The sequence below is a fragment of the Cupressus sempervirens genome, chromosome 5, assembly GCF_028749045.1.
Source record: "Cupressus sempervirens isolate cs-2001-9-10 chromosome 5, ASM2874904v1, whole genome shotgun sequence".
Classification (NCBI taxonomy): domain Eukaryota; kingdom Viridiplantae; phylum Streptophyta; class Pinopsida; order Cupressales; family Cupressaceae; genus Cupressus; species Cupressus sempervirens.
In genome coordinates, this window is record NC_143122.1 from 777,690,643 (window position 1) to 777,762,731 (window position 72,089).

The following is a 72,089-nucleotide window of genomic DNA, read 5'->3' on the forward strand; positions in this document are numbered from 1 at the left end:
CCAAATTTTCTAAATTTTAGTAAGCAACACCTAATCATTGTGTAAAATCAAAACATGACTAAATTGAAGTCTGTAATATAAGTGGCATATTCAACATTCGAAGTACAAGTTTCTTTCTCAACATTTGTGAGCAACAATTTTAAAGGCTCAACTCTCAAATATAGTGTCATATTCAACAATTGAATCTACAAAAGAATTCTATCGTTTAGGTCTAAAATACAAGTGTTATATCAACATTTGTAACCATAAAAGTTGTTAAGGTGAGGTGTTTTGTAGACATTAAACAATCTAAGAAATTAAGTCATTCTCAATGTTTTTAAAAGCATATTATGATCGGCTAGAGGATGTGGAGAAGCGTTGGCTGCCGGCTGGGCTAGGGTTTTTCCCCTAGCCTGTTCTTGGTGTTTGATCTTTACTATTTTTCTATTCTGTTTGGATTGCTAGCTACTGGACATAATTTGCGTCCGTGTTTTTGGAGATCTTCTGTAGTCAATTTTGGATTGGGGTTTTATTGTTTGCATGGCAGGGCCTAGGACTTCTTCTCCGTTGGTGAGAACAGATGGTTCTTCTCCAACTATGCATGCAATGCGATCTGAATCATTTTATTTAGGGGAGAGCTCCAAGCTGAAAAAAGTTAATGGTTGTTTTCCGCATAGCCACGATCGCCCTGTTCTGGTTATTCCTCCAATGGCTATAATGGAGGACATTGATTATTGGACCAAGCATGCTTTGATATGCAAATTTCTTGGAATTCGGATTTCCCTATCCGCTGTTGAGGCATGGATCTGCCGCTCTTGGCAGTTGGAAGGCGATATGGAGATTATGTTGGCAGGGAATAGTTATTTTTTTGTTGTATTCTCTTGCATGTCTGATCGTGATCATGGTTTTGAAGGAGGCCCTTATTTCTACAACCATGTGGGGTTATTTGTCAAACCTTGGCATTTAGGTTTTAATTCTGCTGTGGATCTCCCTTCAACAGTGCCAATTTGGGTTTGCTTGCCTTGTCTTCCCTTGGAATTTTGGCGTGAAGACATCCTTCGACAAATTGCTGCTTTGTTGGGGAAGCCGGCTGCGATCGCACATCAATCCCTCGATAAAAAGTTTATTTCTTATGCTAGAATTTGTGTTGAAATTAATTTGAATAACCCATTACCAAATTCTTTGGAAATTTGTCTGGGGGATTCTTCTTGGGTGTAGTAGTTAGATTATGAATCCCTCCCTTTCTGTTGCCGGATTTGTCATGAGTATGGTCATTTCAAAGGAGTGGATCGTTCTACAGCTGGCAATGCTGGTGGTTTGGCAGATACTACAGGGAAAGGACAATCTCAAATGGTTAATACTACCAAGGGGATGAATCCACAAGATGCTACAGGCAAGGGTAAGGCTCAAATGCAGGATACAGATGGATTTACCCCTGTTCACCCTCGAGCTAAGGGACGTGGTCAAAAGAGGCCTTTGAAAGAAAGATTATCTGATTTAGGTTTTAACCGCTTTGAGGTGCTGGATAGTATGGTTCTAGAGGAGGGTATTCCTCCTCCTATCTCTTCTGATCTAGTTTGCCTAGATGAGAGATCAGTTCCTAATGATGCTTGTGGGGCATCTCAAGTTGTAGTATATCAGAACTATGAGGTTCCTGTAGCTCCTGTGACAGAGGCTCTGGTGACTCCTGTAGTGTTGGAAGATAATGATGTTGTTTTGGCTAACTTGGTTAAGGATGTGCTACCATCAGGTATAGGCAAGGGATCTCCTCTCCTCTTGGGGTTGCTGCCTTGACCCTTTAAGCGGGCTTCTTCTACTCCCCCTCTAAGGAGTGGGCGCAAAACAGACCAAGAGAAGATTAAACTCATAGGAGATATATTGATTGACTCTGGTTCAGTGAAACCTTTGGATTCTCATTTTCCCAATTCTACCCAATGATGATTATTCTCTCATGGAATGTAAGGGGATTGAATAGCATCCCTAGACAAAAGGCTATTCATAACTTGGTGGTTGATCATAGTCCTGATGTTTTTTGTATCCAAGAGACTAAGCTCTCTGTGGAGTCTATGGTCCAACATGCCTCTAGTACTTGGTCTCGTGGCCAATGCCAGTGTGTTGTGGCAACAGGAAGTGCTGGTGGTTTAGCTATATTTTGGGATCCTCAAAAAATTTCTCCTCTTGGCTGGATGTCTTCTCGCTCAGCTCTCGCTATGGTAGCTTCTGCTCTAGACTCAGGAGAGGTAATCATGGTTACTAATGTGTATGCACCTGTTGATCTTGTGGGAAAGGAGGAACTTTGGGAACATATTCAATATGTTAGAAATTGTCATCCTTATCATCCTTGGGTGTTAGCAGGGGACTTCAATTCAGTTTTAAGTCTGGAAGAGAAGCATGGTGGTTTGGCTAGATTGGGGCCTTCTTCTGCTCTTCTTTGGCAACACATATCTCTTTTGCATCTCTCTGATGTTAAGCCTTCTAAAGGCCCTCTATACCTGGAATAATCACAGGACTGGTGTTGCTGCTATCTCAGAACGTCTGGATAGATTTCTTGTTTCTTGCTTCTGGCTTAGTGGCACCCTTACTATCTCTTTAGAAATCCTTGATTGGAGGGGTTCAGATCATTGGCCAATCAAATTTTTTGCTATAGGGGCTTATGTTCTGAAGAATCCTCCTTTTAAGTTCCAGTTGATGTGGCTTCGTGACTCCTCTCTTCATGATTTTGTTTTTTGTTGGTGGAAAGATGGTGCTCCTGCATATGGTACTGCAATGTTCTCATGTTCTCAATATGTTAAAAGGCAGCTCAAGATATGGAATAGGGAATGCTTTGGGAACCTTCACTTTATGAAGAGGCTTGCTCAAGAAAATCTTGGTGTCATCACAAGTGAGATTAGAGATTGAGGTTTCTCAGAGGATCTTGGCCAGGCTGAATCCCTTGCTTCTAGAGCTCTAGAAGAATGGGAACTTCGAGAGGAAATTTTTTGGAAGCAAAAGGCTCGAGTTGATTGGCTCCAGGAAGGTGATCGAAACACTGCCTTTTTCCATAGAATAGTGCAATCTCGCCGGAATCAGAGCACTATCTCTTCTTTGGTTAATTCTCAAGGTATCCAACTGAATTCCTTTCCAGCTTTGTTCCAGGAGGCTATTTCGTACTTCTCTACCCTCTTCTCTAAGGACTCTCCTCCTGCTGATAATGAAGAAAATATTATTTTGTCCTGTATTCCTTCCCTTATCACTCAGGAAATGAATGATTATCTCATGCGTCCTATCTCTTTGGAAGAGCTGGAGGAGGTGGTCTTTGGCATGCCTAAGTGTAGGGCCCATTTTCCATTGCACCAAAAGCCATGACTATTAGTGAACATGGAACACCACATAATTAACCACCTGTGGGTAGGGGAGCGTGTTGCATCACCCAAAAATCTCCCCCTCGACGTGCATACTAGGTGCTTACGCAGGTCGGGAAGGCACCGGGGAGATTTGAACCCATGACCAGGCCAAAACCAGGCTCTGATACCAATTGTAGGGCCCATTTTCCGTTGCACCAAAAGCCATGACTATTAGTGAACATGGAACACCACATAATTAACCACCTGTGGGTAGGGGAGCGCGTCGCATCACCCAACACTAAGGGGAAGGCTCCTGGTCCTGATGGATTTCCAGTTGAATTCTTTCAGGAATTTTGGGACATCATTAATCATGATTTGTTGGAGGTGGTTAAAGAATCCTATGCTAGCAAGCAGATGCTTCGAGCTTTGAACTCTACATTCTTGACTCTTATTCCTAAGAGAGAGGGTGCTAATCAATTGGAGTTTTTTAGACCAATTGCCTTATGTAAGGTGGTTTACAAAGTTATTACTAAGCTGATTGCTGAGAGACTGAAAAGGTGGCTTCCCATTATTATCTCAGAAGAACAAGGTGGTTTTGTTGCTAGCAGAAATTTTTTGGATGGGGTGGTTATTGCTACTGAGGCTATTCACTCTATGGCTACTTCAAGGGAGAGAGCCATGTTTGTTAAGTTGGATATGGCTAAGGCCTACGATAGAGTTAAATGGAGCTTCCTAAGGAGTATTCTTCTTTCTTTTGGATTTAGCTTTGACTGGGTAAGTTGGATTATGAGTTGTGTTACTTCTGCCTCTTTTTTTGTTCTTATTAATGGTCAACCTTCACAACTATTTGGTGCTTCTAGAGGCCTCTACCAGGGTGACCCTCTCTCCTCATATCTATTCATCATCATGGCTGAAGGCTTGGGCAGATTCATTAAGCATCAGGTGTCCCAGAATTCTATTCAAGGCTGGCGGTGAGGTATTGGCTTACCTTCTCTTTCCCATCTTCAATTTGTTGATGATTCTGCTCTTGCCGGTCTTGCGAGGATCAAGGAAGATGAAGCCTTTTGACATGCTTTGGATGTTTATTTGGCAGCTTCAGGCCAAAAAATTAATGAGCACAAATCTTTCATTTATTTTTTTAACACTCCTGATTCTATTCAGCATAGGATTGTTGGTATCCTACGGTTTCAGATAGGTTCACTTCCTTTGATTTATCTTGGCATTCCTATTGCTATTTCTAGGCAGCCACGTCTCTTCTGGAAAAATTTGATTACCAAGCTTCAGGATAAGGTAAATCATTGGACTCATAGATGGCTTTCTACTGCTGCCCGGGTTACTCTTCTTCAAGCTGTTATCCAAGCTCTTCCTACTTATAGAAGCATGGTTCATGCTACACCTATTTACTTTCTCAAGGAGTTTGATGCTCTTTCTTGACAATTCCTTTGGAGTGGTAATTTGCATAGTACTAAATGGAGCTTGGTTAATTGGGCAACTGTGATCCGGTGGATATTTTCAATGAAAATTGAAGTTTCTTCAAATCTCCAATTTTTTGCACCATCAGAAAGATCTCAGCATCCTGATTCCAATGCAACTTGAACAGAGTGAAAAGGATTATATTCGTGCAAGTTATGTTTGGTCAAAGTTTGGTCAAATCGAGACTAGAGGCCATAAAAGGGTGAAAAAGTAATCATCTCAAAAGTATTTGACCATGGATTTCAAATGAAAGAGCTTGTCAAAAGCTTTCCAATGGCGTTCATTTCATCAAGAACGGAGATTGGATGTAAAAGTTATGATGGTTTCAAATTCAGGTAAAAGTTCGAATTTTGATGATGTCATCATGACATCACAAAATCATAAAGAGAGGGAAAACATTCAAATTAAAATTAAAATGGTTATTTAATTTGAATTAAAAGAATGAGATAATGGGAGTTGAACTCCTAACCATTGGCCTCCTAAAATTAAGGCCAACCAATGGGCTATTTATGGTGCATGCAATATTAGGGGAAGAGTTGTTATCTATTCATAACAGATCCACCTAATCATATCTAAATAAGGGTATTTGTTGAAAACAAACCCTTAATTTTGGTATGAGATCATAACAAAATAATGGTAAAAGGGGCAAATTCGAAAATATGTAATCAAAATAGGGGATTATGTTGTTAATTGTTTTAGCCCATTTTTGGCTAAATTTGATGTATAAAATGGGGGTAGTAGGCTTTGGAAAGGCATTCAGGTGGTGAGAACAGGAGAATGTTTAAGAGATTTTTGAAGACTATTCTGCACGTCAAGGGCATGTTATGCTGATGTGTTTAAGGGAATAAGTCTCGGTGCATTTGTAATTGATTTTGGAGAATAATCAAATCGGTCGTACTCTATTGGAGCCGACCTGGAGATGTAATCACATTTGTGGTGAACTCCAAAATCAAACTTTGTTTGCACTCTCTATCTTCTTCTCTCTCAATTCTGTTTATTTTACCTTAAATTCTTAATTTTTGATGCATAATTTCATTTATGTATGCATGTAATAAGACTTCCGCTAAAATTTGATTTTATTTAAGCATTCAATACTGCAATTAGTCTAGATCCGTTCATCAGATCAAACTATTTGTAGGCCTAAAAAGGAGGGTGGTCTTGGTCTTCGATCTGCTCTATTGAGTAGTCAAGCTTTGGCTGCTAAACTTTATTTGCGATGGTGCTCTGGACAACATCAACTTTGGGCTCGTATTATCACTCATAAATATTTTCATGGTGTTGATCCTTGCTCTGTTTCTGCACTTCCTCTTGAAGGTCATGGCTCAATGGTTTGGCATACTTTGAAGACAGGTGTGATGTTGGTGAAGAGGGGTCTATTCTGGATACATAAAGGAGGTTCTCAGGCTTTGTTTTGGTCTGATGCTTGGGATGGATTCCCTTCCATTTTATCCATATACCCTCATCTTCAGCCTCTTTGTGACTCTTTTCTTGCTGCTGGATGGGATAAAGTGGCTCATTACAAGACTCCTTATCAATTGGGACCTGTTGTTGGTTACAGATGGAAGCATTCCTCTGATTGGCCTCCTGGAGGTACAGACATGGATCGTCAGGAGCTTTCTCAAATTCTGGCCTCTAGAGAGCGTTCTTCTTTGCTTGGTCTAGATGTTTTGGCTTGGGGCGGTACCTTGTCTAGTAAATATCATGTCTTTGCTGGGTATCAAGAGATAACTAGACAATTATTTGGGGATGCTGAGGTCCCTTGGTGGAAGCAAGTTTGGAATAAAGTTTCTTGGTCCAAGTGCAATTTTTTCATGTAGCTAGTGGCTCACAACCGTTGTCTTACCTGGGATAATCTTTGTAAACGTGGATTTCAGGGCCCCTCTTATTGTGTTTTGTGTGGTAATGGAGAGGAGTTTGTCTCCCATCTATTCTTCCATTGCTCCTATTCTACTCAGATATGGCACCTTTGGTGGAGCGCTTGGGGTTGCTCTTATCGGCATGCTTCCTCTTTGCCTGAGTTCTGGGCCTGCTTGGGTAGTGCTCCCTCCAAGTCTTCTTCTCTCCATGCTGCTTGGATTGCTGGCCCATCTTTCATGCTTTGGCATATCTGGTTGGAGAGGAATCATCGCATATTCCAAGATGTTTGGCTTGGTTTTTTGCATCTTTGGTGGAAAATATCACATTCTCTTCAAGAAACTATTCTTGTGAAGTGTGAGCTTGATGGGGGTATGGATCCGGTTGATCTTGCTATCTGTAATCGCCTCAATTTTCATCTGCAGGATGGGGTTGCAGCTCATAGGTTTCCTTCTATGTCTAGGCAGCTTCACCATCAGAGGAAGGGTTGGGTTAACCGGGATGGGCACTGGACTCCTCCTCCCTGTGGAGTTCTGAAAATTAACACTGATGGTTCTTCCTGTGGGAATCCTGGTCCGGCTGGTATTGGCGGAGTGGCTCGTTGTAGTTCTGGGGATGTTAAATTTTTCTTCTCAGTTCATAAGGGTGATTATACTAACAATCTCATGGAAGCTCAGGCTATTTTATATGCTGTGGAATAGTGTTTCTTGAGGGGATGGAGTAAGATTATTTGTGAGTCTGATTCCTAGGTGGTGGTAAACATGCTTTCTTCGCAAGAGCTTGAGGATGTTAGTTGGTAGCTGGCCACTGTTGTTAAGCAGATTCTTTTCTTCTCTTCCTCTTTTTAGTTCATTAGGTTCATGTATATTCCTCGTGAATGGAATAGAACTGCTGATTGTTTAGCCAAATGGGCTTCTAGTCATGATCCGGGTTGGAATATTAGGGATAGGGGGCAACTGTCCTTTGAGATGGTGCAAGAATTTGATGATCTTGTTGCTTAGGATCGAGCTCCTTGTTGAGCTCTCCTTGTTGTATTCCTTTTTGTCTTAATAAATTTTTACCCCTCTTTTTGCAAAAGCATATTATCATATTTGTTACCATATGATGATATGTAGAGAAATGATTGAAACAAAAATAGAGGGGTTTAATATCAATGAAGATTGAAAATAGCAGCATAAGTTTTTAAAAAGAGGTTCATGTATTCAATTGAAAGAAGATGTTATATTGTAAAAAATAATGAATTAAAATTGGAAGCTAGAAAGCTAACTGCCTGAATCTATAAATAGACTATAAGATTGCTAATGTCTATACTGGCATCAAAAGGACAATTTATTGTTTTTAATAATTATTTTAAAATAGTACCTTAAATTTAAATTTAATTTTAAATTGTTGTTAACGTAACTGTACCATGTGTAATGCATTGGATCCATGCTGAAAATGAAAATAAAGACTATGACTGCATTTCATTTAACTTCTGGAGAAAATAGGTTGTTTAATTTGAATGAAAAGAATCTGTTAAAAAGTTAATAAGACTAAGACATGAAGACACTTCTTGAAAGTTCAGAAAATGCATGCAGTTTATTATGCAAATAAAATAAAAAGTTAAGTGAATCACCATTGATGAATGAGATTGTTCAAATTGAAGTGGATCTGAAGTATTGAGTCTTGACTTTTGACATTTACTGAGAAAGTTCAAGAGCTTCATACAAATGAGCATCGCCTAGATGCAATGAGTGCTAAGTGTTCTTTTAATTTTCATAAGATTTGAGTTCTTGTGAAATACTACTCATGAAACAAGGGACAATGAGTTACTCGAGTGTTACTGTGGTCTGTTTGAACTTATAAAAACACATATATTGGAAGCAGAGACTATAAATATATTGTATTTCCAATAAATAAATAGAGGCTGGTTACTCAATAACATTTTTCTAAAAGGTTGTATTAAGTTGTTAATCATCATCTATCGTAATCTAGATGGCACTAGGCAAACCCATTGTTAATAGCAGTATACAGATGAAAGATTCTACATACTCCAACTTTTCTTTTTGAAATATTTTTAAGTTGCATTAGTAAAATCTATTGAAGATTAATATGTCCACATAATTCAAGTCTAATTTGGATCAATGAGTTTGACTCAAAAAATATATAGTTAAATCCTGATAGGAATATCACGATAAAGGTTACAATAGTCCATATTAAATAATAATATTAACTTACAACTTCTTCTTTGCAGAGAAAATATTAACTATTTTTTTGGGACGTATAAAATGAATATGGATTTCTTAAAGCTTAAAAACATAGCCTTTATGTAATCTCACACACCATTATTAAATTGCAAGGAGTCATCCTATCCTTAAACTAGCCAATTCTAGACGGGTGTTGAACTATAGGGAACTCTTCAATCTTTGCCTCTTGAAACTAAATAAATTCAGAGACCATTTTCATGTTCTTTCTTAAAATGTTTTTATGTGTGCACTAGCACATGGATTTACTTTCAGCACAAGAATTGATGCCTTTTCTTGTGTCTTATGTCTCTCAATTTGGCCTATACCTTTCTATAGAATTCATTTGCGTAAATGAACTAATAAAATAAATTATATGGCTTATTGAGGTGCAACTTTGAATTTAATTTTTTTTTTGGTAATATGAGCTATATGGGACCCAATTAATGGCCCTCAGATGCAGGTTCTTCACTAGTCTTGTCTTGATTGAATCTGTTTTTCGCACACATTGCAGCTTTGATTTTATTTTATTTTTTTGTAATATAAGCTCTATGGGACCCAATTAATGGCCATCAAATGTAGGTTCTTAACTAATCTTGTCTTGATTGAATCTTTTTTTTGCACACATTGCAGCTTTGAATTTCATATTTTTTGTAATATAAGCTATATGGGACCCAATTAATGGCCATCAAATGCAGGTTCTTAACTAATCTTGTCTTGATTGAATCTTTTTTTGGCACACATTGCTTTATTAACAAGCATGCCATGAATGTGTCCATATTATTTTAATTCTTGTTGAATTTAATGGGACTATTTCTCACAAATATTATTTTATAATTCCTTACTCTATATTTGGTTCTTGTGTGATACTCCCCGGCCTTCTTATCTTGTATATCAACATGCCAAAAATGAATTCAGTGAGCTAGCAATTATGGAAGTCACTTTCTATTAGTTTAATATCATTTTTTAGAAAATGACAAAATGTTGGATATATTTGCGCTTTACATTTTTTAAATGGTAAAAGTGAATAACTATCAACATCTTCATAGTAGTTGAAAAAGATAGCCTATTTCTTATGGATGATAATCCTTAGGAGCTCTAATCTAAAATATCTAGTTTAAGGCACAATTTGATGTGTAACTTGTCCTTGTACAATGTTTTGTTATGTACTCTATTCCCTTTTGACAGAACAATGCTTTGTTTTTTCCTTTATTGATCATTGCTTTTCAATTCCATGTGATTATGTTTTCCCATAATTAGTTGCAATCCACACTAACTAGCTCAAAATTTCCTGATATCTAATTTTTTTTAAAACATCACTTAAACTAGTACATTGCAAGATTATTTTGTAGCAGAAACTATAAAAAAGGAACAATTCATTAAACAATGACTAAACTTCCTCCCTACAAACTGATGTAGGCTAGAAATTGATCATTTTAAAGTCATCTTTTGACCAAATCTTGTCAGTAAATATTTTTAATACTTTATTCCTCTTATTTGACTGAAATGACAAACACAGGGAACTATACTTCTTCCTCCTCCCCTTCTATCTTCCACACCCACCCTACATGCACTTGGCAGGAACTGTGTTGCACTGCAGCTCTTATTAATCATAGAATTTCTTTTTTTTTTCACATTGTCTTGTTGAAATTTAGCTTGCATTCAAAAGCAACACAATTTGACTCCCAACATTCAAGGTGGGGAACAAAACTCCTATCTTGTTGGAAACATTCCATAGATAGATTAAGCTGGTACGTTAAGTTATCAGCTTTGCACAATTAAATTGAGAGGAATTTAACATCAAAATCTCCAGATTATTGGACAAGCTTCAAGTTGTTTTTGGAATCACACTTGTCCCTCCGTGATTACTGCTAGACAGAAGCATTCAATTTAGTGGAGAGAATTGGAGGGCTCGTTCCACTCAGAATTCTCATTGCTTTTTGTGAGACATACATTAGTTGGGGCGAAGTGTCTTCATACACTTCATACAGTGACAGTGACATCAAGCAAAAAGGGATTAGTCCATTTGTGTTTCCTTGACCCAAGCCTTACTTTTTATTTTCTCTCCATAGCTTCGCCCAGCATTGCATACTTATCTTCCAGATTCTTTATCTCTTTCGTGTATTCTTTTTGTGTGGTTGAAGCTGTTTAATTTTGACACCAAGATTTTTGCGCGTGTTTCAGCCTCAAACTGCTCATATTGCTGAACAATATTGGAACCACATGAGTCTGGGGTACTCTGGCCCTGGCCACATTTAACAGCTGCAACTACAGATCGTATAAGCATAAAGACAATTAGCTACAAATAGATCTCAACCATGCAGACATTTCGTTGACGCAGTAAATGAACCGGTTCCTATTTAAAGTGTCGTATCTATTACACTGAGCAGTAAGATCTTAATAGTTTAAAATGTATGGTAAAGATATATACAGGGAAACAATCAAGAAGTTAGAGCTTAGAATTTGCAGTTGAGCTAAAAGTACCATCATTCAAAAACAGGAAACATATGTGAAGTTTGGCCTTCCAAAGGATGCCTAGTAAATTTGGACAAAAGACATTTGACAAATGCTTGCAAGCAAAATAACAATTACCGAATAGAATGAGCACAAGAAAGAGATACATTGAGTTCGCAAATCAAAGAGTAGCAGCGGCATCTCATAAATGTTAAAATTGGATAATATCCAAAAAGAAACAGAACAATTTGCCGTTGCCAAATTTTGCCGAGACGGTGGGTGCAACTCACAGTACTGAAAAGAGTATTTGCCAACATCGAGCATGCTTGAATAGCAAGTGAAAACAATAAAAACTAATATGCAATTGCAATGGTTTGGGAAAACCTTAGCTCTAATAAAAAAAAAAGCTCAACTATGATAAAAATTAAACTCAACATAGCTCTGCCTCTAATTGAATAACAATTTGGCTTCAGTAAATTTGAGGGAAAAAAACCTATAATTCAATTTCACTAATTCCAAAAGCAAAAATGAAATTTATGACGCTCTTCTCCAGAACTCTTAATAATAGCTATATTTTAAATATGAAAATTTTACTCGGCATTTAAAAGATATATACCTTTCTTTCCAATTCCGTCCATTCTAAGCACAATTTTGAACAGCAATTTTCCATCATACTCTGATAAACAGTTGCCGCACCTACAAACACAACCACAAAACTCAGCTTAACTGCCAAAACTGTTACAGAAAGCAAAAACAATCAATGACGTAATGTTTTTTTTGCGCTGTTTACCTGATGATTTCATCATATGAAGCTGTGGTAAAGGCAGATAATATAATCCTAGCTTCATGTCGATACACAACAGTTCTGTTGATTTTTACAAGCCCTTAACACATATAGAGGTCTCTTGTTTAACCGTTTACAAACCCCTTCATGCCTATAACATTCATAATTCATTTAATTCCATTCATGCTTATAACACTTTCCTGCAATGTACTTTTTGCACTCACAGTTTTTCCTCCTCTCACCAATTTTGCGTGACTAGCAAAAGACGTTTGAATAACAATAGTCGCTTAATTTTTTTTCATTTCTCAGTTTTCTTGATTGTTGATTGGTCCACTTATCTAAAAGTACTATAGCCGCTATTGAGGAGTCTTAGGGGTGAGTTCGATTTTTTTTTCATTTTTCAGTTTTCTTAATTGTTGATTGGTCCACTTACCTAAAAAGTACTATAACCGCTATTGAGGAGTCTTAGTGGTGAGTATTGGGCAGACATTTTAAAATTGCACTTATAAACCACCTTGCACTCTACCAAAGGGCTCTGTAAATGAGGGACAGCCAAAAGGTTAGATTTAGGCTCTTCAATCACCTATGAAGGTTCACTGAAAGATTGACAAATTTTGACTTACAAAGTAGGAGTTGCAGTTGCACGAAGTTAGCCTTGGTGGGTCATTTCACCTAAATTACTAGTTTCAAATTTTTGTTTGGTTAAGTAGTTTTAATGTTAGTTTGGGATCACTAATAGGTACTAATTTCAATAATTATCTATTAAAAACTAGCATATTTAACTTAACTATATTAATATTAAGTAAAAAACATATTATTGATTATAAATTATTTTATAATTTATAATTAGAGTTTCACATTTCTTTTAAGAAAATGGAATAAGTTTAAGTGTAGTTCGTCATCTTCAAGTAATGTTATTTTTTTTGTATAGCTACATCTCAATCAACAATGGATAATGTATCCTAAAATGTCTAGATCAATTTTGATGAGGCTTCAAAAGGGAACTTAGGCCCATCATGGATAGGATGTGTTTGCAAGAGATTTAGATAGTAACATAGTGGCAAGTAATTCCAAGAAGCTTAGAGTGGTATCAATAATGAGGTGGAAGCATAAATTGTATTACTTTTTGTTTATTTGGCTAAGTGGATTTATTTCAATCAACTTCATCTACAAAGGCACTCCAATATTGTCATTAATGAAATCACAAATGCATGAGAAAATGTGTAGAGAATTGATAAAGTTGTCACCATTATTCGTTAAAAGTTGGCATATTTTAGAAATTTTAAAATTTCCCATCTAGACTAGTATGACTTTAGAAGGACAAGTTGGTGGCAGGATATCCAAGGTTTGCAAGAGATTCAGAAAGTAACATAGTCATAATAAATTCCAAGAAGGCGAGAGTGGTAACAATAACAAGGCGGAAGCATAAATTGTATTACTTTTTGTTGATTTGGCTAAGTGGATTAATGTCAATCAACTTTATCTAGAAAGGCACTCTCATATTGTCATTAATGAAATTGCAAACGCATGAGAGAATGTGTGGAAGATTGATAAAGTCATCACCATTATTCGTTAAAAGTTAGCGTATTTTAAAAATTATAAAATTTCCCATCTAGACTAGTATGACTTTAGAAGGATGAGTTGGTGGTAGGATATCCGAGGTGGCCACAACTAGTTTCTTGTTGAGATAATAATAATTAAGAGTGATTTCATATTCTGGGTACATATCAAATTATTACGCATGATGTCTGATACATTTGATTTTCGCTGATTTATGATGGGATTAAGGGTATCATTACTATTTGCATGGTAGAAGGAAAAGAAAGAATAATCAAGAAACATGGAAGCCAATTTAAGTCTAAAGGCCACCAAATAGTAAGTGATATTTTGGGGAGAAGTTTCAATAAAATGGTTGAAGATATTTTATGAAACTAATGATTCCTTCATGTTTTTGGTTCATCAACTGCCCGGTGACAACTACTAGTTGGTGAAGCACAAATACAGAACTAATATAGACACTAGATCCATATTTTTGGCATGGACTCTAAAATTAGACTCCAAGAAGAAGTGTGAAAGGTGGTCGTGAGGTGTGCAGTAAGAATGGAGACCGACATTTTGGATGTAATTGGTGATTGTGTTTTCATTCTTGGGTACCTACTCACTACAATAATTCCCTATCATTAGCTCCCTTTTTGGTGCAGCATTTTTCTTCAATAGAGTCTTTTTATGTATTACTCCTCTATTTTTTGAAATATGGTTCTCTTAATTTGGCCAGAATCACTCATGGCATTCTACACGCTGACCTAAAGAGATAGGTGTCAATTTGGGCATAATGCAACATGTAAATTTGCATTTGTGTTGGTTTCAAAATGAATTCAACTTGGAGGAGTAAGCAAAAAATTAGGTGCCAGGTTACAATATCCATGTATAGATTCAAAAAAATTTACTGCATCATCATAGGGTTAATGAATTGGTATGGTTGCATATCATGATTATGTAATGCCCCACCAAGGGATCCAAAGAATTAACCTAGAATTTCACTAAGTTTGGTAGCATTTTTTTTTACATGAAAGTAAATACCACATATAACTCATGCACAATAATGGAAGCAATAGCAATGTCCATCTAAAAGTAAACATAACATACATAACAGATTACATTCTTTAAGGATCCCTTAACGTGAATTACATCTAAGTCAACTAACATACATGAATCCATCTAATACAACATCCACATGAAATAATAATGATACATCCAATATACAAATGTCCTTTTTGAATTACATTCTAGAATGCACAATCATCCACTGTACATGTCACAGGGTATGAAGGCTTAGAAGAATATACATATGTGAAATAAGGTACATCATCCTATTCTAATCCATGATACATCAAAGTAAATACAATCACATGATACATCATCATAGAAGATATACATCCATCATAAAAATAAAACATAATAAACTAAGTGCACGGTTCCTCCCAACCGTTAATAGCATCATTAGACCATTGTGGATCCTAGCCATCCCTCCATGCGTAACATCCCAAATCACCGAAGAGATCATTAGTATTAACATAGTAGGAATATCACTCCTAACATATACAACATCATATGTAGAAAGTAATCTAACATGCAAATATAAGCATAAGATAACATCATCTAACATATGCTAATCATCAATGAAAGGATACATATCCACCATTACGAAGGATGTATCAGCCATGATGTCTCAATGAATCTCAAATGATAAGAGTGGAAAATACACTACCACCCAACCGCGTGGTACCTAAGTGGTCCACTCCCACCATGCTGAGGAGATAATCTCAAGTCCCAAACAGGTTATCAAAATCACATAGCATAAATCTCTATAGTCCAAGAATCCTAAAAGTATACTAACTCAAAGGTTCCAATCACAGAACTGACATCTAATCTCAGAGGCACACAATGACATGTAGGAACCTACTATGCAAGCGGGAAAGTGTCATCGCATTTATCACGTACAAGTTACCCTGGCAGTTAGCTAAACTCCATGGGTCCATACTGATCTCATGCGGCCACTAGTATCCTCTCATACTGACAAGGCATACTATGGAATGCAAGGTCGCAACCATGCGTTCTCACTACTCCCATCCTAGCCTATACAAGCACTCAAGGCATGGGCGAGAAAAAAACACTTATCTTTTTAGGTTCATTTAGTTAGTATTAGGTGTGAATGTTATCACTTATTAATCCAACTTACAATGAGTTACCCTGGCAGCCTCTTAGGGCCCCGGCCCCCATTGCAAGCCACTTCCTGTCACTACATGCAGATATCCTACCCTAATGCTCATGGAATCATAAATCTCAAAATCACAAAAATAATCCATAATAAAGTCATCAAATATGCATAAAAGCATCAAATCTCCATGAGCAAGCATCCATAGAAAATCATGAACATAACAGCTCTCTATTGGCAACTGAAGTATCATTGATAATCAAAGTATCCAATGGTTCTCAATAACCAAAATATATCTCAAATCATACTAATCGAAGACTCCAAAATGGTTGAGTCAAACATGTCACAACATGACATCATCAAGAATAAATCCACATCTCAGTCCCATCATGGCGACTAGAAAATAACCAAGGATAACTAATCGATGACCAAAAATAATGGTTAAGTCAAGTATCTCATACATAAGAATCTCAACTATAACAATCAGTAATTACAACCAATACATAGAGCATTCCATCACATAACCATGGTTGGGTTATAAAGATAAAAAATAAGACATCATCATGACATCACAATCACATAATCCCCAAGCCTCTGGTAGACGTCCTATAACTGGTCAACACTAGTCAACCCAAAACCCAAAACAATAGCATAAAGAATACACAATGTAAACACATGTTTTGGTTTTGCTAAGTTTTCAAATTTGAATTTAAAAGTCTCAGTTTACGTTTTTCCAAATTATATAAGTGGATAAATTTCACGTTTTTCCTAACTCATGTATTTGTTTGATAGATAAAAGTTTCTCCCCAAAACTATTAGACTTAATTTTCTAATTGATCTAATAATATTTTGTTTATATAACATTGTTTGAAAATTGACATTCTCAATGAATCAAAACTTCGATTATATATTCTAATAACTAATCTTAATTAAACTGAGTTTAATTAAATTAATTATTAATATCTCTTCATAATTGACAAGCTTAATATCAATATTTTAAATCATTAAAAGAGTGATCCATTAATTTAGAACTTTATAATATTAATTTATAATTAATTATATATACATATATACTTATATACATATACATATATACTTATATATATATATATATATAATAACATTTAATAATTAATGACATTGCAACAAAATCGAGATTCATATCCAAATCTCATATGAAATAACGTGGCAAATAAAACTTTATATAATTTAAAACCAACTCAAATGACAATGTGATTTAAAATCGCGTAGCCCAATACATCTGCACCGCAAGTACACTGCGGATTGCAGGTACACTACGGTCGCAGGTACTCTGCGATCTCGCAGGCCTGCGGTGGGTGGGGTATATAATACCTACCCAACATCATATATATTTTTTTTCAACGCGATTTTCAATAACATTTTTTTATAAAAACGTTCCCATGTGATATGAAATACTATTAACATGAAACTCTATCGCGATTTGACATTTGATTATTAAATAAATAAATAAATATATGTATATATATACATATGTATGTATATATATATATGTGGGTATATATATGTATATATATATGTGTGTGTGTATATATATATATATACATATACATATATATGTATATACATATACATATACATATATATGTATATATATATATATATACATATATATGTATATGTATATACATATATATGTATATGTATATATATATATATATACATATATATGTATATGTATATACATATATATGTATATGTATATATATATATATATACATATATATGTATATATATATATATACATATACATATATATGTATATATATATATATACATATATATGTATATATATATATATATACATATATATGTATATGTGTATATATATATATATATATATATATATACATGCAAAGTTTATATATATATATATATATATATATATATATATATACATGCAAAGTTTATCACCATCACAACACATACATATATATGTATATAATGATATATACGTATATGTGTATGCAGATTCAAGAATATACACAGTTTACTTAGAAATTCTAATTTTCAGAATTTTCCTTTAAACCTTTGATCTTCAAATTTATCCAATAAATAATCTAATGGGTTTGGCTATGAATTTTAAACCCTCGCCCTGTTTTCTTTCAGATCTATGCATATAAAGATTCCCAAATAAATTCAATTGCCCATATTGAGAATGCATACAATAAAAATATGAAATTCCTCAGAAGACATATGGAAGACACGAAGAAGACAGGGAATGCAAGATGCGGAAATAGCATAAGTAAAATCACAAGAATCTACCCGAATTTTGATGCTAATTCACTCTTCCTCAGAAAATCCGCAGAGCAAGCTCCCTTCTTCAGAATTCTCGAATCCTCCAATGCTCCAATTGCACTCCAAACGCTATATCTAAGCTTCTAGGGATGCCTGAATATAAAGAGCTCTCAAGAAACCTCTAGAATGTTTCTAGAAATAGCTAGAAGGTGTCACCAACTAAGGATGGGTCTTTTCCAACCTTTTTGATGAGCCATAGGGTTGTAGACACCATGTGCTTAATTAATGCACTAACCTCCGTGTTGTTGACACATGAGAAATAGAAAAGTGTGTTAATTCCCATGCAAGCTTATAACTCCAATTTACTTTTTATATAATTTTTATTTAAATTTTTATAACTTCCATTTTAATTTTTATAACTTTTATTTTAATTTTTATAACTTTTATTATTATTATTTATTTATTACTTTATTATTATTAATTTTAATTTCTAATTTTCTTTTATTTAATTCTTTTCTCTCAATTAATTCTCATTTAATTAATTATAATCAAAATATCAAAGATCATGATATTTTATTAATTTTCTCCAAAATAATTAATTTATTAATTAAATCTATTTATTAAGACTTAATTAATAGAAAATTCACCATAGACCTCCAAGATAAAATATGAAAACCCATCATAGAACAAATCATACAAAATTAGTCTAAAGGGTTAAAAATCACGAAATATGTCATCCGACACATTCGGTGGGTACTCAACTCTGATACTTGTCCTAACTCACTAGGACAAATGGTTTTAGGGTTTGAGATTTGGACTTGAGAATTTATCTCCCTTCTCTTATCATTGAGATAGTATAATAGGGTATGCTCATTCTGGCAATTCAGGGAAGTCGATACTCGGTACTTGCAACCTACAGAAAAACTATGCATGTACATCCAATATATATATATATATATATATATATATATATATATATATATATATATATATATATATATATATATATAGTGCTAAGCTAAACAAGCAATGGCATGAAGTGGTGCATCGTGTAGATCCCAACTAAGCAGGTGACTACGACTCCCTTCCTTAACCATATCAGAAACACCATACAATAAGAAAACACGCACACCATACACATGCAAGTATGGGGTAAGTAACCATAATAAAACACATGAGATAATAAACCATCTAACTAATCATCATTAATAACTGAAAACAATGTAATGATAATCATACATACATGAAATGTAAAGTCTAAATGATCTCATCATATATCAACTGAATCCATACCATAATGTCAGATAGTCTGAAACCACTAATCCATCAACATAAAACTAGCCTATCATAATCTGATAATGATAGCAACAATATGTCCAGAAAAAAAATGTGAACGAGGGTAGGCACTACAGATTAAGTAAGGGAGTAACACTTGTTAAAAACCCTAGGCCTTGTATCCTCATAGGCCTAAATTATAGTTAAGGAAAGATGTTGCGAGATTCTAATGAAATGAATTTGATAACCCATATTAATTAATCATTAAATAACATAACTTAGTAACATAGGAAGATAGAAGAAAAATCATACCAAACTACCATGTGCCATATCACAGTGAACTCCTATGCACAATGAAATTAATCTATAACATGTTGAAACCAAAAGAATCTCCCAATGCATCACCATGTAAATATTCATATGATACAACACAACTTGGTAACACAAGAAGAAAAAAGGACATTTTACATTGTGCTATCATATACGATCCACAACCTCTTAACTAATGAATTATGCATTGTGTATTTATAAATGGGTTAAGTTTTTGCATTGTTATAGACCTAAATTATAGTGAAGGAAAATGATTATGAACTTGTGATGAAACAAATTGATAACTCAACTTGGGTAAGTTGTAACCTCATGATATTTTATTTACGTCACTCAAAACTATTTGAAAATGTATTAAAGAAAGAAGTGGTGGTAGGAAGAATCTAAGAAGTGATGTCATTTTTATTTCTCCAATTCACACCCTATGTAGGCTTCAAAAAAACTAGACACTAGAGAAACATGAGATTATTTCAAGGTTGTAGCTTTGATCTATTGCTCAAATAAACCTTCGAAGAAGATTGGCTTCCCTGGGTATCACCTAAAATTAACTCATTTGAGAAGGGAAAGGGTAGAGGTAAAACAATAAAATAACAACTTCAAATAACTTCATCTACAACAAGGTGCTACTACAAGAGGTGATACACAAAAATACTTATAGTTTCAGTAATGCAATAAAATCCTTGAATAACCATTATATGCATTTAGATATGGCACAAATCATTATTTCATGTTTGTGTATAAGTGTTTAACAAAAAGGCCCGAAGATGTTAAGATTAAATAGATAGAAATAACAATTACATGTAAATATAGCCAATATCATAAATAAATAAAGCACACAAAATAGAACACAAGAAACAAATATTTAATGTGGTTTGTCCAATCCCTAGGCTATGTCCACCAACCAACGAGTCCAATATTCTTATTATTTATTGATTACAATTGGATTACAATCTGCAATCACTTGTGACTAAATACCACTACAAGAAGCTATGTCTCAACATGCATAAAATCCCTAAACCTAAGCCACTTTATACAAGATTTTTGCCACTTACAAAATGAAGGAATTGCATTATAAAAAACTACGTGGCTCAGGAAATATCTTGATGAACATGGGATTGCAGCTACATTTATTCAATATACTAATGGGTGGTAAGGGATCTTAATGGGTCCTAATGTGTCCTAATTGGTCATAATAGACATAAGGTAATCTAGGACTGCCTACAACCCATTAGGAAAAAATATGAAATAGACATGGATTAAATATGAATCGATCTTATATTTTTTATCAGTTCCTATGGTTTATGGATTGTGTAAGCGGCTTGTAATGCACTCAACCATAACTTGGTACAATACTATCATTTTAATAGGTGTAACAAATTCTTCAAATTTTTCCATATGACCCCTCTACAATTACTCATTATAATTATTCTCTCTCCTCTGTCTCCCCTTATCAACCTTTATCTCTCCCTCACCCTCTACCCTTTTTATGGTCTCTTCCTCTATCCTTCCCCATCTTACTCTCTCTCCTTCCCTTTGATACTTTTATCTGTCATATTTCTCTCTTCCTCTCTTCTTCTCCATTTCTCACCTCTTTCTCCACTTGTCACATATCCAACTTTCTCTCTCGCACCTTTATGCCTCTCTCTCTCTCTCTCTCTCTCTCTCTCTCTCTCTCTCTCTCTCTCTCTCTCTCTCTCTCTCTCTCTCACCCTTATATAGTTTACTATGTTCACTAGTTCACTAGCATTATGATAAACTATGAAAATTTTAAATTACATTGATTCTAACTTTTTTGAACATATTGACGGTAATAGCATGTATATAGTTGTTGTCATATTTATTTTGAATTGAATTAGAATTGTAATATCCTCCCCTAATTTGAACTTTGACTTGTAGAAATTTAACTTAAGGAATATTGTCAAACACTTTGTATGCAAACTCGTAAAGCTGATTTCCTCAATAAATTGCTTTCCAATGAGTAGATTTACGAACAGCTATGAAGTGATATTAAATGCATAATACACATCATAACATTTTCACAAACACTTGGCACACATTCAACAATATATGAAAAATCTAGAAACTCTTTCAATCTGCTGATAAAGGGTGATTTTTAAATGTAGATGTGCACTTACAGCTGCCTTAAAGGCTGCAACAACTATTTAGACTTGTATTCAACAATTATTATGCAAAGTATCAAAATTTGACAGAAGAAACCTGGAATTAGTTGCCGTAGTATTTTGCAGATGTAGTCGATAGCCTTCCAAACTTCTAATCAGCCAGAAAAACAAGTAAACTTGATACCAACACTGTTCACTTCCTACTGTAGCAAAATATTGTTCATGTCGACTATAGCAAAATACTATTCATGTGGCACTATAGCAATAACTAACTTCAGATCTGCACCTCAAACCCTTGTAAATTTCTTTATGCGAATGCCCCAAATGAAACCCAGTGTGTTTCCTGAAGTGAAAACACCATTGATCCTCCTGACTGTGTCTTCCAATAGCGAAGAGAATGCTAGCAAAGAGGGATTCCGTCCTCCAAGCCCAATAATCAGATATCCAGCAACATAACATTAATCTTCATCCAAGCATACAAAAAAAAGCTCTTCCATTTCTTTTATAGTGTTCTCACAAGAGCTCAATCCTTTGTTTTCTCAATGTGGGATAAAACATAACTCCCTTTATGTACCTTATGTCTCCAATGTGTTATAAAAATAAAGGGAACTCTTTTAATTTAAATATTTCCCACAAACTATAGTCTATGCATTAATAAAGTTAAATATTTAAATTTAACTTTATAAAATGGCTTTATCAATGCATAACAAATCTTATCAATGATAAATAAGTCTTCCTGTCGATTTTAAACAATTACCATCGACATACCACTGTGACTGAATGTCTGGCCATGTCCAAGATGACTTACTATAAATAGTAAGTATGCCCAAAGTTGCCTCAGAACCCCTCAGAAAGACCTGCAACTGAAACTGTCTAGGCCAAATGGCCTCTAAGCCCCTTTAATGTCCTAGTTAGCCTACGGGACTGTGGGGAAATACACTAACAACAACATCATGCTATGAATTCTAGAAAGGGGACATTATAGTCTGGCCTTCCCAAAATTGCTTGTCCTCAAGCAATTTCAGCTCTGGATGCTGCAATATCTGCTCATTGGGTAAAAGCACAAACCCGTGTCACCTTTTTATAAAGAAAAGTGATATCAAAATGTGACAATTCAACATTAATGACAAAAAAAATGGTATTTGCGTTTAAAATATGAAGATGATGTAAACTGATGAAATGTGTAGAATTGTATGAATTTTATGCCTATAATTTTTATTATTTCTTTGACTAAGAATTTATTCATTTTATTTTATTTTGAAGTCCCTTTTTTAACTGTAAAAAATATAGGATGTAGTTCCCGTCAAACAAGTATATGCAAATCATCTTTTTCTGTTATGATTTGAAAATATTTTATAGATGACATGTATAGCTAGTGCACAAAAAAAGAAATAATTATTTTTGATGTATATTTTCTTTGTTATAAGCACTCAAGTTCGACCTTGTCAGAATCCAACAGTTTTTTCCTCCCATCAAAACTTCCCTATCAAATCTATACCTTCTTGAAAAAAAATTACATATTAATGAAGAGGATTGTCTCCTCTAGTGATAAATATATTTTTTAAATTTTTTTGATATGATTTACTATTTTTTTTCATTTTTTGAGAGAGCATCTTCTGAAATGTTGAAATATCGACTTATAATATTTTTAGATTATAGCATATTATAACTAATCAAAACACTCAAAAATTTATATAATGATGATATTGAATCTGAAATCTATAAAAGGGTATTTTTAGTTTTTTTTTTAAATTGAGTTTTGATAGAGAAATGAGATTTGACCAAAACAGGTTTTTGTATCACAAACGGTGACACAGATCTATGCTTTTACCCCATTTTCCCAAGTAGCATCCTCGACAGGTAGGTTCCTCCACTTCACTAGATACTCCTTGATAGTCCTCCTGCGAAGCACCCTCTCCCTGGAGTCAAGTATGGCCTCAGGAACCAAGATAAGCTTTCCCTCATCATCAAGAGGTGGCAATACTACTGAAGGCACCACATTGTGACCCAATGCCTTCTTAAGGTGTGACACATGGAACACATTATACACTTTACTATCTATAGGAAACTCCAACTCATAAGCTAGTTCGCCCACTCTCCTAATTACTTTGAACGGTCCATAGTAGCGTGGTTTCAATTTCTCTACTCCACTCTTCTTGAGAGAGGACTGTCTATACGGCTGTAACATGAGGTACACCATATCTCCCACCTCAAAAGACCTCTCAACCCTATGCTGATTAGCATATTGCTTCTGCTGATTTTGTGCCTTTTGCAAATTTTCCTTCAAGGATAGCATAATGTCTTGGCACTCCTGCAAAGTATCCTTGGCCTTAGGCACCCTATTGTCCCCAAATAACAAATCCAAAAAATTAGGAGCATCATACCCATACAGTGCCATAAAAAGGGGACATTTGAATAGACATATGGAAAGAGGTATTATAGCAGTACTCCCCTAGATGTAGCCACTTCACCCAAGCCTTCTACTCTCCCGCAATGTAGTTTCGAAGGTACCCCTCAACCCATTTGTTCACTATCTCTGTCTGCCCATCAGTTTGGGGGTGGTAGTTGGTACTCGAAGTGAGCTCTGTTCCACATAACCTGAAAAACTCCTGCCAAAAGTGGCTCATAAATTTGTTGTCTCTGTCACTGACTATGCTCCGTGGTATCCCATGTAGTCTAAATACCTCTCAAAAAAATAGTTCTGCTGGTTGTGCTGCTGAATATGTAGATGAAATTGCAAAAAAATGTGCAAATTTCGTCAATTTTTCTACCACAACAAAGATACAATCCTGACCCTGTGCCTTGGGGAGGCCTATGATAAAATCCATGGAAATGCTATCCCACTTCTTCTCTGGTATGGGTAGGGGCTGTAGTAAACCACCCGGAAAAGAATGTTTCTGTTTGTTCTGCTGACACACAGGGCATTCCCTCACAAATTGAAGCACCTCTTATTTGAGTCCTTTCCAAGTGAAGCGCTCTCTCACCCGCTGATATGTCTTAAAGAATCCAGGATGTCCTAGCATTGGTGAATCATGAAATGCCCTCAAAATCTTTTGCTTCATAGCAGACCCAGGTACTAAATAAATCCTTTCCTTGTAGATGATCAGATCATTTACGACAGTGTATTGACTATCTTGAATAGCTCCCTCAATAATGCTAGATGCCCAACTATCCTTAGCATATTCTGCCAAGATCATCTCTCTCCAATCATCCATGACTATCCCAATAGCAAGAAAATGAGGCCTTCTAGATAAAGCATCTGCAATAATATTTTTCTTCCCTTTGACATAGGCTATGTCAAAATCATAGGCCTGTAATTTACTCACCCATTTCTGTTGCCTGTCATTAAGGTCCTTCTGTCCAAGGAAATGTTTCAAGCTATTATGATCTGTTTTTACTGTGAACTGGCTTCCCACTAAGTACTGCCTGAATTTAGCTAGCGCGTGCATGATTGCTAGCATCTCTTTGTCGTAGATGCTGTAGGTTCTCTCCACACCTCATAATTTTCTACTCTCATATGCGATGGGATGTTTTTCTTGCATGAGAAAAGCTCCTATGCCCTCTCCCGAGGCATCACACTGTAGCTCAAAGGGCCTGGTGAAATCTGGAATGGCTAAACAGGACATGTACTCATCAGCTCCTTAAACCTGTCAAAACAATCCTGAGCCCTCTCTGACCACTTGAAACTATCTTTTCGTGTCAAATCTGTAAGTGGTGCTTCTATCTGTGAAAATCCCTTCACAAATCTATGGTAGAACCCACAAAGCCTGAGAAATCCCTTGAGTTGTGAAGTGTTCCTTGATGGTGGCCAATCCAGAATGGCCCTGATCTTGTCTGGGTCGACCCGAACACTTCCTGCACTAATAATATGCCCTAGATAGAGAAACTCTATCATCCCAAACTCACATTTACTCATCTTGGCGTATAATGACTCCCTCTCTAGAATACTGAGCACTGTATCAATATGCTTCAAATGTTCCTCCCAAGTATGGTTGTATATCAATATATCATCAAAAAATATCAACACAAACTTCCTCAACTGATCTCTGAACACTCTATTCATACAGGACTAGAAAGTGGTAGGGGCATTTGTCAACCCAAAGGGCATGACTAAGAACTCAAAATGTCCATAGTGGCATCTAAAAGCTGTCTTCTCCACATCCACCTCTCTAACCCGTATCTGATGGTAGCCGGATCTCAAATCAATCTTGGAGAAGTAGCATGCACCATGCAATTCATCAATAAGCTCATTGATGCGCGGGATAGGGTATCGGTTCTTGATTGTCTTCTTGTTTAGCTCCCTATAATCAATGCACATCCTCATTGTACCATCCTTCTTCTTTACCAATACTACTGAAGAAGTGAAAGGACTTTTGCTTGGCCGTATGTGCCCCATGTCAATCAACTCCTTAATTGCCTTTTCTATTTCATCCTTACATCTCTTCGGATGGTGGTAAGGTGTGATGATAACTGGCTTAGCCCCTTCCTCTAATTCAATACCATGCTCAATTCCCTTATCCGGGGGTCTCCCTGGAGGTATCTCACCAAACACCTTAGTATGTTTGGTTATTATTTTTTGTACATTAGGTGGATACTCTTGTTTATGTTGCTCTGTCATCTTAGGCATTACTCTAAACTCTGCTGCCCACTACACCTGATCATGTCTAAAGAAACTCTGCATTCACTTGAGTGACACCAGTCGAAGTCTCCCATCTGACAAACCTATGAGCACTATCTTCTTACCATTTGCCTCAAACCTCATTTCCATTTTCTCAAGGTTAAATGTAAACTCTACCAGAGACTTCATCCAGTTCATCCCAAGCACCATATCCTGATCACCAATGTTGACCACAAAGAAATCTCCTATCATGTCATAATCTCCCAAACAAAGCTGCAAGTTGGAGATTTTCTTGGTACATTCGATTTTGAAGCCATCGGCAACCATCACCTTAAATCCCCTATGCTCCTCTATATGTCACCCTCTGCGTGTCACAAACTTCTCATCAATGAAGTTATGTGTCGCCCCTGTATCAATGAGTGCCACAACTCTCTATCCATCCAAGGTTCCCCTAACTCTGAAAGTGACAGCTTCCTATATACTTGACAACTGAGCTATTGTGCTATCACCGCGTGCTTCTTCCTGTGAAGAACTATCATCATCTCCATTTGATTTGGATGACTTCTCTGAATCTCCATCTACTGACTCTTCGGTTGAAAAGTACTCCATCTGCTTAGCTTTTGCTTTCAATGGACACTTATGTGACAAATTCCAAGGCTCCCTGCAATGAAAACAAAGCTTCTTCTTTTTGAAATCATTAAGTGTCTCATTGTCCAACCTCTTACTTTCCTCCTTAGCTGGCTGAACCTCTTTATGAAAAGGTTTCCTGTCCTTATCTTTCCTTGAAGGGAAACTCTTTGCCTAGAATTTATTTTTTGAAGATGAAGAGGAATCCATGTCACGATATTTCTTAATGGCTTCCTACAAAGTGGGAGGGTTGAGAGCTTTAATCCACCCTCTCAACGGATCAGCTAACCCATCCATAAATAGAACTAGTATCCTCCATTTAGATACATCTGTTACTAACACTACAAGTTTCTGAAACTCTGAAATGTATGTTTCCAATGATCCCCACTATTTAAGCTGAGCTAACTCCTTGAAATGGAGTTCTAGATCCTTCCTATCAAAACATTCAATCAGCCTCTCTATAAACTTCACATATGAGGTAATGTGTGCATGTCCCATAGTGACCATACCATGATGCCACCACTTGTGTGCTAACCTATCCAGATTAATTGTTGCGTACTTAATAGCTTCTTCCTCAGGCATAGGGTTTAATTGAAAGTATGTGTCAAGCTTTTGAACCCAAGCTCTTGCCGTAGACTTTCCTGAGCCATCATAATATGGTAACTCAAGTCTCCCTACTTTCTTCTGTAGCTCATAGCTCTGGTTCCCGTCATGTCCACGTGGCATATGTTTCATCCGCACATCCATATACTCCCTAAAGGTAATTGTAGCAGTAAAATTTGGCCCTTTGGCTTCCCAATCTCTCCTTGACTGGTCCTGTATATCAGTAATCTGGGGCTCTGGTATGAGCTGCTCTAGAGCTCTAGGAGGAAATGTAGGAATCATGGGCCTTGAACTCGCTGTACTAGCTCACTGGGGTGCATGATCGAAATTGTTCCCAACTTGTTCATCTCCATTATGTGTCCCATCCTGATCATTTCCATTCTTATTGTTTCCATTCTGATTATTTCCTCCACCCATGTTAACATTCAACCCCATTTGACGAGCCATCATCTGCATCATAAGATCCATTCTCTAATTCTGTTCCTGTGCCCTTTGTTCTGCTACTCACTGACCTTGTACCAAGGTCTCTAATAACTGTAAGAATCTTTCCTCTCTAGGCTCTAGACTGGCATTCTCGCCTCCACCTAATCTTGTATTCCTGTCATCTCGGTCACCCATATTGTTGTCTTGATCAAAGAATACCTCCGCTGTGTCTATATGACTGGATTCTATACCCCCCTATACGGATGAACTAGACTGTTTGCTTTGCAGGTCTGAACTCCTACTTTGTCTTGCTCTGGTATTGTGGAAATTATAAGGCCCCTGTCGCATGCTCAAACATAAATGCTCTGATTTTAGTGTTTTGACATTTCATCAAACACTTTCCCCTCTATCTGCTAATTCCAAATTTCCTATAAGACCTCCACAGGATGGCAGGACTTATAGCTCTGATACCACTGTAATATCCTCCCCTGATTTGAACTTTGACTTGTAGAAATTTAACTTAAGGAATATTGTCAAACACTTTGTATGCAAACTCATAAAGCTGATTTCCTCAATAAATTGCTTTCTAATGAGTAGATTTACGAACAACTATGAAGTGACATTAAATGCATAATACACATCATAACATTTTCACAAACACTTGGCACACATTCAACAATATATGAAAAATCTGGAAACTCTTTCAATCTACTGATAAAGGGTGATTTTTAAATGTAGATGTGCACTTATAGCTGCCTTAAAGGCTGCAACAACTATTCAGACTTGTATTCAACAATTATTATGCAAAGTATCAAAATTTGACAGAAGAAACCTGGAATTAGTTGCCGTAGTATTTTGCATATGTATTCGGTAGCCTTCCAAACTTCTAATCAGTCGAAAAAACAAGTAAACTTGATACCAACATTGTTCACACCGTACTATAGAAAAATACTATTCATGCCGACTGTAGCAAAATACTGTTCATGCGGCACAATAGCAATAACTAACTTCAGATCTGCACCTCAAACCCTTGTAAATTTCTTTATGCGAATGCCCCAAATGAAACCCAGTGTATTTCCTGAAGTGAAAACACCATTGATCCTCCTGACTGTGTCTTCCAACAGCGAAGAGAATGCTAGCAAAGAGGGATTCCGTCCTCCAAGCCTGATAATCAGATATCCAGCAACATAACATTAATCTTCATCCAAGCATACAAAAAAAAGCTCTTCCATTTCTTTTATAGTGTTCTCACAAGAGCTCAATCCTTCGTTTTCTCAATGTGGGATAAAACATAACTCCCTTTATGTACCTTATGTCTCCAATGTGTTATAAAAATAAAGGGAACTCTTTTAATTTAAATATTTCCCACAAACTATAGTCTATGCATTAATAAAGTTAAATATTTAAATTTAACTTTATAAAATGGCTTTATCAATGCATAAAAAATCTTATCAATGATAAATAAGTCTTCCTGTCGATTTTAAACAATTACCATCGACATACCACTGTGACTGAATGTCCGGCCATGTCCAAGATGACTTACTATAAATAGTAAGTATGGCCAAAGTTGCCTCAGAACCCCTCAGAAAGACTTGCAACTGAAACTATGTAGGCCAAATGGCCTCCAAGCCCCTTTAATGTCCTAGTTAGCCTACGAGACTATGGGGAAATAGGCTAACAACAACATCATGCTATGAATGCTAGAAAGGGGACATTACAAGAATCCACCAAGCTTAAGGATGTAATTTACCTACCACTAGAAAAATTCACCAAAAAAAGTCAATCACTAGAAAACATCATCTAAAAAAAGCCAAAACTTCAAATTTTCACTCAAGGAGATGTAATTTGAGAATTTAGTTCAATTTTTTGAAAACTTTGCATTGTTGGAAAACTAGTTCTGTGCTCTTTTTAGTGATATGGGTCATTTTCTAGATTCCACTCAAAGTATGTTTTATTTTCCAATTTTTTGCATTTTACACTCTGATGAATATCTTAGATGTTTTAGGTCTAGAGTCAAGTTTCTATGAGTGGGATGACTCATCTTTTGTTGATCTTTCTATTTTTCTTACCTTTTCTCTCTTTTGATCATTGTAGACATCTTTTTTAATCACTTTTTTTGGTAAATGTGCTGAGAAAAAGTGTCATTATGTCTTGCATACTTGGAATCTAACTCATCTTGTGATTTATTGTAAATGAACTTATTTATAAAGTATCATAGCGATTGATGTTCGCATTTTTTTTTGTCATCCACCTTTTTCAAATGACTATTCCTTCCACAAAAAATTAGCCTCATAATATGTGTCAAGGGATTCTCATATTGGTTCTAATACTTCTTTTATTCAATGGAGTGAGCATTCTATATAATATTTGTTCCTATGTACTAAGTAGATGTAGTGGCTGGAGGCAACCTTCCATATTCAATTAATTAGTTGTTTATGCTTTTGTGCTTTATGTCATTTGTATCTTCAAATTTAATTATTTTTCTTTTTTGTGTCCTTAATTGAGTGGTGTCATTTTAGGTGACTCATGCAGATTATATACTCTTCTCTACCTAGACAAATTCTATTTTAGTAGAGATTCTTTAGATTAGAAATTACGCTTCGACGGTGTAAATGCAACTTCCTCATGCTTCAATGGTGTTCTTCATGTTCATTCCTTTGTTTCTATTTTCTAAGATCTTCTCTAGTTGGAGACTTCTTCATTTATTCACTTGTCTTTGTATTCTTTTTTAGCATTTTTTCCATCTAATTTTGGAGTGGAGTTTTTCCCATGCATTTTTTTCTATTTCTCAACTTTATTGAGATTTAGTTGTGATTAGTTACCTCATTAGGAAATGTTGTTGAGAACCATGTTTGTTGTCAACATTATAGTTTTCTTTTTTTCTTACATTGTTTGTAGTAACATTTTTTCTTATCTTAAGGGGGCCATTAGAATAAAGAAAAATATTTATTATTACATTATCTTGGCTTATTCATTAAGTTCTTTACTTCACTCTTAAGATACCATTTAATGTATTAGTTATATTTAGTAATTATATTAGTGAATACATGTTTAGTTTTTAAGGTTTCTTATTTTAGGTTACTCGATCTCCTATATTTGGATTGATAATTGTATATTTTATTCATTTGTTTGATATGATAATATAACATTTCATATTTTTATAACACAAACCCTTTCTTTTTTATTTTATTCTTCCTAATGCCAAATTATGTTTGCATATAGGTTATCTCAACTTTTCATGAAATATGACTGACAACTTCTACACATATAAGATATGATGATGTAAGAACATATAAAGATGTTACAACCATGTATATAAATGACATAAATACGTAGAATATGTAAATGATAGTTTCCCTCAAAAGGGAAAATATAGAATAATGAAGATCATAAAATGAATATCAACATGACCAAGATCACAATAAATGGATATAACTATTAGAAAGTAAACTCCACTAAGATAAATGAGAGGGGGGAGGGTGTGAATCAATTATCCAATCATTAAAAAATTTAACAACCTTATTAATCCTTTATGATGTGAGAAATATAACCAATAACCATAAGAAGATACACATACACAATAACACTAGATATGTTAAATAGGAAAACCCTTGATTAGAGGGAAAACCCTAGTGGGGATGGTACCCCACAAAATGATGTACTAATATAAAAGTTCCTTATAAGAGAATGGACTCTGTTAGGAGTTAATGAAATACATTTAGTACATATCAGTCCTCGTTAAGAGACTCTGAATCCTTGCTAGAAGATTCCAACCCTATTAGGAGTTTTACAAGGCAAATGAACCCACTATCCAAACAAATTCAGCGGTAAGACCATTGAACTCACTGTCTAACTAGTCTATGTATTATTCTTTATAGAATAATAGAAATTAATGACTTGAAATTCTTCTCTATCCTCTTGACCAAACTAATCCTCTTCTAATCTCAATAGAAGATCACCAACAACACATCCGAATAAACCCTTGGATTGCTTACACACATTTACTAGCTTTACATATTACTTGTTTAGTACCAAAATGGAACACACACTTCATTAAAAGGAAAATAATCTTCCTTTATACCACATGCTCAAAATATTTCCTTCAATTGGACTTGATTCTTTCCCAATTAATCATAATAGGACCTCATTAAGATATTACAATCATTTTATAATTATACAACACTGCCAGCTCACATTCTTTACAACTTCTCACACATGTGACCTCTAACCTTGAGCAGTTGTTGAAATCACCAATAGGTTGTCTACTATCTCTATTTCATGTTTCTTATCTATATTTTATCTCCATTAGGAGATACAATCCAACCATAAGAAATTGTTTTTTATGTACTCTACTTGCACACTATCCTATGTAAATATTGAATAACTTTTTCATGTCTTTGACTTTTTATATGCACATTTTTCCATAAAACTAGGACATAATCTAGAATAAATCCTTATCTATGCTTGACCTAATCATCAATAAATAAGTAGTCCATATGACCTCTTTCTTTGTCTGCTACTCTGCTAGTCTTCACAGAAATAATATTATATAGACATCAATGACAAACACAAGCATGAATGCAACATGTCAATCACACTAACCATCTCTCGAATTCTTAGGATACTCAGGCCACAATGGAATACCATCAACATTCATGTGAAGAATCTCCCTCTTTGGAATTGATGGCAACATAGATGAAAAACATCTAGGTTCCAAGAATACCAAATAAAACTCTACTATTGTTGTTGTTCTCTTCTTTTCAATTCATCTTCATCAATCAATTCTAAAACTCAAAGGAGTGACTTTCCATCTGTGCTTCCTCGTTCATTTAGATAAACATCACTTGTTCATACTTCTCCTTCATTGATATACTTCAATGTTTGTTCCCATTTACATCAATCTATCGATGAATAGTTCTCTAATCATCTCCTACATACTACCAAAAGATGTTTTTCATGTGATTATCTTCCCCATTGACATCAATGATAAAGGCTTCATTATGTCAATCATTTTCTCCAGCACTTGAACCACCTCAAGTGTCCAAAGACACTATTCTATACCATCTACTAAGATTCCTTGATGACTCTTCTTATCATAGATACTCCCCTATATAGAAAGCATTGACGTTCAATCCAGATAAACAATAGAGCTCTCTACCAATAGACTGATGCACTTTCTAGATCATCTACTCAAAAGTAGGCAGGGCAATAACCTCATGCATACCTTGCAAGTACTCAAAATTATCTTTAGGAAAAGGCTTTGTAAAGAGATCTACAATCTTCTCTTTTGTAATCACATATTCTAATATGATTTCTTTCTTTGCAACTTTCTCTCTCAAAACATGATACTTAATGGATATATGTTTAGTCTTAGAATGAAACACAACATTCTTGGACATACTTTTTGTACTTGTGTTATCAAAATGTATGATAACAATTTCTAAAAATTCTATCCCAAAGTCCTTTAGCATATTCTTTATCCACATAACCTGATTATAATTATTTTCTATTGCTACATACCATGTTTGTTATGTACTTTATGGGATACAACCTTATTTTTTTCTTAGCCAAGAAACTAATCTTCATCCAAAAAAAATACTCCACCAGTAGTGCTCTTTCTTTCATCCATACTACTTGCCCAATTCACATTAGTATAAGTGCATGAAGTAAAATCAAATGATCGGTCATATCATAGACCAAAATCAAGTGTACCCTTCAAATATCTAAATATTCTCCTTAATGGTGCATAATTTTCTTCTCTAGAGTCTAATTGAATTATTTCTACTATACCAACTGCATTTTCTATATCTGGTATGGTGTGAGCTAGATATTGCAAACCTCTTATCATGGATTTGTACTTCTACTCAACTGTAGGTGTCCCATCTTTTCTCAATAACTTGTGACCAATTATCGTAGGTGTACCAATAGGATTACAAATTTTCAAGCCAAATCTTTTCAACAAGTCTTTTAGATACTTGGTCTATGATAGGAAAATACCATAACCATTCTGCACAATCCATAGACCTAAGAAATATCTCATCTCACAAAGCATACTTGTCTGAAATTTATTCTTCATTTCAGCAACAAATTTGTCACTTGCTTCATCATTTCCTCCAAAAATTATGTCATCTAAAAATATTAGAATAATCAACAATCCATTCTCAATTAATTTCAAATACAAATTACTATCTTCCATACCTTTAGGAAATCCCAACTTTTCCAACCTTGTCTACAAGGTTCTAGGTGCTTTCTTCATTTTTCATACCATATCTTTTTCTTCTATTAAAGGAAATTGTTTAGGATGCTCAATGTCAATTTCTTTTTCAAGCTCCCAATTCAAAAATGTTTACTTTACATCCATCTAATATACATTGAGCTTCTTACTTGCTACATAGGCCAAGAAAATTCTTACTAATTCAATTTTGGCAACAAGGGAAAATATCTCTTCATATTCTATACCTTCTTTCTATGAATATAATTTGCATACCAATCCTATTTTATTACTCATAACCTTACCTTGTTCATTCATCTTGGTTTTGAAAACCCATCTAGTTTCCCCAATATTCTTATCTTTACGTCTAGGAACTAGTTCCCATGTTTCATTAGATTCATAATCTGATCTAGTTATTCCTGTTGGCCTAGTTTTTCACCATTTTTGTTTTGTGAATTCAAAAATCAAAAACCTTGAATATGTGAATTGAAAATTTGAAATTAGGTCAAACCCCAAGTAAAATTCATTAAAAGCCCTAATGCTTTATCTTATTTTAACCTAGCTTTTAAAAAAAGAAATTTAAAAAAAAAAAAAATCAAAATGACTTTAGGTGGGACATTTTACCCTAAGTTTTAAAATTGTGCAAGAATGACTTCATAAATTTTGGTTAAACCTTTATATCCTTGCTTTTGATTATAGTTATTGCAAATATTCCAATTGAAAGACTTTACTGTAGCACTTTTTGGCCAGCCGTTGATCTTGGTCAAATCAATGGATGGCACATCCCTGCAATCTTGAAATGTAAGGTCTTTAGCTAAAGCATGCATGCACCTTTGCACCATGTAGCCCTTGATAATGACAAAAGCTCAGTGCCTCACAAATATTATGACTTGTCAAAGTTCGTCAGAACCTTTTTGTAGACCTGTCAGTACCATTAGTGCACGTTCTAAAATTCTCACAATGTCATTAATTGATCTTTTAAGTGAAGGTATTATTTTATGTTCAAGATTTATGCATCGTTGATCTTGTTTAGATCAAAGGCTAGCACTTTCCTACAATATGAAAATGCACAAGAATTAAACAATGTGGGGAAGTGCAAACAAGACATGTAGCATGACGTGACATTATGGGCCTGCCCTTTCAGAGGGTAATAATGACATATCTTCTGTGGTAGCTGTTAGGTGAATTGGATTAAAGTGAAATGTCTCATTGGTCATCCATTTGACTCGATGTGGTCAAGGTTCAATATTTATTATCATTGATCTATGGTTAGTGCATGCCTGCATTATGAAGTTGCATGAATATTAAGTAATGTGAGGAAGCACAAATCTGATGCATGGCGAGGGTGAGACTAGCTGTGCAAGGTATTTTATTGAGTCATGCCAAGCTGTAAAAAAGATGTTGATGTGTACTCCTAGCTAGGCCATTCAGATGGGTTGTTTGCCAAAGATGCATTGGACATTCATGATTATAGATCTTTTAAAGATGAGTGGCTAGTGTTTACCTGCAATAAGAAACTGTTCGACCTTTAAATAATGTAGGCAAGAACTCTTGCGCCATGTGGCCAAGTGGGATCAGGTTTTGGGGAAATCACTGGGTCATGCCATGTTGTAAAAATATAATATATCAAACACACTCAGTGGTCAAATGTGACGTGTATGCCAAACTAGGAGTGATGATGTCATGGGCATAGAAACTTTAACAGTTAATATGAAAGTTGGATTTGTCAGAGCTTGATGGTCAAAAGAAATTATTTTATTGGTCAAATTAGGTGAGTGGACCATAAAAGACAAGGGTTTTGACTCACCGTTGATGTTGGTTAGATCAACGAAGGGCACTTGCCCACATTAAGAACCTGCAATAATTTTAAGCAAAGTGGATAAGTGCCATGAAGACATGTGTCCATGGCGATGTCAAGGACCCACTTTCTCAAAAGATAAAATGGGACTTGCTTGCATGGAAGTTTTTCGAAAGGCACAGATTCGCATGGAGAATTCTTATTGGTCAATGTAGCTAACTGGGTATCATTAAAGTATCAGAATTTGTGATTGTCGATTCAATCATGATCAAGGGTTAGTGCTTGCCCACAATTTCAAAATGCAAAAAAATTAAGCATTGCAAGAAAGTACATGTTTGACACATGGCCAGATTACTAAAGTAATAAAGCAAGTCTACATTTTTGAATTAGGACCATCTGATCTATTGAAATCAACTAGTAAGATTCAAATCTAAGTGCAATATGCAAATAATGGCTAATGGAAATTAATACTACTCAAAGTTCATTCGTCTGATAATAATGCATGAATAAAATTCATGATTTCACCATTATTGAACCACCAAAGCACAAAAAGTTATCAGAGCATAAAGAATTTTTAGAGCTAGGACACATCAATTATACCAGGTGATTCAGTAAATTGCAGTTAAAATTATACAGAAGAGAAGCACAAATTTAGTGGGTAAGTACTTTGCAACTTTTAAAAATAAAGAATTTGGTGTTGTGAAATTTTAAAATCTTTAAAATTGTTGAGCCCCAAAAGGAATTCTCTAGGAAAACTAATTACCTAAAGAGGGTTGTGCATGATGATTTCCTTGAACAATTCCCACTGTCTGTGAATGAAATCACTAAGGAGAGAGAGTTGATTCCTAAGAACCCTAGGGAAGTTGTAGCTAAGGGTTTCTATGATAGGGCTAACTAGGTAAGAGATGTCCAGGTCTCTATGAGAGGATTAGAATTACTTAAGAAATGGTTTTCAGAATGAAAACTAGATACCCCTATGAGCAATGTCTAGGAATTTGACATTGAGAAATTAATAGTCCTTGTAGTTTTCTTTGATAGTGATCTACTGATTGATCTAGCTAAGAAGTATGATCCTATTATGAGGTGGGTAAAGAACCATGTTGGAGTAAATCTTTTTAATGTTTTCCTTGAATTGATTAGTGAAGTTTTCAATTTAAATCCTAATCATTCTATGCATGAGACAATTGATATGGATGACCTTCAGGCAAGGTATGATGCATAAAGAATATACTTAAGGATAGGGCCATTGCAAGAGCATGCTGCCAAGATTGGTACATTATCTATGATTACTGCCAGCACCCCAAAGCCATTAATGAGGAGACATTTCAATATTAAGGCTCAAGCATTATCTTTTTCTCTCTGCAAGATTTTTGGGATGGATGAATCAAAACAAATCCCAGGCTCAATTGTTCTTATTTGGCTCAAACTCTACAATTTAGGATGAGTACTATTCTTGATCTTGCCACTTTCCTTACATGAGAAATTCAAAATGGTTTGGTGGGGATATCACAAGGAGAAGTAAACAAACATTTTTGTTTGTACTCATTGCTTAAGCATGTATGTTTGTTCAAAGGAGTTACTTATTTCTCTAAGGGTATGGAGCTGGAAGTAACAAAGGATGGTGAAAGAAATCTAGTCCAATTATGGAGTGTTGACATGACTTCAGAGGCCAAAGATGCCAATTTTGTGATATTTGACAGATATTTTTCATTCAAGCTCAGATTGCTCTTAAGAGGAGATAGCCCTAAGATTCCACAATCACTTCTAGAGTTGGTCAAACCTAAGGACCATGCAAAAGGGCTTTTGGTTAGTCATAACTGGGGGGATATAATCCCATACAATGTCTCTATAGTGATTAGAGTGTATGGTTTCTTCAGAAAGCCTCATGTGCTACCTTTCCATGTACCTTTGAAATAGGGATAGTAGAATTATTATGGAAAATTGGGACTACTGATGAAAGAGATTTTCCCAAAAAAGGTACTTCCTTCTTGGTTGTTACTATAGTACATGATTTTGTTTTTGTGATAAAGGGATGGAAACACCTCAACTTATTTTTAGATAGATACAACATGGCAGAGTCCCATGCAAGATTTACTAATCCATAAGGATTTTATGATATTTTAAAAGAAAGGACAAAAGCTGCCCACATGACACAATAGGTGTATTTTCTTGAGGATGTTATAAGGAATATTTTCTCTTTACAAGAACAGGAAGTTAGGAAAGAAAAATGGATAGTGTTTAGTAAAGTGTTGAAATTCATCAATGCTTTTGACTCTTCCTATGATCCCTTGAAAGATAAAAAGTATTGGGCAACCAAAATGCAAGTCTTTATGAACAATTTTTCTATAATCATGCAAATAATGAATGAGAAAAAGGCTACATACATTAAAACCTATCCAGATAAGGTTGCAAAAGTACAAAGAAGAATAAGCAACAAAAACATAGTAGCTCTAGGCCAGTACACATTGTAGAAGAGGGCAGGATATATGATGGTGCAACATGTTCAATAAGCTCCTTCTTAGGAAAGACCAAGGCCAAATAGCCCATTTGCAGCTAGTGCCCCAAAGAGATAGAAGTTGGAGCAAGGATCTTCCTTCCATGGAGAACAATACTCCCCAAGCCAAACCCCAAGTCAAATAGATGATGAAGCATCTTTAAGGGAGAAACTAAGACAGATTGGTGGAGAAGGAGATGTCATTGTTACTACCACAAATTTGGAGAGTGAAGTACCTCAAGAGCCTCTTGCACCCTATTTGGACCTTACAATTGATGAATATCAAGGTAGGGAGATAGACCCAATTGTTGCTCAAGCTTCTGAGAAATTTATTAGTGATGAAAATTTTGTCAAATGTAGAGCTTTTGCACAATTTCTGTGGAGATTGAATATAGGAAATTTTTAAAAAACATGTGAAAAGATAAAAATAGAGCAACCTAATAAATCAGACTCTGTTACCAAGGAGGAGGTGAAATATAAGTTTTTGAATGATTTTACCTAGTTTATAGCTAAGTCCAGAAGGAAAATAGTTAAACAGGCAGGGGTCTTAATTTTGCCAAAGTGGGACATAGCTAATGCTATGATTTTTTATTCAATTAGAAAGGAGAAATATGTACAGTAAAAAATAGAGGAAGAAGTATTATAGGTCCACAGGGGAGTCAAATTTAGTGATGACCACCAAGCTCTAGTAATCTGGTCAATTGAAAAGACAGACACAACCAGAATGCATGAAATGTCCACTATAGAGCATACTAGTGCACTAACAGTATTTAGGGCTATTGAGGTTGGTAGCAAATAGATTTTTGGAATGGCTTTAGAAATGATGAAATTTGGCACTGTGGTGTCTAGATAGGAAGATGATAGGTTTGTGCAACTCAATGCTAAATTTGAGGAAGTTTTGAAAGCATATGAAGATGGGGTAAATAGATATAATCATTGAAAAACCAAGTATCTCAAATGGAGAAGCAACTTGGGAAAAGAAAAGTGGGAGAATCTAGTAGACCTACGGTTGTATATCCTCCCTAGCCACCTATTGAACCATTCAAATCAACTCCCATTACTGAGATACCAGACACCCCGAAAAGGCCTCAATTCTACACTACAAAAGATTTTGAAGAAGAAAAGAATAAGTTGTATGCATTGCATGTAGAGTTGAACAATTAGTATGAAGAGAAAATAAGGTAGGGTGTAATGTATTTAATAGATAGGATAGAATGGCCAACATTTTTTGATCAGTTGGCAAGGATTATAGCCATCAAGGATGAATTAAAAAGAGATGAAGTTAAATTGAGACCTCTTGCATAGAAGTGGATAGAAAGAAATAATGATATCACAGCTATGTGCATATCTATCATTAAATTTCCTTGTCATCAAATAGAGAAGATTTTTGAGTTGCTAACTAAATTGAAAGGTTTTGATGACAAATAGGATTCTGTTCATAAAAGATTGAAAATCTACTTTTTCAAGTATATAGTTGAAAGATTTGATTTATTTCCTAGTGCTCTAAAAACTATTGATAAAATAAAGGAAAAGGAAGAATGGAAAAAAGAGTTGGATGAGATATTTTTTCAAAGGATGAATAATGTCATAAATGAAACTGGGCATTTATTATGGAAAATAACTAATGAGGAGTTAGTCAAAGTACAATTATTCTATAGTGTCATCAGAAAAGATTTTGTTGATATATAGGCAATTGGAAATTCTTTAATAACTATATAAAGGGAGGTCCTAAATTTTGATTGGCCTGATGACATTTCCTACAATGAATGGAAGGAAAAATTCATGTCTATAGAGTAGATGGTAGAAGATAACATGGTAGAAGATGATACTGAAGTGATTGTTACCTTTATAGTCAATGATGAAGACAAAGAGAATCCCTAGGTTAAAGTGAATTTGCAGGTAACCGAAGATGACTCATCACTTTCAAGCCTAATAGCCACTTACTCTGAGGAATCAGAATGATAGAAGAATCAAATCATAGTGTTTTTGTTGTTCCAAGAGTTGTAATAGAAAAGGGGCCTACCAAAAGAATGTTTGATGTATAAGTTTTTCTGTTACACACATTTTTGTCTTTTTGTGACAGCTACATGTAAATATCTTTTATTTAGGATAGGTGTCAATTCTCTATGCATGAAGCTTGTTGCATCTTACATTATATAAGTGAGATTCTAGGGCTAGAGAATGCTCCAATTTCTAATGCATTTTTAGTTTTATACTTAGAATTTTTTCGGTCCAGTCTTTGAAGCAAACTTTATGATGTATCTTCTCTGCAAATTTTCTAAGAATACATTAATATGGAGTGATCTTTGTGTTTCTTTCTAAGTTCATTCTGAGTTTACTACAATTGTATAAAATTTTCAAGGAAAATTAATACAAATTTTGAGTTGTCCCCATATCAGTTCTTATTGAATTTTGTCTCCTTTGTTGTTACTTGGTTATTGTGAGATTGTATGAGTAAAGCTTGTTCAATTGAGTGCAATTCATTTAGGTTGTATGTCAATTCATTACTGCTATTAATTCAATGAATTAAATAAAGGCTTTGATGAATTTGATGGGATGGCTAAGGTAATAGAAAGGATGTCTATATGAATAAACTCCAATAAGAATTTCTGATAATATTTGTTGTAAGGCAACAAATCAAATCCATAAAATTACAGTAGACTTCGAGTCCCAATGGAATAGGCACTAATCTTATTAATTTAGTCTGCAGATAGATATCATGAATAAGCATCCGATTTAAAATCATAATCAACTTTATTTTAATTTTCTTGAAGATTTTCAAAGATGGTCAGCACTTGTTTGCATGAAATGTTTTAGCCTTAGTTAGCCACTATTGTTGGGGATACTTGCAAATCTATAGAAGAATTGTGACCAAATCTACTATGTGGGATGTATTTTATCTTTAAAATGTCAAAATTATGCATGTGTCTAAGGATATAAGATGAGAATTAGAATGAAACTAAAATAATTCGCATACAATAGCTTCCAGCCCGAATCTTCCCCTAGGTATACCCACCTTGGTTTTACAGAGCCTAAAGAGTAGAAAACCATCTTTGGTTTTGTTGAAGTTGGGTCCAAATGGTTTGGACATGTAATTGTTAATAGGAATTGGCTAATCCTTAGGTTGTGTGTGTAATATCAATGTGGTATTGAGCATTTTGTGGTTCAATAGTTTCAAAACATCAATAATTCCTTCATTATCTGAATCCAATGGTCATCCTTCAATGCCTCATCTACAATTTTTGGTTCAACTCGAGAAATCAAACATATTCTTCATAAACTATGTTTCTTGTCAAAACTACCTTTCCTTTGTTATCAATAATCTAATTTGCATAGTGGTTCTTTGTCAAATTCCTATTCAGTGTAGGAATCACTATTTCAACTCTTACTTGTTCTCTAGGTTTAGATCTTGGTTGTTTTGTACGTTGAAAAATATGAACATCATTCTACACATTATTATTAGTCTCAAAGAACTCTTCAAAAAGTGTAGGATTTTCTTCTTCTTCATTAGAAATATAATCCAACATTCTCTCGTTAACTCCAAATATTTCATCAACTTTTACATTTGCACACTCAACAATAGTAAAAGTTATTTGATTAAAACATATATAATCTTTTATTTTCAATAAAAAACCAAGGAAAATACATTCATTGCTTCTTGCATAAAAATTACCAATATCATCATCTCTCTCTATGTAACAATTATTTCTAAAACTTTTGAAATACTTTACTAAGGATGTATAACCAAACCATAATCCATAGGGGGTCCTTTTTTACACTTTTTGATCTACACTCTGTTCATTGTGTATACTTCCATATTTGCTTCTCTCCAAAATGTCTTGGATACATCATTCTCAAACATCATGCTCTTGTTGCTTCTTTTGTGGACATGTTTCTTATTTTAGAAATCCTATTTTGTCAAGTGTCTTAGGTGCTGAAAATTGTCTCTTCATGCCATTTCCTTCAAAAAAGGTGTTAAAATATCTTTAGATAAACTACCCATCTCTATCTAATCTTCAACATCTTATCTGTACTCCTGATTCATTCTCAACTCTATTTTTCAATAACTTAAACTTTTCAAATGCCTTGATCTTTTCTTTATGAAATGTTACCCACATCATTCTAGTGAAATCATCAACAAAAATCATAAAGTATCTTTCACCATAGAATCATCTTCTTGTGGTAGAACCACTCAAATCTATATGAACTATCTCCAATTTCGATGCATTAGTGAACTTCTTGATAGGAAAGTAATCTTTCTTCTATTTTTCCATAACACATTCTTTGCACACAACATTAGTAGGATTCACAATTCTAGGTAAATATCTAACAAGAAATGTACTACTAGCCTTCACAATATTATCAAAGTTTATATGATAGAATCTTCTATTCCATAACCAACCATTATCCACCTTTGCAACCAAACAATTCATATCTATAGGGTTTAATTGATAAACATTACCTCTAGACCTTGCACTAGTGCCAATTAACTTACCATCTTTATCCTTGATAATGCATGTCTTCGCCATGAGTTACAATTGATAACCATTATCAACCAACTATCCAACACCAATAGGCTTACTTTAATCCATCAACCAAATAGACATCATCAATGTTAGTCTTTCCACTAAGAGTAATAAATCATATTCCTTTGATATGAAAAGATATATTACTACAAACTCTAACAATTCCTCCATCATGATTACAAAACTTAACAAACTTATTTTGGTATCCTTTCATATTGTGTGAACACCACTATCTACGATCCAATCAGTTATCTTTTCAACTTGTGAATCTAGGACTTTCTCTTCTTTGACTTCTTTTTTAGGATTTTCTTCTTTTATAGCTACAAATACTAATTCATTATCACTTTTACTCTAAAGTCTTCCGTTGGACTCATTATCTTCATTTGCATACAAATGATCATTAGGCCTTTTATACTTGAAATTCTTCTTGTGCATTTTCTCTCTTTTTGGGGACTTAGAAGGAAAATGATCAAATTCATTACAAGTCCAACATATAAAAATTCTCTTACCATTTTGTTTTCTTCTTACAAGAAGGGATATTCCTTCTTCAATTCTTGTATCCTCCTTAGATCTAGATCAGCTACTGCTAGCATAGTCTCCACTAATGCTTGGAATTCTTGACAAGGAAGGGTGATCACTTAATACATGAAAGGTTGTTTCCACTCTTGGTAATTCTCCATATTTATTTAAGCTCACTTCTTCTTCTTCCAATCTTCCAAGAAGATTCTTTCTATCACAAAATCTTGCACCCTTGTCCAATTTTTTACCTAAAGACAACCTTGTGAGACATGGAAACAACCTCCAAGCTATGGGACTTGAACTATCAGACCAAGTCTCTCAAGAAGTTTGGCTTTCTTTACTAACAAGATGCACCTAACTACTCTTAGAGAGGAAAAAGGAAAAAGGAATGCATAGAGCATTAACCTAATCTATCAGGTAAGAAGGTGATACACCAAAATAGAGTGTTCAAACCAATCTCTACCCATACATGTACACTTAAACTATAATGATACCCAAGATATATAGGTTTAGATTTGCTTAGATTCAACAACCATGTGTAGGCCAGACAACCTAAATGAATAACACAAGGAAGAAGAGAGTTTCACTTATGTATTATTCACAAGTCAAAAGAGATTCAATCATACAAGTTGCACATAGTCAAAGACATTGAAGAGAGGAAAATAGATCTTTCTCAGTACATCAATGGCTAAAAGAGATAAGACAGACTGTCATTAGGTCCAAAGACAAAGGGATTTTATACTAAATTATAGAGCAATGTCAAATAAATAGAGAAGAGTCGATCCCTACAAAATTCACAAATCTACCTTTATAGCTTAGGCATAACTGAGATATTTTTTCCTAAAAGGTTACTCTACAACCACTACATCCAACTACTATTACAAAATGTGGAAACCATGTAATCATGTACAAATCTAGATGCTAGAAATTCATTCATCTACAAAATGAGGCTTCGAGATGTTTGGAAAATGGTGATCATTAACCTATGACTAAGTGGATGGATCAATTGGTGGTGCTAGAGTGCTCTTTTGTATTTAATCAAGCCTAAGAATTGATCAAAGGAGATCTAGAATCCTAAGAATTGATCAAAGGAGATCTAGAATATCAGATTCACCATCAAATCAACCATATTCATTGATTAAATGGAGTCAATTCCTCAAGCCTTGCCATGTGGAGCAATAATTCTTTATCATTTCACCTGCCAGCTTTCAACCTTATGTTTTAAGTTTGACCCGTGCCTCCCCTTATTCATAGCTTCACCACCACCTTTCTTTACTAAAAAATTTTTCTTCCAAGACCATGACCAACAGTACATCACTACTTTACAACTCAACATCACTTTATCTTTCAAACTACTACGACCTTATGAAACTAGGATCCTGACTACTCGCAACATCACCGGTATTATCCGTGATTCATATTTTAACCTTGTGACCAAGTGAAACAAAGGAAATCACTTGATCACAACCCTAACTATAGTTCTCTTTCAAAATGTTGTGATAATATGCTAGCCATAGATTTGAAAGATCTAACACTGCAAAATGTATCTCTAAAATATTGAAGACTTTGCCTTTATCGCACTCTCGCAACTTAAACCATGGTCTATCTAAATAACGTTAGGATCAAGTGAAACAATGGATGTCACACTTTTGGGACCCTGACCCTAGTTGAGCCAACTAACTCTGTAATGATGCAAATATAATGCCATCACATCTTCGCCACTTGAACTCCAGTTAAGGCTTAATCCACCATGACTGTGCATACTAAAGGATGACTACACAATCACAACTTGAAATAGTTCAAAGGCATAACAAGAAAATAAGGCCGCAAGACTTAGGATAAAATGATATGGCCAAAGTTGTAAATGGATCATTAGATAATATCTGATCATTTGAATATTTTGAAATGATACGACTATTGGGCATGTTTGATAGGCAAAATTAGTATTTGGTAGGAGGGAAAATATGGCTAACAATTTTGGTGTCTCAGAGGGAATGCAAGCCTACTATGCATGGACCAATATCTTGTGCATCTATTGGGCAATAAAGTCATAGAAATCAAAAAAATCTGCCCAATAAAACCTCAAAACTTCTCTCCTGCAACTGAAAAATAGGAACCAAAAATCTCTTTTGCAGTAGAACATGTACTCGTTAACTTCTTGGAAAAGAAGAAAGAATAAGAAAAAAACTAACTATACACATGAAACATTATTTTTATTAGAAATATGGCTTGAGATATCTTCCATTGACTTGAATAGGAAAGCCTTCTCCATCAAGCCTACTCAACTAAAAATCATCAGCCTATTTGCAACTGATAATCACATAAGGGCCACTTATAGTGCATCAAATTTTGAGTGCCTCCCTAATTTTTCTCTATATGTATCCCACTTTAGCACAAGGTCACCTTCTTTGAGTGGTTTGAAATTAGCCTTCATATAAAAGTTCTTCTTTATTGGTTGTTGGTGAGCTTCCAAGGTTTGCATGGCCTGATTTCTTTTTTCTTCTAGCTCCATCAACTCTGCTATTCTTATATACATAGCATCATTTTCAATCAATTTCAATTGATGAGCTAATTCTAGGGATGGAAACTCCAATGAGATAGGAATTCTTGCATCCCTACCATATACCAACATAAAAGGTGAGTTTCCAATAGCCCTTTTAGGTGTTATTCTATCAGCCCAAAGAGTAGTTCTTAATTTCTAATGGCAACACCTTTGATTATCTTCAATAACCCTCTTAATGATTCTAATCAAATTCTTATTGGAGTACTCAACCAATCCATTACCTTGGGGGTAGCAATTATAAGTGTTCAAGTATATGTCATGATCTATTGCCCATGCAAAAATATGAGCTCCTACAAATGATTTTTTATTATCTAAAATCATGGTGGAAGGAGCTCCAAGCCTTGTAACAATTCTATCTAAGAAGTCAACAACTAAATTTTGAGTAGCATCTTTTAATGGAATTTCCTTTTTCTACCTAGTAAAGTAATTTGTAGTAGTTAGAATCCATTTATGACTAGAACTAGGAGGATTGATAGAACCTATGAAATTTAATCCCCACTAAGAAAGGGGTTGATCAACTTGGATAAGATGAAGTGGAAGGGCTGCCAGTCTTTTCTTACCTAAAAGGAAAGTACATTTTTCACATTTTTTGACATGTCTATGGTAATCATGGAACAAGGATGGCTAGTAGTATACTACCCTCATTATCTTCATAGCAGTTGTTCTTGATGAAATGTGGCCACCATTAGGGTCATCATGAAGCTCCTTAATCATTCTATCAGCCTGATCTGTATCAATGCATCTTAACAAAGCTCCATTAAAGTCCTTCCTAAAAAGAACACCATCAACAATTGCATTGGAAATGGAATGCAATCTGAACTATCTTCTTTTTTCCCTATCTAATCCCTAAGGATATCCATTTCTTGAGAAGAAGGTCATTGTGTCATTTACCCAATTCCTTAGATTCTCATCTCTTGCATCCTATTGTTCTATTAATACCATAGCAACTTCTGCATCAGATTCATAAGATGAGATTATCTTCTTACACAGTCCTTTCCCTCTTACCAACTTGGTGATCTAGATGTCCACATATACTCCATCACTTTAGTGATCCATTTTACTCTTTTCTCACTAATATCCTTGCTCAAAAGGAAATCATTCACACCAGCATAAGGCACAAACAAATGAAATTTGTTGTGAGATGGAAAGTGCCTAAACTTCTTCAAATCTCTTATGACTAAAAGAGCTTGCTTCTCCACATAACTATACTTATCTTCATACTCCTCAAGCCCTTCATTGAAGAAATCTATGTGCTACTCTTCATTCTTGTTATTTGATTGAGTTAAGACAAGAGAAATACTTGACTCACCTCCTAAGGTATACAGAATGAAAATCCTTCTCAAAATTTAATTTGATGACAGTAGGGGTTGCGTCTATGGCTACTTTGATCTCTTTGAAACATTCTTTCCCTTTCTTGGTCCACGAAAAGACCATATTATTTTTTAGCATAACTATAAGAGGTTTCACCATAGTAGCTAAATTAGGAATGAATCTTCTCACAAAATTAATCTTACTATTGAGGTTTTCACAATTCATGCCCCATTTCACCTAGAAATGGGGACCCCCTACTTTATTTTCTATCTTTGTTGTATCCCTAGTTTGGGGTCCAGATCCTTTTTAGGGTTTTATCTAGTGTTTTTTGAGCCAATCCAAGGCCGTGTTCAAAAAAAAGATTATGAAAATCATCTAAGAGGCTAAGTTTTTATTTGCAAAGAGAAAAGGTGCACTTGTGCACCTCCCTAGGTGCGCTAGTGCACTAAGGACCCATAGAGAAGACATCACCCTTAGTGATGCACAATAGCACAGCTGTGCAACACCAAGAGGTGTGTGGTACTCAAGTCTATAAAACCCATGGGACCCCCTCTCCCTTCATTATTTTCATTCTCCAAGCATCTTCGACCACACCTACGTAGCTGACCAGGTGTGGCATCGTGCCTCCATCCTTGCTCTTTCCTCCCACCTACATCATACAAAATTAAACAACCACTAAGTAGGTGTAAAAAATCCAAAAATCTTTTTAAAAAATAACAAAACACTAATCTAAGGTGCACTATTGTACACCCTTAAATAAAGATTCCCTTTTTGCACCATGTATCATAGGGTGTGCATTAACACACCCCATGAGGTGCACTAATACACACCCCATATACTAATGTTTAAAAAAGGATTATATGCACCTAGCACACCTCGGAGGTGCCCTAGGTGTGCATTTTTTTGCATTCTAGGGGTAAAATTAGGTTTTTTAGATGTTTTCAAGTAATCAAATTTTTGGGTTCTATTCATGTCAATATTAGGGTTAGTTTTTATTGATTTTTCTTTGACTCTGTACTAATAGACATTATTTTTGTACAGATTCAATGGTTTCTTCATCATCTTCCCTTGCTGCAAAGATGGTCCCAAACCCGTAGTGTTCAAGTTTCAAGGTGTGCCAATCAAGTCATTCTTCCAAGATGATTATTTAGAGATCCAGGACACTAAATTGGGTCATAATGATTTAAGCATATTCCTAGAAAACTATTAGAAATTTCTCCAATTATATCTACTTTGATTCAATTAGGACTTTTTAACATAGCATCACATCCAATATTAGTGCAATCCTCATAATTGATTATGACACTTGTAGAAAACTATGTTCTTGAAGAAAGGGTTGTGAAGAGCATAACTAGAGAGATCATCCTAGATCTCTGACCCAATAACATAGAGAAAGTTATCCATCTTTGGAGGGTGGATCAATTCATTAGATTAACTTATCACCAAGCAGAAAGATGGTATAGGGAATATGTTGAGAAAGCTTTTGAAATCATTTAGTCCTTGTACCTTATTGAGAAGACTCCTCCAAGCCATAAAGTAGGAAAAGTCAACATGAAAAGAGGTTATATGAAGGAAGATATTGGATATTTAATCATACTCTTGAGTAGAGTCATGGGGTTGCCAACATCAGGGCACTTGAAATATGGATGGTGCATTTTATTGAGACTGTCAAGATGATGAAAATGTCAATTGATTGGGCTTCCATTATCAGTGAGAACTTGGGTGAGTAGTTGGTGGCAGTTAAGAATAACTATAAGTTCTATATGACATCATATTTGGTATACTAATTAGTTGCAAGGGCATTGGATTACCTTGGGCTCTACAAAAAGGGTAGCATGCAAGATGCAAATGCATGGCCCTATATATTATATCCTTAGCTAGTGAAAAATAAGCTTCTTGAGCATAGCAAGCAATACAGAATAGTGAATGATGCATTTATATTTGCAATAATCCAATTCATTGAAGGGGATTATGCAAAGAGGATGTTAGAGGAGGCAACAACTAAGATATCAGAGGTTGGAGTCTACTACATCCAATTTTTACCATTCACATATTTGAGGGTAGCAGGTACAACTATCAACACTAAGAAGCTCCATAGGTATCCTAGTTATAGACCCATTCTATTGGAGATTGCTCAAAAACTCTTTTTTGCATATGATAGAGTCAGGAAGTAACATAAAATAACATGGGTATGACCTATAACTATAGCACCTTTACATGTGGTTTGAAGACATGACATTCCAACTTTTGAGCCTAAATGGGATTAATATCCCTTAGAAGAATACAATTATCCTCAGCCCTATTTTGATAACATTGGAAGGGTACAATATTTGGCTGGCAAGACATATCAGCATGAAGATGCAATTGAAGATCATTGGATGATCACAATAGATGACTATGATGTCTGTATAAGGGATTATTGTAGGATGAATCTCTATCATGTAGGTAGTGCTTTGAAGATAAAGATTTCTTTGAAAGTAGCACAATAGGATATAGAGGATCTTATCAATCCATTGTTCAATAGGGACCTATCATGAATGTTGAGGTTGATAAGGAAAAATTATTAGACATTAATCACAGAGCTAGGCATGTCATCAAATTGACAAAGAATTGAATCAAGAGATCTTTTAACCTTGATCCAATTACTCAAGCGATAGTCTTCCACAAGCTTGACCAGAAAGAGGTTGAGGAGCTAAGGTCACATTGCCTACATGTATAGCTTAGTCACTAGTGAGACCAAAAATAGTGCAACAACTTGATAGACTAGTTGGATGTTATCAGGTTCAAAAGGGTAAAGGTAAGAGGAAGAGAACTTCTAATCAACAAGTTGAGCTAGAAGAGGAAGCAACTCAAGAACCTCCATAGCCAAGAGAAGAAAATGTACAAGGGTCAAAGAATGTGGAAGTCACACAAGCCCAAGAGAATCCTTAAGTAGCACCAGCTAAACAAGGCCAAGGAGAACTTGAAGTAGAAGTACAAGAGGTACCCCTGATTCAACAACATGTAAAAGCCTCCCCTTCTGCTCCTAAGAGAAGAAAGATTAAGACTCTAGTCAAGGGGAGGCAAAATGTCATTAGGAAAGGGATTGCTTTCCCATCAGTCCCTAAAGCTATCCTAGAAGAAGAGGAAGAAGAGGATGATGAGGATGAATAGGATAACTTAACTTTGAACTAGAGGAGTCATCTTACAAGAGCCACATAATTAGAATGGAGAAGAAGTTCCACAATTACACTATCATCCATTCCTAAGCAACCCATTTAGTCTGCAACCTCTAAGGATGAAATGCAACAATGGATAGATGAGCAAGATGTTGCAAGCACTAATGTCTTTTATATGTCAGATTTTAATTTTGTGCTTATCGGTACTAAATTGGTTGGGGATAAAATCAGAGATACTCCAACCAATAAACCTCAAAAGGAGGATTGGAGTTAGTTGTCATCTAAGCCACAAGGACTTAAAGTAGCCCTACCATCACTTGTTAATGTTAAGTTTTGTGTAAATAAGGGATCAACTACCCCTCTTCCTCCAAATATTGAAGGAGAATAGGTTCAAGCAAAACAAGAGGAAGAACCACAACCAACATCCATCAATGAAGTGTCAAAGGAAGGGAAAATAAGTGAGCAACCTCATAAAACTTCCCAAGACATAGAGGTGAGAACTATGGATTCCATAGATATAGAGGCTCCTAGTGTGGATCCCTCATAGAAGGAGAGGACTCTAGAAAGGAGGGATAAAGGGAGGAACATAGCAGAGAAAAATCCTTCATCCTCCAAATGTAAATCCCTGATAGAGCATGTACCAAGATGGCTAAGAAAAGAGATCATTAGAAACAAAAGGCAATAATTCACCACTGAGGAAGAGGATAGGATGGAATTAATTAAAATCCTAAGGAAACCTAAGTCATGACCAAAGGATGCATGAGCATTAACCTTCATCATGAGTGATCAAAACCAAAACTTATTTTCTTACATAGCAATGCCTCCTCTGAATATAAATGTTGAAGAATTGATTCCAAGAGATTATCAAATCAAGGAGTTGATGCTTGGGAAACCTACATTGGATACCACTAAGCTAATGGTCACAATGAAAATTAAAGAAGTGTTTAGAAACTTGGAACAAGATGGGGCAGAAATGATTCTCTACTTGGAATAGGATGGGGTAGAACTGATAACACTTCAAAGACAAAATGAGATTCTAAAAGGCTATCTAAGAAAAGTTGTTGGTCCCTTAGATACTGCAAATCCTAAGGAAACCTTGAAAGTTAGATCCATTTTAAAAAAAATTTCAGCAATGGTAAGAAACTTTTGAGGAGAAAGGTGTACAAATTATATAGGAAAATCTCAAGTTGCTACACCATATGCAAGATAATATGGATAGGCTAGTGGCCATTTTGAATCAAGATTTTGGTTTGATGGATGAAGTACATACCTAAGGCAAAGGTATCAGATGTTAATTGAAGTATATAGAGTGGAAGAGTTAGATAAAATTGATGATTGGATAGAGAAGATTGTGGATGGAAATAAAGTAATGGAAATATTAGACATAGAGATTCACAAGCTCAAGGATCAAACCCAAGAGTGAATTTTGGAGGCAAAGAGGCATTATAGTGATGTGTGCTTAGACATTTTTGAAGATGATTCTAGGGATAAGTTAATACCAATAGAGGTATTAGTTGAGAAATTTTAGAAAAAATTTGAGGAAGCTTCTAATGATGATGACATCAAGCAAGCATTTAGAATGGAAGAAGCATTATTAGGTTTGGATGCGAAGCTTGTAGATTTTGCAAAGACTTGCATTAAGGTGAGCAACTATAGGTAGAAAGTCAAGGACAAGTATAGGGCCTTAGTTTTTTCGGATGCAACTCAAGTCACCGAGATCACTGAGAAATTCAAGGGCAAATACCTAGACAAAGCTCTGGTATAAAGGGGAACAAAAGCTAGAAGCCAAAATTTTAATTTTGACATTTCATAAAATTTTGCATTTTTTGAACATATTTTTGAGGTGCCCAGTTGCACCAGGTGCAATTTTTTAGTGGTTTTATTAAATATTTTGAAGAATTTAGAGGTGTGTTGAGAGTTAGCTGCTAGTTCTAAATTTAGAACTTTCCATGCATCAGAAATGCATTCTGACAGCAGCTTAACTCCTACTAATGCCTAGTGAAGATGGAGCTTCTAGTTTTGGCTCTTCTAGACACTTCCCATCATCTAATGGCTTTCTCTTTCTTATTTTAATTGTTTTAAGACATGTAAAGGATCATGCATCCAATTAATGATATAAATGTGGATGGAGTCCTACTAAGCACCAGTCAGTTAGTCAAGTTGTACATAAATAGATTTGTTTTATCAGTTTAAAAGAATATGATTGCATAATGATATCTCTCACTCTCAACACAAATAGAGGAGAAGATTTCTTATAAATTCAAGAATGTAATATGTATTCTAAGATGTCATTATTTTGGTGTAATAATATATGCTATTGGTGCTCACATTTGGAGTGTAGTGATTCTTTCCTAAGTGTGTTATATTCCATGAATGTATGTTCATGAAGTGTAATTGAGCCAATTGTTTTATTACATTGTTCTGGTTGTGCGATCTTTTAATTCTGGTGTTTGCTACTAGTCTAAAAATTTCACTAACCTAATTAGTTTGAGAAGAGATCATCATATTGTTCTGCCATATCTTTTCGTCTCACATGAGCGCACTTTCTATGGCCTTGCAATCTGATGAAAAGTGAAACATCTTATGGTTAGTGAACTCTCATCGATGATTACATCAATGGAATTAAGGAAGTGCTACTCCTATTTTCACTAGTTACCCACCAATATTTTTCAAAAGTTAACTCATAGATGCATTATTTTCATGGCTTATGTCTATTAGGATTTTACTTTCATGTTATTTTAAGCGTAAAATTCTTGTTACCCTTTCATTGCTATTTTATTTACTAACCCCTTGGTTAAATTAGGAATTCATATAGTTGCATTGTAAGATTTCATTCATTCAAAAAATAGAAAACAAAACAAAAAATTCCTTTTGTGTGTTTTATTATTTTGAAATAACAAGCTAGTTCAAAATCTTACCTGAATTGTTTAACAAACCAGCAAGGGCCTCTTTGTGAACACTCACATTTATCTTCAACTAAGCAGATTTTAGTAGGTCGCAAGATTGCCCAAAATCTTGAAGTTGATCCCAGATTAACTTTTCAAGAGAGGAGTTTGAAAGGATTCCTGTCATCAGGCATCATGAAAAATGATAGCTCAATAGAAGTGGTGCTAGAAGGAGGGCCCCTTAACATTTAGAATAGAAGAAAAAATTTGCAAACTTCAAAATTCTGTATTTTTTTCCATGTTCAAAAAATTTACTGAGCTTCCGAGCTTCCAAGGTGTGCTAGGTGTGTAGGTGCACCAAGTGCATAGGTGTGCTAGCTTCCAAGGTGTGCCTTATTTTGTGAGAACGTGTACTTCTATAGAGGTGCACTTTTTCCAAAATTGATGCAATCTAGAGGATCTTGATCTAGAATCCCCATTTCAACAAGCTTTAAGGTCTTCACCAAGTGGACACGAGTTCCTAAAACTTAGCCATTTTCACAAGCCCCATAGTGACAAAGGAATACCTCAGATTCTACCACTTCCATTCAACATTTCATTATCTTATTTAGTTCCACCTCCTCAACAACCACTAGTTATTCCACCAAATCCTCCAATGTCCTTTCTTGCAAATGTTGTAGACTCACCAATCAACATGATAGGTGTACTCAATGATCTTCCTAGGAATCTCGAGAAGTTTTTCCCAAGGTTCATCAATGGAGAGGCACGAACTACTGAAGATCACATCAAGGTATTCAAGGAAATTTGCAATCGACAAAAGATTGCTAACAAGAATGTGATTCTTCATTTATTCCCCTACTCTTTGGGGGAAGTTGCCTTTAATTAGTACATTAATTTACCACCTAGATGTACTAGAGAGTGGGATACTTTTGACAAATTATTCTTGGAATAATTTAAAACCTTCATCAACCTAGGTATGATACATCAACATTTCATATCAATAAAAAGGGATGTAGTTGAGATGGTTTTGTGCTTCAATCATCGCTTTCATATGGCATACTACAAGTTAGAATCTCCAGAAACTATACCAATTGAAGCTATTTTTTAGATTTATCTAAATGCTATGGACCATCTTATTACTATTTGTCTAAGAAGACTTCCTATAGCAAATATTTACACATTGGAAAAAATCTTCACAGAATTGATTACCTTCACTAAGCAAGCCAATCCTAATGGAGGAGGATTGATGCTTCTAGCTCAAGGTGTTACAACAATGACAACATATCATATTGAAGCACCTATGATTCCTACCCAATTCATACCTATGATCCCAATTCCATTATAGTAGGCACCTGCTCCATGAAACCCCACTTTAACATATCTAGGGTATGAACCTCCAAAAGCTACTTTGTTTGAGCAAAAGGAAATGGCTTTTTTTGAGGCAAATAATAATTTTACCTTTGAGTTTGGTCAAATGAAGAAGACCATGTCACAAATGAACAGTGAAATGAATTGATCAAGGTTTTCACAAGGATAGAATAACAACTTCCAAATAAATAATGTTGGTCCTTACAACAACAATTATGGTCATAACTATAATAAGAATTTTTAGTGGGAACAATAATGCTAGAAAGAACAATGCAAGAAACAATAATTGAGGAAACAATTTCAATCCTCCTAATCGTAAAAATGGCTTGCAAAGACAAAATCAACAATGGAACACTTGTCTAAATAATCAAAGTATTCCTGTAGCTAACAATAACAATAGTATTCAGTACGTGGATGTCAATTAGTATGACAATGGTTAAAACACATCTAACAATGATGGTTCATATAACAATGGAAACCAAGAGATGTATCATAATTCATAAGTGAATGAAAAAGTCCCTCCTATAAAATTCAATGCTATGCTACTAGAATCTTATGATTTTACATAGAACATGCAGGCAGAACAATTGGCCAATGAAGAATTCTCTTTTCCATTTAGTTAGGAACCATACATTCAGCCTAAAGAGATGTTCGATTTTCATAATGAAAATCAAAATACATACAAACTATGAAGTAGGAAAAAACCTATGATAGACAAAATTCCTCTAGCATTACAACCAACTCCTCCTGATCTAAGAGCAAGTAACAATCTAGTACCAATTAGGCCACTGTATGGAGGACAACAAAACTAGAATCAAGGAAATGTGCCAACAATATTAAAAAATCTTGCTTGGTCTACTGAAATGTATAGTGTAGTAGAAGATTTGAAATGAACAAAGGCCAACATGTCCATGTTTGACATGCTGTAAAACTATCCACATCAATGAGAGGTACTCATAAAGACTCTTGAACATATAAAGAAACTCCATAATATGAGTACTATTCCTCAAAAGATAGAATCTCAACAAGCCAATGCTTCAAAGGCAATGCCAACTATGTTTAAAGACAAGGTTGAGGTGCCCCTATTTCTACTTAGCATCAGGATATATGGGAAGAATTTTCATAATTTCCTAGTTTACTTAGGAGCCTCTTGTAATGTTATGCCACTATCGATAGCACAAGGATTGGGTGTCACTCCTCAGCCTTCTAATCGGATAGTGATACAACTAGATAAAATAGAGGTGAAAGTCATTAGGGGTGTTGAAAGACGTTCAAATACAATTGATAGTTGACCCCTAGATTGAAGACATCATCAATATACATGTGATATTATGGAAACATATGGATTAATTCTAAGTAGAGAATGGATAAAATGCATAAGAGGATGGTTTTCTACTAATTTTACCTAGTTATGTTTACCATGGAAAGGATTGAACAATCGAATCAAGATAGATGCAAAGCCAAAGTTAAAAAAAATGATTATAGAATAAAATTCCCTAAATGAAGTGGCATTCTTACAATTAGATTTGGGCTCTTACAAAGTAATGGCATTTGATACAATTTTGACTGAAATATTAGATAATCGAAATGAAACTTCCAATATTCCTATCCTAAAGCTAGAGATTGTGACACAATTCATAGAGTACATGGTGGCTAACTTACAATGTTTAGGAGAAGAAGCTTACCCTAATATCCTACTTCTCCTAGGGTTTTGTCATTTACATAAAGTTATTCATTTAGAGTTTTTTTATTGTTCCAAGAAGCAGTCACTAGGGTATTAACATAGATGATGGAAGTAAAAGGTGAATCCACAGAAAATCAATGCCTTATAAACATATTTGAATTTGTGGAAAAGGTTGAAGAGGAAATTGAAGATATAAATGTATCATATAGTGACACCTCTTTAGATGGTGGAGGTTTGTCTTCTCTTTCACCAGGAATGATCAAAGTTTAAAGAAGAAGATGATATGTGAGAGGTCAAGGATGGACTTTGTTAGTCATCCCTCCTAAAACCAAAGTGGATGAAATTATAGAAATGATAGGGGAAGTTTAGGACAAACAAGAAGAATGCACAATTCTAGTATTAAAGACTAACAACAAAAAATCATCGAGCCCACCCCATAAAAGACTATAGTGGATTCCAAAGAAATAATCCTTTCAGGTCCAAGTGAAAGAAAAGCTAAGGATGAATAAGTGTAAGGTTAGAAAGCCCAAAGAAGATCCAATTTGGACAATTAATAGATGGTTAAAAATGAAAATTAGGAGTTGGTGTAGGTATTGAGTTGATCGAACCAAAAGGTAAGTCTTCCTATGTAGCATATCGATTACAGTTTAGATGTACTCATAATGTTGTAAAGTATAAAGAATTGATCTAAGGACTTCTTTTTCCATTGGAGAAAGGAATCATAGCTCTCATAGTCAAAGGATATTCTCAGTTGGTTATAAGAAAAGTGAAATTAGTATACTCCTACAATGATAAAGGGTTGCTTTCTTATAGGAAGAGGGTATGGGATTTAATGGATGATTTTGAAGCTTTTAATATAAAGTTAATTCCAAGGAGAAAAAACATGGTAGTAGATGTTCTCACTATTTTGGTGAGTGCATCAAAACTAGTCAAAAGAACAAAACTAAAAAGAATTTTAGTAGAATTGCTTGCTGCTCCATCAATCTCAAATAGTATTAAAAAATTTCAAGTCTTTTAGGATGATCAACACATACTCAAATTTATGATGTGTAATGGCCACTTTAAAAGGCAAGATTTTGATGACACTCCAAATGAAAAACCTAAGGATGATGAACTTGAAGATGAAGATAGGATCCTAAATTTAAAAACCAACATTATTCCTAAGGGAATGGTTGAATTGGAATGTATTTTTGATTGTGATGAATCAACACTTAACAAAAGAATGGTACAAGAAAAATGGATCAAAGAATGTGATTCGTATAATCTGGGTACTGATGAAGATCCTAGAATGGTGAGGATTAGAAAGGCATGCAATGCACAGGAAAGGGAAGACATGCTCAAATTAATTACAAAGTAAAAGGATGTCATTTCTTGGAGCTATGAAGAGCTAAAAATATATGATCCTGAGATTATTATTCATGATATTCCATTGAAGCCAAATGTGAAGCCTTTTCATCAAAGAAAAAGACCTATCAATCCCATCATTGAACCATTGATAATGAAGGAAGTTAAGAAGTTGCTTGATGCCAAGATCACCTTCCCTATTCGCCATTCTATATAGGTGGCTAATTTGGTTCTTGTACGAAAAAAGAACAAAGATATTTATCTTTACATAGATTTTCGTAATTTGAACCTCGCATCTCAAAAGAACAATTACCCTTTGCCTTCATTGGATGAGGTTTTACAAATTGTAAATGGTTCAAAGATGATGTCTTTCTTGGTTGGATACTTAGGATATAATCAAGTGATGGTTAATGAAGAGGATAGGCTAAAGATGTCCTTTATGACTAAATGGGGGACTTTTGGTTATAGAAGAATTCCTTTTGGGTTGATTAACATAGGGGCTACATTTCAATGAGCCATGGATGAAGCTTTTAAGAAATTGATAAACAACTATATAGTCATTTACATGGATGACTTAATTATATTTTCAAAGGATTGAAGCACTCATATTGCTCATTTAAGATAGGTATTCAGTAGATGTCATAAATAAAAAAACATATCACTTAATCGTAAGAAATGTTTGTTTGGAGTTACTAAAGGAAAACTCCTAGGTCATATCATCTCTGAAGTCAAAATTTCCATTGATCCTGATAGAATTGAAGCTGTTCTGAAGTTATCACCTTTGGAAAGATAAATTTTGCACAAAAATTCATAAGCGGATTTCAAGAGATTGTCATCCCCTTAATGATTTACTCTAAAGGGGATAAAAAATAGACTTGGTTCCAAAGCTAAATAAATGATTTGAGGATATCAAAATGGCCATCTCCATGGCCCCAATGCTAGTGAGCCCAGATTATGGATTACCTTTGAAAATATACTCTTTTGATTCAGAATATTCATGTGCTAGGATTCTAAGATAGAAGAAAGAAAAAGAAGATGAAAGAATTATTACCTTTATGAGTTACCCTCTTAAAAATGTGAATTTAAATTATTATAACCTTGAAAAATAGTCTTTTTCTTTAATCAAAGTGGTAAAGAAGTTCTTCCATTACATATTAAGAAGCAAGGTATATGTGGTTGTGCCTGATCCAACAGTTAAGAGGTTGTTGATACAAAATGAACTTGGTGAAAGATGAGGGAAATGGATGGAAATCCTTCAAGAATTTGATTTAGAAATTCAACCCATGAAGTTGGTAAGAGGCCAAGGATTATCAAAAATGATAGAGGATAACTAGATCAAGGATAAGAAGAAATTTAGATTTGATGATGACAAAGATATTGAAGATCAGAAAAGGATCGTAGTATCTCAAGTTGATATTAACCAAGGTGTAATAAATGATGTATGGAACCAAGATATTGTTTACTATCTTTTACAAAATTAGTACCCTAGTTGGATGAATAGTTCACAGAGTAGGGGACTCAAAATGAAGTGTGAATCCTACATGTTGAATGATAGAAAGTTATACAAAAGGAACTACATAAAGGGATTTACCTAAAATGCTTGGGACATGAGGAAGTAAAAGAAGTTTTGGAACAATTTCATGATAGGTATGGTATAGGGCATAGTTTGGTAGAAGCAACTACTCATATGGTTTTAAGATCAAGTTATTTTTGGCTAATGATATTCAAAGATACTTTTGAGCATGTCCATAATTGCCATATTTTTTAGACTAGTGCCAACAGAGAAAGACATCCTACAATGCCATTACAACCACTGTTTGAGATATGCCCCCTTGCAAAGTAGGGGCTAGATTTTATTAGTCCATTTAATCCGCCATCGTCAATTTGACACACTTTTATTATCATAGCTACTAATTATTTTATGCACTAGATAGAGATAGAGATGTTATGAAATTGCACGGCTAAGGTGGTTACAGACTTCTTAGAAGAACACATTGTTACTAGATTTGGGATGTCATTCTCCCTAGTATACGATAATGGATCAGCTTTTACATCAATTTTCCTAACTCAATGGGCCTTGGAAAATAAGTTTATTATCAAGTACTCCTCAAATTATTATCCACAAGGAAATGTTGTGGTTGAATCTATGAACAAGAATTTGATCCCAGTAATTAGGCATTTGTTGAAGGAGAATCCTAAAGATTGGCATACACAACTCAAATATGCACTATGGATAGACTATGTTAGGGTCAAGAATGCTTTGCAGACATCTCCATATCTTCTTGTCTATGTACAAGAGCCAATATTCTCACTCAACCTTAGGATTCTTATTTTGAAATTCATGAGTGGGTATGTTGAAGATGATAATAGAGTACAAATCAAATTGATGAATCTTTAGAGATGGATGAAAAATGGACATCTTCTTTGGAGTATGTGGTAAAACATCAAGCTTTCATCAAGAGGTGGTTTGACAAGAGGGCCACGATAAAGTCCTTTAGAATATCTGACCTTGTTCTATTCTAGGCCAAGGCAAAAGAAAAGTTAAGAAGCCACACTAAGTTTCAACACTTGTGGATTGGTCCTTATTAGATCACGCTAAGTTCCTTATAGGGGGAATTGGTTGTGTTGTTGGTCAATGGGAAATTCATGAAGCATTACTTTAAATCCTAAAAGACAAAAAAAATAGTTTATTTATTCAAATGTGTTTCTTTTTGGTTGCATGTGTGCTTTCATTCCTATGTTCGTTTTCAAAGTTACATCAATCCAGGGGGTAGGTGCACTCAAGTATTTATCTTGACGTATCTTACTAACCAAACTCTTGGTTCCAATTTTTAGGAAGAGGTATTTCTTTTTCAAAAAAAATTGATGATCTATTTCTTACACAAACTAAGGAATGGATGTTACTTGTAGTAATAAAGGACTTTTAGTCTTGAATTTAGAATTGTAGATCAACAAGTTCTCAACATTTTGAAATTTTAAAAATTGATTATCTTAGGTGTTTTTGAACCAAGGTTGAAGGCAATAAGGGATAGTCCAAACCACACTGGTTCAAATAGAAGGATCTTCTCAAAGGAATTGCTAAGATCATTATTTGGCATGAGAGTTTCTAAAGGGTTCTTAAAAGAGGAAGGAAAGGGATGTTCACAAAAGATTGAATCTAAGAAATGAAACCAAAATCATGACCACATAGTCTAAAGCATGGTCAGGGTACAAAAAGAAAATATAAAAAAGAAAAAAGAGTGTTAAGAATGAAGGATTATGCAAAGTCTGAGAAAGGTAATCTCACTATTGGGATATGCACTCTAAATAAGCTATCTAGTATTAAAACAATGGCTTCATCAAAGAATCAAATGGTGACATTATGAGCTACATAAAGCAAGCATTCAAAAGATTACCCAAGACTTCAAATGAAAAATTGATAACCTACCAAGAGCCCTTAGAACTAATTCTCTCATTTGGTCAAACAAAGGATTGATAAAAAGATTTCATGAAGATTCCCAACGAATGGATTAGATGGGGTGGAAGATTGTTTCTAAGTTGTCAGAAAAAATTGATAGACTACATTTTGAGATGTCAAAGGGAATGGATAAATTGAAGACACACTCAACTTGGACATTCAAGATTCTAAGCTTTTGACTGTAAAAAGATTCAAAATATACTTGGGATATTCAAGATTTAGTTGGTGTTGGACACATGTCAAAGGAATGTTTGCTGATGAAAAAATGCCTTTTTGATTTATTCCTTTTGTCAAGGATATTTTTTTTGGTTTTCATAATGCACACCCCATTTTACATAGAAATGGGGACCCCCTACTTTATTTTTTAGCTTTACTCAATCCCTAGTCCAGGGTTTGGGTCATTTGTAGGGTTTTATCTAGTTTTTTTTAACCCAATCTAGGACCCCGTTTGAAAATTAGATTCTGAATATCATCTAAGAGGCTAATTTTTTCTTTGCAAAGAGAAATGGTGTACCAACACACCTCTTGAGATGCACTAGTGTTCCAAGGACCCATGGAGAAGGCATCACCCTTGGTGATGCACAATTGTGCAACACCAATGGGTGCGTGGGTCCCCAAGTCGATAAAACCTGGGGGACCCCCTCTCCCTCCATCATTTTCATTCTCAGTGCATCTTCAACCACACCTGCATAGCTGAACAGGAGTAGTACTACACCTCCATCCCTGCTCTTTCCTCCCACCTACATTCATACAAAAATAAATAAACACAAAGTATATGTGGGTAGTTGTGCACCTACTTAGGTGCATAGCTAGGTGTCTTTTTCACAATTCAAAAAACTTTTAAAAATATAACAAAAGACCAATCTAAGGTGTGTATTAGCTCACTTAATTAGGTGCACTACTGTACACCCTTAAATAAAAATTTCCTTTTTGAACTGTGTATCATAGGTTGTGTATTAGTGCACTCCATGATTTACACTACTACACACCCCATATATCAATATTTAAAGAAGGATTATGTACACCTAGCACACCTTAGAGGTGTGCCAAGTGCACTTTTTTTTGCATTCTAGGGGAAAAATTAGGTTTTTTAGATGTTTTCAAGTTGTTGGGTTTTTGGGTTTTGTTGGTGTCAGTATTAGGGTTAGTTTTTATTGATTTTTCTTTGATTCTATACAAATAGATATTATTTTTGTGTAAATTCAATAGCTTCTTCATCATCCTCCCTTGCTACAAAGATGGTCCCAAAACTCATAGTCTTCAAGTTTCAAGGTGTTCCAAACAAGTCACACTTCCAAGAAGATTATTCAATGATCCAGGACACTGAATTGGGTCATACTAGTACATTCCTGGCATTATGCAACCAAATAATTGAAAGGTCTCCAATAATATCTACTTTGATCTAATTAGGACTTTTTAATGTAGCATCACATCCAATATCAATCTAATCCTCAAAATTGATTATGAAATTAGTGAAAAACTATGTTCCTAAAGAAAGGGTTGTGAAGAGCATAACTAGAGAGATTGTCCTAGATCTCCAACTCAATAACATAGATAAGGTGTTCCATCTTTTGAGGGTAGATCAATTCATCAAATTAACCTATCACTAAGAAGAAATATGGTACAAGTAACATTTTGAGGAAGCTTCTAAAACCATTCAGTCCTGGTATCTTATTGAGAAGACACCTCTAGACCATAAACTAGGAAAAGTTGACATTAAGAGAGGTTGTATGAAGGAAGGTATTATATATTCGATCATGCTTTTGAGTAGAGTCATGGGATTGCTAGCATCGGGGCACTTGAACATGTGGATGGTGCATTTTATTGAGACTATCAAGACAATGAAAATGCCAATCGATTGGGCTTCCATTCTTAGTGAGAACTTGGGTGAGGAGCTGGTGGTGGTTAAGAATAATTGTAAGTTCTATATGACATCATATTTGGTATAATTATTATCTACAAGGGCAATGGATTACCCTAGGCTCTAGAAAAAGCATAGAATGCAAGATGTAAATGCATGGCCCTATAGTATATTCTTAGTTGGTGAAAAAGAAGCTTCATGTGCACAACAAGGAATATAGAATAGTGAATAATGCATTTATATCCACAATAATCTAGTTCATTGAAGGCAATTATGCAAAGATGATTTTAGAGGAGGCAGAAAATAAGATATAAGAGGTTGGAGCCTACTACATCTAGTTTCAAACATTCACATATTTGAGGGTAGCAGGTACAACTATCAACCTAAGAAGCTCCCTAGGTAGCCCAGTGATAGACTCATTCTACTGGAGATTACTTGACAACTCTTTTATGTATACAATAAAGTTAGGAAGTAGCATAAAATAACATGGGTATGGCCTATAACTATAGGACTTTTCAATGTGGTTCAAAGACAAGATATTCCATTTTTTGAGTCTTAATTAGATCAGTATCCTTTAGAAGAATATAATTCTCCTCAGCCCTATTTTGATAACATTGGAAGGTTACAATATTATGCTGGCAAGACATTTCAGCATGAAGATGCAATCAAGGATCACTAGATGAATGTAATAGATGACTACAATGTCTATATAAGGGATTATTGTATGATTACTCTCTATTTGGAACATAGTGCTTTGAAGATAAAGATTCCTTTTAAAGTAGTGTAATTGGATATGGAGGATCTTCTTAATCTACTATTCAATAGGGACAAGATTGTTGATAGACCTATCATGAATGCTAATATTGATAAGTAAGAAAACTCAGACATTAATCATAGGGCCAGGCATGTCATCAAATTTAAAAAGGATTGGATGAAGAGATCTTTCAAATTTGATCCAACTCCTCAAATGGTAGTTTTCCATGCTCAATCCCACCCAACAAATTGTTAAGGTGCTAAGGTCACAGTGCCTAAATTTACAAGTCAGTCACTAATCAGACCAAAATTAATGCACCAAATTGATAGAATAGTTGTATATTATCTATCTTAGAAGGGTAAAGCTAAGAGGAAGAGAAATTTTCCTCAACAAGTTGAGCCAGAAGAGGAAGAAACTCAAGCACCTCCATAGCTAGCTAAAAAACATGTACAAGGGTCAGAGAATGTCAAAGCCACACAAGTCCAAGACAATCCTCAAATGTTCCCAGTCAAACAATGCCAAGGAGAAACTAAAACAAAAGTACCCTACCTCAACAAGAGGTACAAGCCTCCCCTTTTGCTCCTAAGAGAAGAAATATTAAGACTCCAATGAAGAGGAGGCAAAAGGTCATTAGGAGAGTGATTCCTTTCCCATTAGTCCCATAAGCTATCCTAGAAGAAGAGAAAGAAGAGGATGATAAGGATGAAGAGGATAACCTAACTTTGAAGTGGAAGACTCATCTTCTAAGAGCCATAGAGATCACCATCCATTCTTGAGCAACCCATTCAGTCTACAACCTTTGAGGATGAAATGCAACAATGGATAGCTAAGTAGGATGTTGAGGGTACTAATGTCTTTTAGATGTTATATTTTGATTTCATGCACATTGGTACTAAATTGGTTAGGGATAAAATAAGAGATACTCCAACCAATCAACCTCAATAGGAGGATTCAAGTCAGTTTCCACCCGAGCCACAAGGACTCAAAGTAGCCCTGCCATCACCTATTTAGGTTACATTTTGTATAGATAAGGGATCAACTACCCCTCTTCCTTCAAACATCAAAGGAGAATAGGTTCAAGTAGAACAAGAGGAAGAGCCACAACTAGCATTCGCCAATGAAGAGAATTGGTTCACTAGTGAGAAGCCTTAGAAAACTTCCCAAGACATAGAGGTGAGAACTATTGATTCCACAAATATAGAGGCTCCAAGTGTGGATCCCTAACAGAAGGAAAGGACTCCAAAAAGGAGGGATAAAGGGAAGAGCATAGCAGGGAAAACTCCTTCATCCTCGAAAGGTAAATCTCTATTAGAGCATGTACCAAGATGGATAAGAAAAGAGGTCATTAGAAACAAAAGGCATCAATTCACCACGAAGGAAGAGGATATGATGGAATTAATTGAAGTTCTAAGATAACCTGAGTCACCACCAAAGGGTGCATTGGCATTAGCCTTCATCATGGGTGATCAGAACCAGGACTTAATTTCTCATGTAGCTATCCCTCCTCCAAATATAGGAGGTCATACTTGGGAAACCTGCATTGGACACTACTAAGTTGATGGTCACAATAGGAATTAAAGAAGTGTATAGGCACTTGGAATAGGATATTGGGGAAAAATTGATAAAAATTTGGAGACAAATGAGATCCTTAAAGGATATCTAAGTGAAGTTGTTAGTCCCTTAGATCCTGCGAATCTTGAGGAAACTTTGAACACATCACTGGAGAGAAGGGATAAGGGTGCAGGCTTGTTAGATCCATTTTTTAAAGCTTGTTAGCAATGGTGAGAAATTTTTGAGGAGAAAGGTGCACAAATTATGTAGGGAAATCTCAAGTTGCTACACCATATGTAGGACAATGCAGATAGGCTGGTAACCATTTTGAATCAAGATTCTTGTTTGATGGATGAAGTACATACCTAGGGTAAAGACTTGCAAGCACTATAGGAAATTAAAGGACAAAGGTATCAAATGTTAATGGAAGAATATATAGAAAAATATTTAAGTAAAATCGATGATTGGATATACAAGATTGTGGATTGTAATAAAGTAATGGAAACATTACATATAGAGATTCACAAGCTCAAGGATCAAAACCAAGAGAAAATTTTGGAGGTTGAGAGGTATTATAGTGATGTGTGTTTAGAAATTTTTGAAGATGATTCTAGGGATAAGTTAATTCTAGTAAAGGTAGTAGTTGAGCAATTTTGGAAAACTATTCAGGAAGCTTCTAATGATGATGACATTAGGAAAGTATTTAGAACAGATAAGCATTATTAGAGTTGGATGTGAAACTCAAAATTTTTATAGAGACTCGTATCAAGGTGGCCAACTATAGGCATAAATTCAAGGATAAGTATCAGGCCTTAGATCTTCTAGATGTAGCTCAAGTCACCAATATCATTGAGAAATTGAGGCAAAACCCAAAAGTGAGAATTTCAATTTTGACACTAAGTAAAATTTTTCTTTTTTTGAACCTACTTATAAGGTGCACAAGTGTGCCAGGTGTGCAGGTGCATAGGTGCACTTTTTGAGTGGTGTTATGGAAGATTTTGAAGAATTTAGAGGTGCATCAATAGTTAGCTACTAGTTCTAAATTTAGAGCTTTCCATGCATCAAAAACACATTCTGACAGTAGATTAACTCCCATAGATGCCTAGTGAAGATGGAGCTTCTATTTTTGGAACTTTGAAACACTTCCCCATTGTCTAATGGCTTTCTGTTTCTTATTTTCTCATGTGTTCATTATTTTAAGACATGTAAAGGCTCATGCATCCAATTAATGATATAAATATGGATGGATTCCTACTAAGAACCAGTTAGATAGTCAATTTGTACATAAATAGATTTTTTTTAATAGTTTAGAAGCATATGATTGCATAAAGATATCTCACACTCTCAACACAAATTGAAGAGATGATTTCTTATAAATTTAGGAATGTAATATGTATTCCTGGCTGCCATTATTTTGATGCAATAATATATGTTGTTGGTGCTCACATTTCAAGTTTAGTGATTCTTTCCTAAGTGTTTTATATTTTGTGAATGTATGTTCATGAAGTATAATTAAGCTAATTGTTTTATTGCATTGTTCTAGTTGTGTAATCTTTTAATTCTAGTGTTTGGTACAAGTCTACAAATTCCATGGAGGTACTTAGTTCGAGAAGAGATCATCATATTATTTCTGCATAGCTTTTCATCTCGCATGAGTGCACTTTTTGTGGCCTTGCGATCTAATGAAAAGTGAAACATCTTATAGTTACTAAATTCCCATTGATAATTATATTAGTGGAATTAAGGAATTTTTTCTCCTATTTTCATTGGTTGCCCACTGATCTTTTTGAAAGCTTAACTTGTAGATGCATTATTTTTGTGGCTTATGTCTATTAGGATTTTACTTTTGTGTTATTTTTTAAAACTTCTTGTTACCCTATCTTCATTATTTTCTTTACTAACCCCTTGTTTAAATTAGGAATTCATATAGTTGCATTCTTGGATTGCATTCATTCATAAAACATAAAAATACAAAAATATATTTATTTTGGTGTGTTTTATTCTTTTGAAACAACAAGCCTATTCAAAATCTTATTTGAATTGATTAATGAACCACCAAAGGCCTCCTCATGAACACTCACATTTATCTTCAACTGAGTAGATTCTAGTAGGTCACAAGATTTCCCAAAATCTTGGAATTGATCCAAGATTAAGTTTTCAAGAGAGGAGTTCGAAAGGATTCTTGTCGTTAAGAATCATGCAAAATGATAGCTCAACACTTACCAAGGAAACTTTGCAGCCCTTTCTTGTGTTTTGGAAGAGAGAGAGTGATTATTTATTTTGTTCCCTATGGATCAATAGTCAGGCCATCCTTAGATACAATGTGTCCTAACAATTTTCCTTGATTAGTAGCAAAGACACACTTGCTTAGATTCAATGATACTCCATACTCTCTACATCTTATGAATAGTTGTATGAGATGGCCAAACTGATCTGCTACATTCTTTGAATACACAATGATATAATCAAGGTATACCAACACAAACCTTTGAATCATGTTCTTGAAAGCCATATCTATTGCTTTTAGAAATGTGGCATTTAAATTTGGTAGTCCAAAAGGCATTTTACTATAGGCATAGATACCCCACTTGGTAGTGAAAGTAGTCTTATATCTATCAAACTCTTTGACTAACACTTGATTGTAACTAGAGAATCTATCAAGGAATGAAAATATCTTTGAGCCATTAACCTTAGACAATATTGGTTCCATAGAAGGGAGAGGGTGATGATCTTTAAGGGAGGCTTGGTTAAGATCCCTAAAGTCTACACATAGTCCAATTTCTCCACTTTTCTTCCTAATAGGGACAAAGTTTTCTATCCATGAGGAATGCTTTATAGGGAAAATTATATTGGCCTCAATCAATCTAGATAGCTCTCTTCTCATTAATGACTCAATTTTGGGATTCATGGGCCTCTGCATTTTCCTTATAGGTATGACTTTGTCAACTGAACCTAAGTTATGCTAAAACAAACTTGGGTCAAAGCACTTTAAATAATCATTTGCCCAAGAAAATACATCATTGAATTCTTGACATAGATGAACAAAACTTTCTTGCTCAGTTTTAGAACATACCTTTCCCATATTTAGATTTTTTCCATTAGCAACAACAACTACTATATGATCATCTTTGTTTGTAGCAAGGTTCATGCCTCTATCTCTTGCTTGGTCATTAGGATTGAAGATACTCTCTAAGGTAATGAGACCTTTAGGAAACTTTTTATAACTAAGATTGATGATCCAATCTACATACTAATCATGTAGTCTTGATTGATTACTTTCTTAAAATTTTGCTTCATTCTGCAAGAAACTTACAATTTGAGTATCAAATTGAAGACTTGCCAATTGACATTATTATAAGGGACAACATGCCTAACCACCATTCTAATATTTTATTTCTTCTCATCTTCAAATTTCTTTGGCACATCACAAAATGCACTAACTACTGCAAGTCTATCAACATATCTATTTTCTTTCCTAGGGATGCTTTGAATATTAAATGCATTCAAAATTTCAAGAAAATCACATACTCTATGGTTATAAGACTTGAGAAAACCTTAGTAGCACTATGATTTCTCACCTAATTGATAATAAATTTACTATCTCCATATACACTTAAAGCTTTAATTCCTCTTTTTTGAGTGAGTAGGAGGCCTTAAATCAATGCCTCATACTCTATTATGTTACTAGTACAACTAAATTGAAGCCTAAAGGAAAAATGATACCTTTCTAATGTAGGAGAAACCAACATCACACCATCCCCTAATCCGTTCTTATTCCTTGACCCATTGAAATACATACTCCATATTCCACTTGTATCTTCTTTAGTCTTGATGGGCTAGGAACATGATATCTATTTTCAATATGTATTAAGTACCAAGGCCTATCTCTATAGTTTCTACTATAGGATCAAACTAATATGCATTAACCTACTCATCCAAAAGGAAATCAGGAACCTCTGGCAATGAAGTAGTAGGCTCCCTTGGTATGTCTTTATCTTCTATTTCATGGATGATACAATTCATATTTATGAGACTAGGAGTGTAGGGATCAATATGGTGGAGGGATAAAGGGTTTGGTTTGATTGAAGCTTTGGTTCCATATCTCATTCTAAAAAACATATATGACCAATCATAAGGTATTTAACTACCTATTTGAGAAGTGAAATCTTAGGAGAGAGAAATGGAAAAATGAGGTTTGACTTCAGAAACTGATATATCTTGGATTATAGTACAACCATGGCATCATTATAGGGCCATTTCAATTTTCCTTAGAATCCCTATAGTCTTGACAACACTACCATCCAACAAAAATTCATCCCTAACAATGGGATCATATTTCATTTCTAAAACATCAGCTACACACTTGGGCATTATTGAACTATTAGCCTCAAAATTAATCATACAATTATGGACTAGCTTATCTCCTATGATCATAGAAACAAAAAATAGAGGAGGTCTAGCCTTTTATTTGAATCTACCTCCTTTTATGGTTATACTAGACTTGTGGCACTTTCTTCTCTTGATCGATGATCTTTTGGTTCAATGCTCTCCAATTATTTTTGTAGTAACTTATTTTACATAGGTATAGTAGCAACATCATCCCACATGGAAATATTCACATTTTTTTTCTTCATCTATTCTACCACATTGAATGAGGTATTGAGCTCTTTACTAGAAGCCTTAGAAGCTATGTGAATAGTAGGTTGAGATGGAAGAACTAGAGGATCATTTACATCTCCTTTGTTACTATTTTATTTCTATTATTAAGGAGTATTGGCTTGATATTTTTCTACTTGTACACAAGTTGTTGCATTTGATGTTGAAGCCTAATTAGGAGGAGGAGGCATATTATCTTCAACAACTCTTCTTTTTCTTCTACTATTATAAGCACGTAAATCCTAGGTTACATTATAGGAATCCATGTTTACATTATAGGAATCCTGGTTTACATTATAGTGCACTCCCATATGGTGGTTCATGAAAGAACAACCGGTCTCCTGAGAGGCATCATTAGGTTTACTAGCATTATGTTTTTGGCTATACACCTACTCCTGTGTAGTTAATGCTAATCAAGATTATACCTTTTGGCACATGCAATATCCATAAGAATAGTTACAAGAAGAGCATAAATCTTGATCCTAGGCAAGATTCTTCTATGAGACCAAAGCTCTATTTAGGTTGATACTCATAGCATGGGAGTTTTTGATAGGTCTACTCTAATTATAAGGGACATGAATATGGTTTTGGGATCTATTATGAACAAGACCTTGATACTAGAGTTTTTGAGACTTATTATTTTGAGCTTGTTGCCTCTCCAAGGTCACCACCTTATTGCCCACTTTCTGCATCACTAAGAGGTCCTCCTCTAACTTCTTCTCTTGATGTTATAATCTCTTGTCTATGTTTAGCATCATAGACTACATCATCTCCTTAAGTTAATCCATTCCATTTGAAGATGTGGAAGGTTGAGGGGCAATCACAAGAGGTTGTGATGTGGAAGGTGTGGGAATAGGGGCTACTATGGGTTGATGAGGCCTTGGATCCAACTTACCTCCTTCTATCAATATGTTCTCTACCCTTATTATTGTCTCATAAACATTTAGCAAGGTGTCTCCTCCCATAGATTGTAGAGTGGTAGCAATATCACTATTAAAGGCCCTCAGCTAATACAAGAATATAGTAGTAGGAAAAGCTTTCACCTAATTAGGTATTTTGTCCCTTGTCTTTTGAGGTATATAATTAAAATTAGTCATAAATTCATGGTGGGCCCTTTTTATGGTAGTCATCTGCTCCAAAAGTGAAAGATAGTCACATTTATCTTCAAAATGCTTGCATAAGGCTGCTCCTAACTCATCCCAATCAGCTATAGATTTGTGAGGCAAACCCCTATACCATTGTAATGCTTTCCCTTTTAGGGATGAGGCTAGAGTTTTGATAGCAACATCATCCTTAGGTGTTCTATGTATATTACACACATTTGCAACCTCTTGTATGTGTTCTAAGAGAGAGATAGAAGTTTCACTAGTAAACTCAAGTATACCTTTGAGATTTGATACTATTATGTCATGTCTTTGTGCCAATAGGAGAGGACTTCCACCATTGGAGGAAGAAAAAGCATGAGTTCTAGTAATATAATCAAGCAATCTATTAATATGAGTTGATGGTACTCTAGGCTGAGATCTAACAGTAGGAGGAGTGGAGATTGATCTTGCAAGGGTATGTGTTATTGTTGCACTCCTAACTTGTGATAGAGACAACCTAGCCTTTCTTTTTCTAGTGTTTGAAAATGAAAGATCTTTGTATTGAAATTTACCTCTAGAAGATTCCCTTGTTTCAACTTTGGGCATGAATCGCAATAGCTTTGGTCCGAAACCAAATGTGGAATAGAGTAGAGTTGCCAAGTTCTTGGAAATAAGACTCTTGAAGGCCTACAATACTGAGAGTAGCATTATTTCCTCAAAATCAACTTGAAAATCTTCTTTTTATGACACTAGTGTACTTTGAATCTTTGGATATGATTCATCCCACCAA

At 34.9% G+C, this 72,089-nt stretch overlaps 1 protein-coding gene across 1 annotated transcript; it reads right to left on the minus strand.

Moving 5' to 3' along the window:
- Nucleotides 1–10,315: 10,315 nt before the first annotated feature.
- On the minus strand, nt 10,316–35,845 carry LOC149558244 (uncharacterized). Its single transcript, XM_089830700.1, has 4 exons — nt 35,790–35,845; nt 12,096–12,170; nt 11,922–12,001; nt 10,316–11,119 (listed from the first exon to the last, which is right to left on the minus strand). Exons 1-4 carry the CDS (start codon nt 35,843–35,845, stop codon nt 10,944–10,946), a joined length of 387 nt encoding a protein of 128 aa, XP_089686826.1. The 3' UTR covers nt 10,316–10,943.
- Between the last annotated feature and the right edge of the window lie 36,244 nt (nt 35,846–72,089).

Bases quoted from the DNA above. Each gene is read 5' to 3' on its own strand.
- LOC149558244 (XM_089830700.1), bottom strand. From the start codon at position 35,845: ATGGCGCAAGAGTTCTTGCCTACATTATTTAAAGGTCGAACAGTTTCT. The intron at 12,171-35,789 runs GTAAACACTAGC...AAAAATCAACAG, and splicing joins CGAACAGTTTCTTATTGCAG to AACTGTTGTGTATCGACATG. The intron at 12,002-12,095 runs GTAAACAGCGCA...TTGTGTTTGTAG, and splicing joins TCATATGATGAAATCATCAG to GTGCGGCAACTGTTTATCAG.